Source organism: Microtus pennsylvanicus, chromosome 19 (genome assembly GCF_037038515.1).
Source record: "Microtus pennsylvanicus isolate mMicPen1 chromosome 19, mMicPen1.hap1, whole genome shotgun sequence".
In the NCBI taxonomy this organism is placed as follows: Eukaryota; Metazoa; Chordata; class Mammalia; order Rodentia; family Cricetidae; genus Microtus; species Microtus pennsylvanicus.
This window is the reverse complement of record NC_134597.1, coordinates 2,393,987-2,466,075: the sequence shown is the minus strand read 5'-3', so window position 1 is coordinate 2,466,075 and position 72,089 is coordinate 2,393,987. Positions and strand designations below refer to the sequence as shown.

At 41.5% G+C, this 72,089-nt stretch overlaps 1 protein-coding gene across 1 annotated transcript; it reads right to left on the bottom strand.

The window, feature by feature from the left end:
- Positions 1-25,301: 25,301 nt before the first annotated feature.
- On the bottom strand, positions 25,302-60,391 carry Col1a2 (collagen type I alpha 2 chain). Its single transcript, XM_075953371.1, has 52 exons — positions 60,197-60,391; positions 57,786-57,796; positions 57,159-57,173; positions 56,482-56,517; positions 55,343-55,444; positions 54,160-54,213; positions 51,384-51,428; positions 51,170-51,223; positions 51,024-51,077; positions 50,685-50,738; positions 50,338-50,391; positions 49,808-49,861; positions 48,262-48,306; positions 47,949-48,002; positions 47,802-47,846; positions 47,468-47,521; positions 46,759-46,857; positions 46,594-46,638; positions 46,380-46,478; positions 45,963-46,016; positions 45,737-45,844; positions 45,335-45,388; positions 45,126-45,224; positions 44,156-44,209; positions 43,597-43,695; positions 42,986-43,039; positions 42,446-42,499; positions 41,995-42,048; positions 41,682-41,735; positions 40,678-40,722; positions 39,474-39,572; positions 38,254-38,361; positions 37,559-37,612; positions 36,311-36,364; positions 35,522-35,575; positions 35,375-35,428; positions 35,186-35,293; positions 34,478-34,531; positions 33,456-33,509; positions 32,350-32,511; positions 31,579-31,686; positions 30,811-30,918; positions 30,402-30,455; positions 30,206-30,313; positions 30,035-30,088; positions 29,480-29,587; positions 28,944-28,997; positions 28,712-28,819; positions 28,130-28,388; positions 27,365-27,549; positions 26,474-26,716; positions 25,302-25,738 (listed from the first exon to the last, which is right to left on the bottom strand). Exons 1-52 carry the CDS (start codon positions 60,264-60,266, stop codon positions 25,592-25,594), a joined length of 4,110 nt encoding a protein of 1,369 aa, XP_075809486.1. The 5' UTR covers positions 60,267-60,391; the 3' UTR covers positions 25,302-25,591.
- Between the last annotated feature and the right edge of the window lie 11,698 nt (positions 60,392-72,089).

The window sequence follows — 72,089 nt, the reverse complement described above, 5'->3', positions numbered from 1 at the left end:
CTCTAAAGAAAACAAGGCAAAAGGAAGAAAAGCAATAGAAAAAATGTTCTCCATGCTTGGAAATTGTACTTAAGCTTTGACCCTTTTCCTAGTGAACATGTCGTCTAAATTAAGGAATTGTACCAATTTTTCTTTATTTGGAAAATCTTTGTTGCAATTTTTGACATAGATACGCAGTTTTGCTTCCCGTTTACAGAAACTCTTTAAATCAGTTAACAGGGTTGAGTCTGTTTATATTCTTAAAATTTCACAACAGTTTATGCTTCATTAACTCTGGTTTGAGTTCTGCAAGAATTCATCAGCATTGTGTTCCTACTTAAGCACTTAACCTGCAGCGGATTTACTGTCCCCTAGTCTCCTTGCTAAATTGTGTATCAGTGTGAGCATATTTTGAATGTCTAAGAAGTTTAGCTTAATATCTGTGGCACCTCTTGTTCTCATTTCATAAGCTCTTGGTTCTTTGTGTATGTTCTTGATTAAATTCTTAGCTTTATTTTCCTCATAGCTACCAATATACTTTGAAATCTTTTCTACTAATTCTCTTCATTCCTGTGAGGCGGTGCACTTTCATGTTGTTGCCTTTGCTTGCAAAATCTTATTTGGACATTTATATCTCCGTCAAAATTCAAAATTCCCCAGCATTTGGCCATGGCTGTTTCATTCCGGAATCCAATTCGACTCCATTGGAGTTATATAGTTATGTGGCAGGTATGTAGTTCTTAAACAACAAGGCATGGCTGTAACAAGGGCAGTGTCGTCTTTCAGAACGCCTGTGCTGACTTAACATAGTAGCTGTGACTATGACATACTCCGGATAAAAAGGTCCCAGGGATTTCCTGTTTACAATGACTTTCAATTATCATCACTCGTCCCACAGCGGCCCCTAAATTTATGGCTACAGTCTTGGCTAATTGCAGTGACTGCTCATCTTTCTTTAAGGGATTCCCCACAGATTCACAACTTTAAGTTTTTTCCCTTGCCCCCCTCCTTCCCTACCCCCTATTTCCGCCTGTTATTTGGTATGGAAAGAAGACATATGTGTTTAGTCTGACTCTTAGAACCAAGGTCTACAAATGAAACTGTGTAATGACTTTAAGAAGAAATGACATTCTCTGCTTATGGCTTCAGCATGTTTACATTTAGCTCATCTTATGTGACATCTGATTCCGAATCTTTCTCATTCATAGTCATATTGAAAGCACGTTTCCTAGGAGACAGACTTTCAGTGAGATCATGATACATTGATTCTATAGCATGGGACAGCCCTGGGAATTTTGACCTTCTCTCTTATTTGCTTAAAGCGCACACTTTCTTTTCATATTTAATTCAATGAAATATTTGTGGATGTTAAATAGCTTTTCTTGAAAGGCAGCCAGCAATTTTTGACAGATATGTATTTAGAGATCTGACTGTGGTTCTTTATAAATATGTGTCACTTCTGCTAATCTCGTCCAGCTTTAAGGTGTGATGGCCTATTTTTTTAAGGTTCGGTAGTTTCTAATGCCTTTAGTTGTATTTCCTGGAATCTGGCAGGTAACCCTTAGTTTCTGCTATGATAATTAAAGCATTCCATCTTGGCTAGGCGGTGGTGGCACATGCCTCTAATCCTAGCACTCGGGAGGCAGAGGCAGGCGGATCTCTGTGAGTTCTCGGCCAGCCTGGTCTACAGAGTGAGTTCTAGGACAGGCGCCAAAGCTACACAGAGAAACGCTGTCTCAAATAGCTTTTTGTTAAAAAAAAAATCCTTGCTCATATTCTCCCTCCTTCCACTCTTCAACTGGACCTTGGGAGCTCATGCCAGTGCTCCGATGTGGGTCTCTCTCTCTCTCTCTGCCTCCATATGTGGCAGGACGAAGGTTCTATGGTGATATTCAGGATAGTCATCAGTCTAACTACGGGACAAGGCCAGTTCAGGTACCCTCTCCTCCACTGCCCAGGTTCCTAGCTGGGGTCATCCCTGTAGACTCCTGGGAACCCCACCAGAGCCAAGCCTCTTGCCAGTCCCAAAATGGCTCCCTCAATTAAGATATCTTCTTCTCTGCTCCCACATCTGTCCTTCCTCCATCTCAACCATCCCACTCCCCCACACTCTCCCCAACCCTCCCCTTCTCCCTTCTCTCTCCCCCTCTCCCCTTCCTCCCTCCCCACCCCCACCCCCATGCTTCCAACTTTTGCCTGGCGATCTTGTCTGCTTCCAATTTCCAGGAGGATCTATATATGTTTTTCTTTGGGTCCATCTTATTACTTAGCTTCTCTAGGATCATGAACTATAGGCTCGATGTCCTTTGCTTATGGCTAGAATCCACTAATGAGTGAGTACATACCATATTCATATTTTTAAGTCTGGATTATCTCATTCAGGATAGTGTTTTCTATTTCCATCCATTTTCATGCAAAATTCAAGATGTCATTGTTTTTTACCACTGAGTAGTACTCTAATGTGTAGATGTGCCACACTTTCTTTATCCATTCTTCCATTGAGGGGCATCTAGGTTGTTTCCAGGTTCTGGCTATTACAAATAATGCTGCTATGAACATAGTTGAATGAATGCTTTTATAGTATGATTGGGCATCTTTTGGGTATATTGTGGTTCACCCACTGAGACAGTGCCTGAGCTAATGGGAGACCACCAACTCCAGCTGGACTGGGAATGAACGAGTATGGGATCAAACTGGACCCTCTGAATGTGGTTGACAATTGGGGCAGACTGAGGGGCCAATGATAATGTCACTGGGATTTGTCTCTACTGCATGTACTGGCTTTTTGGGATCCTATTCTCTTTGGATACATACCTTGCTAAGCCTGGATGTAGGGGGGGGGTAGCCTTGGTAGGTCAGAGTGCCTTGCCCTCTCTTAGAACTGGAGGGGGGTGAGGGGAGTGGGAGGGAAGTGGGAATTTTGATTGGTATTATTTATAAAGTAATAAAAAAGGAAAAAATTATTTGAATAAAATTTCAATTACGTTAAATTTTTTTAAAAATCCATTTTAGTGCACCTTCATGGTGCAATCCTTTTGAAAGTGAGAATCTGAACTCAGAACTTAAATCCCTGTGCAAACAGATAAGGTGCGATGCAAGCTGGCACAGTGGCAGATCAAGAGCAAGGCTCTTTCTATCCTCGGATACATTCTGCACAGTCCTTGTCAGCTGCGTCATGACAAATCCTCAAAGATTTCTGGGCATGAAGCACGGAAGGAAGTGTGGTGGTGTTGGGGGTCTGTTATACTGACAAAGGAAAAGTCCTAAGAGGTACTGAAGCAATCACACCAGGTCACTACTTTTATGCCTGTTCTTCCCAGGACCGGCGTCAGTCTCAGGCTAGACCAAGAAGTAACTTCTTGAAGATTCCAATCCAGAGGAAAGGGAAGAAAGTGTTTCTTCCCTGAATTGAATACAAATCCTGGGAACAAACTTGGGCCATATGGCTCCTGACCCAGACTTTTTTTGTAGATATTGATCATTATTGTAAGGGAAAGAATGAGGTGGTACCCAAAACAGAGATTAGAGAGATTAGATAGCTCTCTCGGAAGCTGCTAAGGCGCAGTTCATAAGAAGGAGACAGAAGCTGGAAACGAAGGACTGTAGCCTGTCTCCGACATGACTGGATTTGGAAAGCACAGAAGCCATGCTTTTGGGGGAACGTTAGCTCGCATCTGTAAGACATCAGAAAGTGTCTGTTTTAAAGTGATTGCTATAGAAACAATCAAATTAGAAAGATGTTGGAAAGCCTCAGGTTTTCTTTTCTGTTTATTTCTAGAGGAACTTTTATTTAGGGTCAAACAGAAAAAAAAGAAAAGAAAGAAGCGCATGAAGTAAAATAGAACAAACAATTGTTTATTTAATTGATTCAAATACAGTTGAGTGTTTTAATTTATTATGACGATCTGCAAAACTGTAACTGCTGCTCCACTTGGCTGATCGGAAGGTAAATAAAGTTAAAGCACCTAATTTGCTACCATACTAGGCATAAGCCAAAGGACGTGGTTTTCCTATCAATCCTGCACATAGAAGACTGTTTCTTTACTTTTATTTTTTTTATCCGATCTACATTACTCTTGCTTCCTGATCCACCGTGACGTGACATAAAATGATGTAAAACAGGATTGTAATGTACCAATCCTGTCTTAATATTCACTTGGGACACCTCTCCTTTGAGGTCTTAGCACAAATAAAAATAGGGTAATTGAGTAAGTACAGAGGTATAAGCAGCTGCTGGCTGTCTTAACGAGTACTGGCCTTGGCCTCTGCCCAGCACTGCTCTTCCAGCACAAATATTCAGTACTGAGTCTGTTTCTGGCAGGAACACTTTATCCTAAGAGGTTGAAATGTTATCTGAGCGTCAAGGTTCCTCTCTGGCCTTTAAAATAGTAAACAAAAGGTGTAGTCTGCCTTAAATGTATTAAAGGTTCGTAAGGGTATAAATCGGCTCACAGGGCAGTATCTGGGATGCGTGGAGAGAGCGTTCTGGAGGGAGCGTTCTGGAGAGAACATTTTAGATTCATGTTTTTTGGGGGAGCAGTGTAATCATGGGGGTATTTCTTCACCAAGTTTCTGCTCATAGATAGAACCTAGCTACTTCAAAGTGTATCTTCTTCTGGGCACGTGTATGTGAATGGTCTACAGATACCAGCATCCTTCTTCCTATTCTGCTAGGGGGAATAAATAGAGACTTAGCAACCACCAGGCAGGCTGCTGACACCTGCTCAGGGCAAAACCCAGGCCAAAATGCTTTCTGTCTTCCTTGCATGTTCTGCGCGAAGGAACTCCCTCAACTTTGTTTATCCTTCATCCAAGTGGGAGATTGTATTTCATGGCCAGCTGGTTCTCTTTGAGGCAGGATTTGGCTCCTTAAATATAGTACTTGTCTAAAGGAATGTTTTAAGTTTGTTTACCAAAGGACATACAATCACCTTTTCATGATAACTTCCTTCACTTTTCGTTAGTGTAATTGGAACTAGTTACATGCTTATGGATAAATCTTGTTTTATTTTTCCCATTATGAACAATATACAAGGACCAGACATTTTGTTTCCATAGCTGAAACTCCTTGTGCATTTTCAGAGAACTTTCTTCTTGGGATTAGTTAACATAAAGAGCCCAATTAACTTGGCTGAGCCTTTTCTTGTGCTTTTATTTCCTGATGTCGCTCTGTAGAACTTTCCACACTCGTCTCCCATTCCTTCTCACTATAAACGTGTGTGCTTAGAATTCAAAATTTAAGTTCCAATAAAAAAATATCTTAAGAACTATCTCGCAAATGGCTGCTATGATCAGTCTGGTATTTACCAGACCGCCTTCTGCATAAATGCCTCCGGTTAGCCTGTCATTTGAGCGAGAAAGATGCAAATAGCTTTGACTGATACGCATTACTTTTTCTGAATTAAGAAATGCATTGTAATATGGGGCCTTTTCAAAAATCTTCCATTATGGGTTGTTTTGACATTTCCGCTGCTCATTTTCACAGAGCCCTACCCTGTCACCATGAGCTCCAGGCTCATGATTGCCGTGGACTCAGATGTGACAAAGCTGCAGACTGTTTCATTAGGGCCAGTTTGCCTGGTTTCACATAAAAAAAAGAGCTGGGAAGTACCGGTCCCTGCAGCTCAGAAAGCAGCCACCATGAACCAAGCTAAATGAGACACCTCTGATTTCTCGGGCATTGACTGAGATGGATGGAGCCACAGCTGTGCTCCGTGTACGCATAGCAGAAATTCTAAAACGCAGAGTTCTGGAGTTAGGCTCTGTCTGAGTTCGTGACCCACACATCCCCAGCAACTTACTGTGTTCTTGTGAATAAGTTCTCCTAACATCTCTAAGCCTCAGTTTCCTCATGTGTAAAGCAGAGATAATAAAAGTGTCTAGCTCATGCGTTGGAGGATACCTGCCAGGTTTTGCACCAAGGGAACGCTCTGTGAATGTTAGCTGTTAAATCCTTCAGTTGGCCACAACCACTCCTTGACTCCAAACTCCTAAAGCTCTTGGCATCTGTAAAGCACATGCAGCCACTCAGTCATGCATTAGTTCCTTCATGACTGTTTACTGAGGCAGTCTTAACTCCCTAGATTGCTGAATGTGACTTAAATAGTGTTTGAGAAAGTGGACTGCCCGTGTTAGCACAGTTCACAACTAAATTGACTTCTAATCAATATTTACTCAAGTTCCAGGTTAATATTTTAAAAGCTCAAGGAAGTAGGCCCAATACTTTATTTATTTGTTTGTTTGTTTGTTTGTCATTTTGAGACAGCGCCTTTCTATGTAGCCCAAACTGCCTGAAACTCACTATATAGACCAGGCTGGCTTCAAACTCAGAGATCTGCCTCAGAGATTTACCTCCGAAGTGCTGGGATTAAAGGATTGTGCCACCACTCCAGGTTAGGTGCCCTCTAAATGAAGATAAATATTCAAGTTATAGAAGACCTGTACTAGTCTTCATTGCTTGAATGTTGGATTTCACCCTGAAACTCTCCTTGTTTGTAGCTACGCTGTTGACAAGAGACTAGCAGAAGAGGGTGGTTCTAATGGGAGGGTTTAGGTACCCTGTGAGGTGGGAAAAATAGTAGGGACACAGGCAATGTCCCTCTAGAGTCCCAGTGGATGCTATGTAAGATTTCTGCTTGCAGTTGAGCTTCAGAGACCTGGAGCTGGACTGATGTACCTTCTTCCCAGTGGTCCTTGCCCTTGAGGGACTTCCTGCTTCAGTGGCCCTTGCTCTTGTAGCTTGGTTAGCTTAGTTTCTTTGTTAATTATTTTATCATCTTTTCCATTGTTCTTTGCCTGAATAGTTTTCTCCTTAGCCCTTACTCAGATAAGCTTGAACGTGTACCCCATCATTTGGCCAAAAGTTCTATGCAACTTTTGATTTTTTTGCCTTGCTCTCTCAGCCTCAATAGAAACAAGAGGGGCCAATAGACTGGTCAGCCAACTGCTGAACAGTGGGTACGTGGGGCCGACACACAACCTGGACTTCATGAAAGAGTTGAGACTAATTGCATCTCATCCCTGTTCTTTGCCATTTAGTCTGCCCTGGCTTTGAGGTTTTGTATTGATCAAGGAATTGCCATTTAGTTCATTTCAAATGTCCTAGCAAGAAAGGGGATGGACCATCCACACTCCCCACCCCCAATGCTCTGTGTCTATTGTATTCGTCTTGGAGACTGAGTATATAAACATATAGATCAAATTGTCCCTGAAAGAGTTCCACACTGCTGTCTTCATGAGCTAGTGTTTGGTATTATAAACTTGTGTTCTTAAAAATGCAAATAATTAGCCGGGCGGTGGTGGGGCACGCCTTTAATCCTAGCACTCGGGAGGCAGAGGCAGGCGGATCTCTGTGAGTTCGAGGCCAGCCTGGTCTACAAGAGCTAGTTCCAGGACAGGAACCAAAAGCTACGGAGAAACCCTGTCTCGAAAAATCCAAAAAAAAAAAAATGCAAATAATTAGTTTAATTTTATCTTTGCTTTTGCTTCTAAAATAAATGCAAGGTGCTATTTCACACAGTCCTTTTCAAGTATTGCCCATGCGGTTGCTTCTGTTTCTGAAAAGCCCTCAGCTACTCCTACTGCTTTTGGCCACAATGTTGCTTAACTATGGGCTTTGGACATTTTCCTGACAGCTCAAACGTGCTGTTCACTCAACACAATGATCTCCCTTATCACCATGTATTTTTGTTGTTGTTTTTTGGAATTTTTGAGGCAGGGCTCCTCTTTGTAACAGTTCTAGCTGTCCTAGAAGAAGCTCTTGTAGACCAGGCTGGCCTCTAACTCACAGAGCTCCACCTGCCTTTGCCTCCTGAATGTTGAGATTAAAGGTGTGTGCCACCATGGTCCAGCTACCATGTGTTTTGCTTTTAAATAATAGTTAAAATTGTAGGAGACTTTCTGTGAGCATTCTTCTCAGTCTTATCTGGAAATACATAACACTAGGTTTAGAAGCATGTGAGGCACATGGCCTTTTTCTTTCTTTTCTTTTGAGATTATAATATAATTACATTTCTCCTTTCTATTTCCTCTCTCCAAACCTTCCCATATACCCTTCCTTTCTCTCTTTCAAATTCATGACCTCCCTTTTCCATTAATTGTTATTGCGCTCTCTCTCTCTCTCTCTCTCTCTCTTTCTCTCTCTCTCTCTCACACACACACACACACACACACACACACACAGAGCTAGAGAGGGCTTAGTCTTTAAAGGCTACACTCACATTAGTGGTGGTAATTTTGTTGCATGTTGCAGAGTTTTTAGTTGTCATTAGTCCTTCAGGTCTTACCTTTTCAGTTATAGTCACAACTAGAACAACAGCAACGGCTAGAGTTAGGGTGTCAGACCTTTGGAGTCATCTTTGCTGGCAGTGGCTCCATTGAAAAGATGGCACTGTTTAAGTTGAGGTTGCCACCCACTGGTGAAAAGGGAGCACTTCCATTTAAATGAATATTTGGGGTTGGAGGGTGGGGGCTTTCTGTTTTCAGAGTGTCAATTGACACGTTGAAGTTGTTTCAAAGACTGGTTTCCAATTCCCCTGCAACAATAAAGAACTTCACAGTTAGGAGTTTGGCTGGAAGAAACCATTTAAAGAGTTGTGTTTACATCTCCTTGAGCCTCTACAAACTTAGAAAGTGAAAAGTGACAGAATTAAAAGGGTCGCAGTGTTCTATAGGTAGTTGCTACTGAGTTCTAAGATGAAAGCAGTTTTCTTGCTTCCTTTTAACTTTGTGACTTGTGTGTGCCTGCTATGGAAAGCTTGCATCACCCTAAGAGGAACAAGTGTTGAACGTGTGAGCCTAAGTCACAATGGAAGCCTTTAATAATGGAGCTTTATGAAGGAAAAAAGCACCCAACCTTCAATCCGAGTCGCATTAAGAAGACGAGAAGAGGAGGAAAGCCTGGGAGTGGGCTGCAGCTTTCATCACTCCACTGGCACAGATCGAAACTCAAATGCACGCGTAAGAATTTACGACGTGACAGAGGCGCCATGTCAACCTAGGCAAGGACGCCTACTTACCTCAAGTCGCGTCCCAAACACTTTCCAGATGTGACGAGTTGCAAATTAGATGAATAGAAGTGTGCACATGAACGGGGAAGCAAAGCAAGAACACTAAGGAAAATGCAAAGGTAAGTTTCCTTGTGAGAACATCACCCATGACAGAACGAGAAAACAACCTTAGCAGGCCAACCGACAAAGGGAAAGACACCTCTGCCAAAGACCTGAAAAACACATCTCCCCTCATAGGCAACCAGGGTGTATGACTTCACACACACACACACACACACACACACACACACACACACACACACACTTATAAAATTGGCCAGGGCTTTAAATATTTTCTTGCATTAAAGCTTGTGAAAAAATACTTTATATTGTAGAATGATGTTGGGATTTTAATTTTTCCCTTAACATAACTATAATACTATGGACTGTATGTACATCAAAGTTTAATTAATAGGGTTTATGTAGCCATACGGCTGTGTTCAGAGCCATCTCCTTAGAAAAGTATTATTCAAAAGTATAAATAGTAATTTTCTCTATTATTAGCTTTTGGTGAGAATTACTTCTTTATCACGAATGGATTTTTTGTTTGTTTGTTTTTGTTTTGTTTTTTGAGGTAGGGTTCTATGTGTAACAGCCATGGCTGTTCTAAAACTAGCTGTGTAGACCAGGCTATCCTTGAACTCACAGAGATCCGCCTGCCTCTGCCTCCCAAGTCTTGGGATTAAGAGTGTGCATTGGGATTAAAGGCTTGTGCATGCATTTTAAAGAACTTCTTGCAACTAATATTCAAATGTGCAAACTACTTTCTAAAATATATTTAAAATGAAATAAAATATATATAGTTTGATTACTTTGATAATTTTAAAGCATGTGCATATACATCTATTTATATTATATATCTTATATATGTTTATATATATTTTGTTTCTAGTTATGTATGCAGATTTTTGCATGGTCACCTCTGTGGTTATATTTTAGTGGTTGTTAGTGGTAGCCATAGGTAAAAGGTGACTAGAGGTTATTCTCTTTTTTTAATTGATTTTTATTGAACTCTACATTTTTCTCTACTCCTTAGAGGTTATTTTCCTTATCACCCAATTTATAATTATTTTGTTACTGTTAAGCAAAAATGTATTTGATATATATAAATAATCATCTTTTGGATGATTTTTAATGACATGATTTTTTCCATGACATTAGTAAAAACGTCAGAGGAACACACCAAAATATACATAGTTTGCTTACAGTTTGATAGGAATAGAAATCCTTGTCTACTTTGTGTGTCCATAGAAATACGGTTTTAAAGAATAGAAGGGCATGTTTAAAGATGTTCATTGTGATTTCTGTAGTATCAACATAGTGAAGTTTTCTTCGCTCATTTCTAACTTTTTATTTAGAAACAATAACATTCGTAGATACATCAAGATAGTGCACATTAAATACCTACATTATTCTGTTAGTTATATCTCGGTTAAATTGCTAAAATATAGAACTAGCAATAGCATATAAAGTAGCTGTTGTCTACAAAGGAAAAATTTAGGAGGGCAGCTTACTTTCTGCAAGCTGATGAGCACTTCATCTCATCTGTAGAACACTCCAGATGTCGGAGCTTCTTCTTAGGGGCATTGAGCACAGTAATCCACAGGCCCGGCAGACCAGTTCTCGTGTGTTTGAATCTGCACACTCCTCAGAATGGGGAGGAGGTGATGGAGTGCTGTGTGTGTCAGTGCTTGTCAAGATATGCAAATCTCCAGTGAGAAATGGAGCCACCGCTCTATGGAACATCCGATGATTTATCTTTCTTCCTCATAGGATGGCAATTTCTTGTGAAGGAAAAGCTTGAGAAAATAAGCAACAGGGAAACAACCTGGTATGTGAAAGTCTTTTATTAACACACCTCATGCTTTAGCAGTTATTTTGTGGATTATGTGAACTGTTAAGTAGTCCCTCTGCAAGGCAACTATAACTGTTATGTTAATAGAATACATTTATTTTCCTCAGTCACTTAAAGAACTGAATTGAATAATACCTTTGACTTAAGGGAGTCAGTGTTCTCTGATAAAAGATTTCAAATATCCGGCATGTTAAAAGTGTTGCTAGGGACGTGAAAGATGATATTAGACAAAGAATGACACTGTCTCAATCATTTTTTAATAAAGGAAAACCTACAGTTCTCTGTGCAGCTGCACGCTGCTTGGCTTGACTAGTGGTCAACACTAATATGCATTCAGAAATACAGAGATGCGGCTGAGCACCCGGAAGACTTCTATATAGGTGAGCCTGTGTGACAGCTGGCTGCATGGCCAGCTCTGCTTTCCCTGGGAGGCTTAGCCACTGTCTCTAACCAAAGCAGCTCATTTTTAAATACTAATACACAGTGTAGAACACATGGGAAGATTCACCCCTGAGGCATCTCAGGAGTTGATTGTGATAAAAATTGCTTAATTATTTATTAGTAGTTGCTTTATAAATTACTCCAGTTTGACCGGAGGGTGTGAACTCTAGGGTGAGGAAGAGGGGCATGGGAGGGGCAATAAACAGGGGCTGCGGTCGAGCTGAAGGCTGTTTTGTTTTAGCATGGAGAAGCCTTTCGAGATCACCCTGTATATATCCTGGGAACAAATGTTTTAAAAGGGTCTAAAAGATCAGGTTTGTGTTTTCTCTGGCTGGGCAGTCCAAGACGAATCTGGAGGGAATGAGAGGGAACGTCCTTATGGACATCCAAATTCGGAAGAAAAGTTGAACAAGACCTGGGGACTCAGGGGAAGCAAGAGAAGCCACCAAATATTTACAACAAAGAAGGCAAGGAAAACAGGAGAATATAGGGTCTGATGGGATACGAAGGCCAGAAAGAAAGGGAAGAATTGAGTTTTCTGCATTAGAAAATCACTTAGTGCAGCAGGCAAACCCTTAGCTGATAATGAAATCACAGGTGCTGATGTCAATTAGACGGGGGAAACCTAAGTGGCAGGCTGACCTACTTTCGTGATGGATACACATTGTCACCCAGAAATTTCGTAAGAGTAGATTGTATAGACAAACACACATAATAAACAATGACAATAGAAGGACAGACAGAGCCCTCCAACGTCATCACAAAAGGATTTTTTAGTGGAGTGGCTATCAGGGACAAGGACAAAGATGGAAACAATTAGGCTGTATTAATTGTATTTGTCCTGTTGCAAGGGGAGAGATTTTTCCTGCTCCACTAATGAGCTCAGGTATGATGACATTCTCCTTTCACCTCACTTATTCATTCATTCATTGGAAAAAGGTTTTTTTTTTTTTCCTTTACAGAGTAAATACGCAATAAGATCAAATAAATTTTGATGATTGCCAACAGATGGTGAGGGGCTCAACTTTGGGACCATCTGATCTTTTGTTTTTCTGTTCTTTCCGGCTGTTCTTTCTACGTAATTACCTTCCCCTCACCTCCTAATCCCTTCCGTGTAATTTTACACCGAGATTGAGTTCTAGCAGTCTCTATTAATTTCCCACAACCTCCACTGCTTTCTGATAGGATATACTTTCTTTGTAGCTGTGTTGCTAATGGCTCGAAAGAGCCTGGTCTCTGCAGAACCCTCAGTCTTACTTGAACTATGTCTTTGCTCAATTTATTAATTCCAATTAACGTTGATGATTTAAAACTCACTCTTACAGTTTAATCTCCGTTGCGCATCTGACACAATGGCTCAGCTACCACTAATTTTGCATAATCAAAGAAGAATTTTAACTGACCCATTGCTTAAATCCTTCTCACAGGAGGTGTTTATTTTTCCCAATCATGGAAATGTACCTACTAGGGTACCTTACGTGTTCCAGCAAGAAATGTCCTTTTATACGACAAGCGCGTCTGTCCATCTTTTACGGATGGAAGACAAAGTACTGCAGTGGTCCATGTCTTAATGGTATTTGAGGGAGGCACCTAAAGGGCAGGAATTGATGGGAGCCTGGGAAGACTCCAAAGCAATTTTCCATAGACTCCACAGGTCTATTTACATAACCCATACCTAGAAACAATCTTTCAAACCTCAACATGGACTAAGTTAATAGATATTAAGCTAATGTCCAGTTCTATAAGTGGTGGTTTTCCTGTTCCTGTTTTGTTCTGTCCTTCTAAGGTAAAATAATACCCATCCCACTGATGAAAACATCCTATATCACAGATGTGTTCTTATACTTTTGCCTTTGTTAAGCAGTAAAAGTTTAATTGTGTCATTTTTCTTTTGATAGAGAATTGGCCCACTAAAACTACGCATTAAGCATTTATAATAAAATAAGGCTTAATGTTAAAGATAAAACAATGTTTTTGAATGCTATTTAAAAATAATCATTTTTCTTTGTAATGAAAGTAATATATATTCATTTAATGCTTCTGAAGGCTACAGAAAGATAAAAGAATTCATTGTCTGGCAGTATCCTTTGTGTCATTAGTGATGACGGATATAAATGTTTTTGTACATATGCTTTCTGGGTTTTTATGCACATCTGCATTAAACAATGTTTTGGACTTGCATGGCATATAACAAGTTATACAAATAATCACCATATATCATTCACACAGATGCCACGTACAAGAGGTGATTTAAATACATTTTTTAAATTCTACTTCCATTTTGCGACTGAATGCTTGCTCTGGAATAAGGGTGAGATGGGCTTTGAAATTTGGTGTTTTCTAAACCAGTTCCACTTTCTGCGGTTGTTATAGTATGTGCTTTACAGTCCAGTGACGATGATAGGAATGTCCCTGAGTCCAGACCAAGTGTTTTCTTATGCTCACCCACAGAAGCGGCTGTGCAGTGTGAGGAGAACCATGTGGAAGTCTTGCATCCGGGAGCTACTCTGCGATTTTCAGCTGGTTTGAAAGTGTATCGTCTGAAAGTGAAACAATTACATTGTACTTGTTTATTTTAAAACTTGGTTATTAATTTTTTACACTTCATTAGCCATACTTTGAGAGCATTCAAAACAGCTATCTTCCCATCCATCACATGGCCTCCCCACATCTAATTTAATGCTTCACTATTATTAGGCCTTTGGTTAATTTCCAAAAGGTTGGGATAAATAAAGCCATGACAACTGGCCTGAGACATGACGTTAGGGGCAGGTCTTATTTTTGCCCAAGAGCTTGAGGCTGTTGCAGAGTCATTCACTGAGACAATTTACCTCTCTACTGCTGGGAACATATAGGAGGGGCGAATGATGACCTTATGGCCCATTAGGGCTTGTCTTCGATGAAAGCAGAGCAAGAAAATGTATTTTTTATTTAATTTTCAACTTTGTTTCTTTTTATTTTTCAGACCCCTTGCCATCTTAGGTGTTTGATGAGTACGTGGTCACAGCATAGAGTGTATCTGCGGGCTGGAGGATGGGGGTTAAGAGCTGGGGTGCCCTAGTTCTTTCTGTTGGCTTTTTCCTACAAATCGTCATGGCATTTCCCAAAGTTAGAAGATGCCTGTAATTTCTGTGCTGTTTCTGTGGACATGTGTAGGTCACTTTTAAAGTGTAGGATGCCTTTGGATAGCTTTGTTGGCCCTCAGCTGGGACAGCTCTGATCTGGGCAGCTGAAGGGAAGCCAGGGTCACACAGCTTTATGCCAAGCTCTTCATGTGGGTGCCATGGGCAAAATTCTTTAGGAAAAGCAAGGATTGACCACTTAACCTAATGTATAGGTGTAAAGACTTCTAAGGCTCTACACTGATAATTTCCTTTCCAAACAATTTGAACCAATTTATACTTAACAATCTGTACAAAAACACCTTTTTAAAAATTCTTACCAGGGCTATTCTTTAAAAGAAGTATAGTCATATGAATTATGTTTTCTGTCCTTCCATCCCTCCCTCCCTACCTCCTATCCTCCCACCCTCCTTTTCGCTCTCCCTCCCTCTCTTTCTTTTTTCCTTTCTCTGTCATTTCTTTGTATCCTTCCCTTTTATCCTCTCTGTCTTATTTTTATATATTTTTCAGATGGTGACATTAATGTAGCTAAGACTGTCCTTGAACTTGCCATCCTCCTGCCTCAGTGTACAAAGTGCTGACATTACAAGTGTTCCCTGCTATCATGGCTTGTTCTATTACTTTACTAAAGTAGTACATTTCTTTTCTTTTTTGTATTTTAGCATTCCCTTTTCTCATGTTGTTTCAAGTTCTTTGTGCCTGTCTTACTGCAAGCTCTTTTAAAAATTGCCATCTAAGACTTGTTCATATTTTAAGACATTATGAGAGAAAGAATGTTTATATATGCATTGTTCAGGAGAAGGAAGAGGTGGGAAGAATGTGAGAGGAACACACAGGCTGCAGGCAGTCACACAGGACATGTCTGAATCCAGTAGTGTTTCTGATTTATTTAGAACATTGTGGCTTTTGTATTAGCTGGTACTAGTGAGGCCACTTCACTCAGGGCTTTCATAGCCTCAGTTCCTTGAAGATTGCTTTCCCCACAGCATCTGATGTGCAGGTAGCCATGAACTACCTCGTAACCCGTGGACTTCCATGAAGGTGTGTCTACTCAAAACACACCAGCATATGGGCTCCTGGGGCTCTGTGAGCTGCGATCAAATCCTCTTCACAGGAATTAAAAGATGGGTGAAATTATCAACTATTAGCAGATTATAAAGAACAAATACGCAGAAGGTGGATGAACCAGATTAAACGTGGAGCCTGTAGAACAAAGGGCTGAAAGTCACAAGCTTGTGCTGAGGAGATCCCTGAAGGTCCATCACATACTGGAAGCAGAGAACAAGCCATGCTCCAGCCGCAGGCTTGGCAGGATGTCCCTGGTTCACTTCCCTATGTATGGTCTGTCACTTGAACTTTCTCAAGTGGATCTCTGTTATCTACAATTCCGTAAACCTAATGAAACAAAATGATTCTAAGGAAAAGTTGGATATGGATTTGGATTTCAGTGGAACTCTATGAACATGCTACTATATTGTCATTTCCATGGCTAGTTCTTCCAGCTAACAATAGTTCGACATAAAATCCTTGTACACACTAATGTCTGTATTTAGTTGTTAGGCAACGAAGATAAATCAAAGCAATCTCCTGAAGCATACAGTTGAATCACTCTCTTCTACATAGCACAGTCGTCGGTGGTTGCAGATTGTCAGATCAATGATGACCAACGAGTTGCTAGGCAACTTGAAAGACAGCAATCTAGAGCAGAAGCAGCTTCACTCTAAGATGAATTCTTCTTTGAAATGCTTATAAAAACTGAAGGGCCTGACATTTTCTGGACTTTGAACACTAAGATATTAAACTGCCACAGTTTAATAAATGCTGGCATAGACATGTGACTACGGGGGTCACGGAGTTGAAGGACTTTATTTCGTGAAGACAGGGAATGTGGGCTTTGTGCTTGCTTTAGGTCTCTTTGCCCCCATGTCCCATGGGGACAATGTTGAGTAACCCAAGTGGACGTGCCACAGTTGAGTAACACCTCACCCCTGAAGCTAAGCAAACCTGTCTTAGGGGGCTTGAAGCAGGGCCTTATCTTTGCTACACCAGACGACGGTCACTAGTCCTTTGCTCTGGAGACTAACATTATCTCTGTCTCCCAAGGCTCTTCACTATCATTATATAAACATCTTTGAGCAGATAGGGCAGGACAGCTGTCGTCAGTGCTGCCTGCCCCTGCTTGCAGTAAATGAAGAAATGACAAACATCCAGGGATAATTATCTCTGGGGGAAAAAAAAAAGCTCTTTCTCTGGGTGCTTTTATCTTTGCAACCATTTCAAAGGTTGGCTTCTGTATCTGCTTGCTGGAATATTTCCCTGTAGTCCACTTTTTATTTACCTTAAAACTGTTTTTGTTTTATTCAATACCAGGGAATCTTTCCCTAAGCAGAAAGGAAAATTAATAGAAGGATCCCAAATTATTCTATAGTTTAAGAAACAACTCCAAGCCCCGTGGTTCTCAGAGACCTTTGGCGTGAAGGCTGACAGTCGCCTGTGGAGAGCTGCTGAGGGAGAGCCTTCTCATGGGGGCTCCACTCTTCCCTGCCATTGTCTCCTCCCAGAGAGAAGTTGAGCGATTTAACTTGGCTACGCTTTTCTCCTTGTTTCAGCCTTATGCCTGGGAGGGCATAGTCATGAACACGCAGACTTAGTACATTTGTCTGTTTCCGTTGAGGACTGGTTTCATGGGAGCTTGGCGGCCTTCCCAATTGTTTTCTATTATATCTAGATTCATTTTAATTTGTATTTCATTGCTCATACAAGAAACAAGATTACTGTTTTGAGCTTTGTTTCATTTCATTAAAAAAATCAATTAAGCCCTGATTTGCTTTGTGTGTCATTTTCTTGGCTACCTCCTGCCTTTTCGTAGTTTCTTGGAGTCATTTTTTAGTTAATTTTAAGCCATGTCAAGGGTTTTAGGTGAAGAGAAGGGACCTTTGGATTTGGGAGGGAGACAGGAGTTGTGGCTTTCCCTGAAGGTCTTGTTCCTGAGCAGTCTGCTGCAAACAGACCAGCATAAGGATGTTTCTGCTGAACCAAGTGGCTCTCAGCCAGCCAGGTATCTTCAAGACCGTTATTTGAATTAAAAAAAAAAGTGGTACTTCTAAATATTTGATATAAATGAACACATCCTTGGATGTAAATTTCAGTAATTCTTTAAAAAAAATTAATGTAGGCTAGCCATTTCTAAAGCTGTGAGTTTCCTGATTGGGATTTTCCCAAGACGACTTAATCAAGCCCAGAGTGAGGACTAATGTCACCTTATCGTTCACATGCACGGACATACATGAGACTTCCCAAAGAAGAACCCTGAAAGTAAATTAGCAGACAGACATGTAATAAGCTTAAATTTCAGCACTTAGTCATGCACTCGTGCTGATTTTCATACTCCTTTGTAATTAACATTCCTCCTGACTGGATTAATTGGGTTTGCAGAAAGTAATCACATTTGTGATACCGCAACTGTTCCAAAATGAATTGCTCACATGTTCAATGAGCTGTTATATCTTCTTTTTTCAACGATGCTTAGAGAGCCCACAGTTTGAGAGCAGTCCTAAGTGCTCACTTTGGGGAGAGGGACACGGGACACGTGGGGACAACAACGTGGCAGAACGGTTCCCAGACGTTGATAGAACGTGAGAATTACCTTGGTATATTAATTATCAATGCAGGTATCCTGAGCACTCTAGAAATTCTGGTTTGGACAGTATTTGGAGGGGTCTGGAAAAGCTTTTCAAAATACTACACACTGTTGAGCAAAGGCATATAGCTAACTTTGCCAGTGAGGGGATTTTTTTGGACCAATTGAATTCTAGTATATGGAATACAAAGAAGTTAAACCATTTGCATTTTTTCTAACCTGAAAAAGAGACTAGAGATTTTTTTTAACTATCCCCAAATTTATCAAACTAATTTTACAGAATTTGTCTCGAGTTGCAAATTCCTCATTAAGCTGAGAATGAAGAAAGGTCTGTCGCCCCACCAACCTTACAAAGTAGGAGTCTGATTTGTGCATTGGTGAAAAAACACACTTTGGGGCAGGACTTTGCGTTTCTTTCTTCAAAGCCTTGAAGGATTTTGTGATAGATAGCACTCTCCTTAAGGCAGAAGAACTGAGGCTCCTTCTTGTAATTTACAGTGTTCAGTTGGATGTTACTGTGATATTTTAGCTGGAGGAAAATCTGAGAAAAACATGTGGGCCTTAATATTTTAATATATCACGCTGAGCAGTAACTGAGCGCTAGCAATCTGGAGAAACTTGTAAAATGAGAAATTTTGTAGACATTATCTGAGGCAGTTTTTTTTTAAAGGTTCATTTGATTAGGAACAAATCTTATGGTGATGAGCAAAGTAGTAAATGGAAATTTTAATTTAGTTACATTGATAACAGTTTAGAAATCATTCCAGACCTCTGTATTATAAGGGAAAGTAGATCTATAATCAGTGATCGAAAAAGGCATGATGGAAATAATTATAATCAAATCATCTATGTTTCTTTGAAGTGGATACGTTTATAACATGACTCATATAGCCATGCAAGCACCAGTGATAATAGGTGATTTAATGATGTTTAAAGCCCTTGAGGAAAGTCATATAAGCTGAGAGAGTTCCCCAAGGATAGGAGTTTAATAATTATGATCGTTGCTTGTGCTGATAATACTTGAGTTAGTATCTCCACGGCTATGGTTTTAGAAAAATCCAATTGTAAGGCCTGAATGTCAGTCATTCAGCAGACCTGTGTGCCGCATGCACTGTGTGGAAGGGCTAGTCCCCAGGAAACACCAAGGCCGTGGCTAAGTTCAGGGACCTTCTTTTCAAAACTGAATGCGCTCAGTGGCACGTAGCAGCAGTCGATCTACAGCAAGTCCCTCCTTCTGTCAGAAATTTTATCTTTTAAATTAAATTGTGAAAATGGGATAGCTAATGTATTTTTATGCATCCAATATTTGGAACTGTTAATAAATGTCAAGTGTGCTTTCCTTAGATGGTGGAACAGAACTTGGCAGATTTGGGAGGGTTTAGAAATGAGCCCGTGTCTGTAGTATGACATGAGAGGATGTTTACTAGCTTTGATGGTGGAATTAAAAGTCTGTAGGGGGAGATTCAGCTCTTGTGGGGTTGATGATACGAGCGGTCCTGATGGTGGAGTGAGTGCTTAGTCTTTCCCAACCTGACAAGCAGCTCCGTGGTGCTCTGTCTTATTCTCACCCCAGCCATCATCGCTGTAGACAGCAGTGTGCCAGATTTTTAAGGATTACAACGCAGACGGCTCTATGTCTGAAGCCCTTGGTTTGGTTTTTGGACGTTCTCTTCCCTCCAAAATAATCTTTGTAGCTTATCCTCCATCCTCTATCCCTTTCCCTTGTTAAAAAATCTTCAAAGTTGGTTGCTCACTTCAACTCACCACAACTTGGGGGCAGCTAGCTTCTGCAGAGCTGTTCAACTCTGCACCTAGAAGGCTGTTGTCCTTGGGACATCTGCCGCTTCCTGTTTATCAGTTCCCTGTGAGAGATCTTGACGGTAGATAGAGAAGGCTACTGAAAGAGGGGATAGGCGAAAGTTAGGAGAAAAAAAAAACTGCGTGGAAGTACACCAGAAAGGAAGCTGCACAAAGAAGGTGTATCTGGGACACGGTAGTGAAGAAATGTTTGTTCCCCCGCGTAGGAACCGAGTTCTCCCTTCAAATGGTGCGCATCGGGGTATCCTAGTATCCAGCCAGCAGGGGGAGTAATGGACTTGGAGCGCCGTCTTGTGGGTAAAGTCCCTCGACTCGGTAGTGTCCTTGTCCGAGTCCGTCTTCCCTCCCATAAACAGGTTCCATTCGAAAAAAAATTGCCACCTTTTTAATGGTTAATTAAGATACTGGTCACCGCGAGAAACATTACACTCGAAAACAGCCCTTGCTTGAATGATAAAACACATTTTGTATTTATGAATTTATCTTAATACCTGATGATTTTCATTTTGAAATTTGTCTTTCTAGATTCCACCAAAATCATTAATTCTGGCCAAAACTTCCTTTATATCTTGGATTCAAAATAATAGTATTGTTTAAGAGCAGTCAGATGAGGAGACTGGGAAGCAATTATTGTCTTATAAAAAACAAGATCTTGCTATGTAGCACAGAATACCCTTGGTGTTCTTGCCTCTTTTTCTTCTTCTTCCTTCTCTCCTTCCCTTTCCCCTTCCTCCTCTTCTTCTTTTGCGTTTTAGACATAAACTACAAGCCTGGTTCTTACAACATTGAAGTATTCTTGTAGATTAAGTATGTAATTTAAAGTCACATAATTAACAAATATTTATTTTACCTAAAAGGGATGTACTAATGATTGATCATTATTCACTTTTCTTTCTAGAGGTTCTAGGGGTTGGTTCGTTTTTACGTCACAGAGTCTGAGGCTGGCTTGACCAAGCCTGTCTGGGTTTAGGACAAAGGTCTCACTCCAGGGGACTAAAATGACAAAAAAGAAACCCTGCTTTCATTTGGGTGGTGCTGACTGCCTGCCTCACCCCTTAGAGGAGAAGCACGGAAGAAGAGGTTCCTGGGGGTGGTTGGAAGACAAATGGTGTCACCTACACTCCCCACAGTACCCCCATGAGTGCTGCAGGGCTTCCCAGGGTCCTCTGACATGGGCGGAATAGCTGTGCCCATGGAAGTGTCCGAAAGCCGGAGCGATTGATAGATTTTGATTATAGTATCCAGCCTACAGGCCAGAAGAGGGCATCAGATCTGATCTCTCTGAAGATGGCTGTGAGACAGCATGTTGTTGCTGGGAATTAAACTCAGGACCTCTGGAAAAACAGCCAGAACTCTTAACCTCTGAGCAGTCTTTCCAGTCCCCCAAAAGCCAGACTGTCAACCCCATCTTCTCCTAACTAAATAGGCTTTGCCAAGGCCTGCAGGCTAGTAAACCCATGTTCTTGAGCACAAATTACCTGCTCATTTTCCTGACCGGCAGGGGTAAGGCCGTCATTTGGGGCTGTTTACAGCTCAGCACTGCTGCAGGTACTGGCGCCCCCTGATGGCACAGAACTGCTGTACAGGGCTGGAAACTTAGTTATATTATCAGAGGGGCAGGGAGCGGAGCTATCAACTCAGCATTAGCTCTTGCCTGTTGGTACTGTAATACCAAAAATATTTCAAAATAGAGGGCTCTGGCATGGTTTAGATACATCTATCTACAAAGCTGAATAACTTGGGTAATTAAATGTGAGTTTCAAAGCTGGTTTCAAGAGATGTGTCAACCATTTTCTTCCAAATTTCCTCTGGTGCCCCTGTTAAAGGCAAAGCCTGTCCCTAGACCAGTGGTTCTCATCCTGTGGGTTGCAGCCGTTTGGGGATTAAAAGACCCTTTCACAGGGGTAATCTAAGATCATAGGAAAACACTAACGTCTACATTATTATTTATAATAGTAGCAAAATTATACCTATGGCGTAGCAATGAAAATAATTTTATGGTTGGGGGTGTCACCATAACATGAAGAAGAACTGTATTAAAGGGTTGCAGCATTAGGAAGGTTGACGGTCCACATGGCTTGTTGTTCTGACCCAGAATGACATTTCCAGCTTTTCACCTGTAATACAATTCCTGTGCTTCCTTTTCAGTGATACTAGGTAGAGCAGCATTAAAAACAAAGTCTTTTGGCATTCAGCATTGCTCACATGTCTCCTCTTTACCAGAACATTAGTATTAATTTTAGAATTTTCAATGGCTTAATGTTCCCTCCCAGGACCCTCTTCTTGAGTACCATCCTCTTGTGTTGCACACTTACATGAGGTAGAGGTGGTTAACCTTCATTTGGCAAAGGGTCAGAGAAAGTCATGTATAGAATCTGATAGAACTGGGGATTAGCCTGGAAGAGAGGATTCATCTTGGGAGGTTCCAAACTTCAAGACATAACTCTATGGCTATTTTCTTAGTCCAGACTCTATTCATTGTGGACCAATTGAGTTGATAAATAGAGGATTGTTTTAAAATGTAGTTTCTAAAGCAGAACCAGTTGGCCAGAGATGGATGATAAGTAAAATAAATTCTACTAAAGAGACCCAGTTGGCCACTGTTTTGCTTGAGACAAAGATTGCTTTCCCAAGAGACCTTCCAATTTATCAATAGTGTCCTGTTATCCTCACCTTGGCATCTTGTCTAAAATGCTATCCATCCGTCCATCCACGCTGAAATTCATCTCAGCAGCTGCGCTGTACAGGCCTTGAGTACACTGCTGTCAGGTTCAGCTTTGCCCATCATTCCTAGGGTTTACCAAAGGGATGGGTACATGCTAGAAACTAGGCAAGCATTCCTTGTTCTCTCCAGAAGACACTGAGTGGGAAGGTGGACACCTCATTTCTAGAGATGACCACTCTTCCATCAAGATTGCTACGGTTTGCTGACTATGAATTTCTCTTAAGGTAATTTGTTATATATGATACAGGTCATAAGACAATATTATAGCAAATTTGGAAAATTTAGCAATGTTAATAAATGCATTTAATATATCTGTAAAGATGGGCTTTTTAAAGTAGGGTTTCTTCTGTTTATCCATCTACATAATTGTTATTAGGACATCAAAACTTATTTGGCCATTTATTGTGTTAATCTTGAATATAACATTTTCTCATCATTATCTATTGCACGCGTTACCTTGTTGTTTCCTCCTTTTATGTTGTGATACAGTGGCGATGGTTTGAGTACTTAGCCATTGCTCAGAGTGAGCTTAGAAGCTGTTGGCAGAGGATACCCAGATGTGATAATCCTAACAGAGTTTTGGGCCATAGTTCTTAGTCATGAGACGCTGGTCTTCTTCTTTAGATCACAAGCAGAAGCCATCATTACATTCACTACAGAGACTTTCTAACAATTTTATCTCACGCCCTTGCTCTGATATTTCAGTTATTAATCTGAGAGTCCTAGCATTTGGATGACGGGGGCTTTAGTTTTCTTTATCTTGTGTGATTGGGTGTGTCAATTCGTTCTCACCAGACATAGAATGCTAGCGATATCAAGGGTGTGCAGAGACTTTAGGGAATGGTTTCCCACTCAGCAGAGAATGAGAAGTAAGTACAAGCACTGACTCCTTAGAAGACCTGGACTTGGTGGATGAGGAATGAACACCCGTACCTGGGGAAATATCCCAGCACTCAGATGCTGGTGGGGGAAAAAAGCCTCAATGATGTTACCATTTGCTTAGTTTCCTCATGTTCAGTCTTTTGCTTTTAAACTAATTGAATCTTGAGACGAGTTCTAACTGGAGGCAAATATTACAATAACAATTATGTTCAGCAACAGGGAATAAGTTCTAAATGAATCTTAGCATTTTACTTGACACATTACTATGTTTAAGTGTGTTAACGATGTCATTGAAAGGTGCAGGGGAGGAAAGTGAACTTGATTTGGCAGGTAGGTGTTCATGGTACTATTATCCACAACTGTCTATGTTGATTGACAGCTCACACATCATCTCTTAATAGGCATTGTACTCAGTTGCATCATATTTAAGTGTGTGGCATTTTTACCGAATATTTGAAACTAGTTTATTTTTTTTAAATCTTTTTTTATTGAGAAAATGAGAAAAAAAAAACAAGTTTCCACCTCCTCCCAGTCTCCCATTTCCCTCCCCCTCCTCCCACCCTTCTCCTCCTCCCCTCACTCTTTTCCCCCTCCCTCTCCAGTCCAAAGAGCAGTCAGGGTTCCCTGCCCTGTGGAAAGTCCTAGGTCCTCCCCCCTCTGTCCATCCAAACTGGCTAGGCTCCCATAAAGCCAGCACATTACGTAGGATCAAAACCCCTTGCCATTGTCCTTGGCGTCTCATCAGCTCTCATTGTTCGCCATGTTCAGAGAGTCCAGTTTTATCCCGTGCTTTTTCAGTCACAGTCCTGTGACTGAAACTAGTTTAATAATATTAATTGTGCATAGACCAATTTTCAGCCATGGTTACAAAATGCTTGATGGATCATAAACCGAAAGTTTCTATGGACCTTTGCCTATAGAAAACAGAGGTCAACAGTATCATGCTGCTTATAGGCCATATATCCCAATAAGGACAAATGCATTACCTCACAGGAAAGAATTCTTCCCCGTGTTATCAGTCTGGAAGCAGAAACACAGGCTCAGAGGCTGAAGGTTGTGAGCTCCAAGGAATGCAGCAAAAACCAGAGCTCAGGTCTCCCGAGTCCTTCCTTGTTCTCTGTTCTACCTTTTTTGGTAGTAATTTCTTCCTCATGAGCACCCTTGATCTAATGACTGGTAGAGATCTATATTCGCATTGCAAAGAGTATCAAAGCAAGGAATTTTACTCAATATTATTTTCTTTTGGAAAACCAAACATGCTTTATTTCATTTTTCACAATTTATTTAAACATCTCAATATACAAAATAGGTACAATTTAATTTTTTTTGCTTGTCCAAGAAACAAGACTTCTTTGGAACTATGAAAGAGAATGAAAATGAGGTTCGCAGAAAACAAATGCTGAATCTAAAGAAGAGAAAAATGTTGGGCAAAATGATCTGCATCCCTTTAGTTGGGGATAAGATGGGATAAGGGACTGCTAAATTAAACTTTAAAAATTCACACAATACACCTCAATACGGAGGAGTGTTTCTTCTGTAATTCTTCTAGCACCGTGGACATTCTTCAAGTATCTGAAAAATTAGCACCTTTGTATCGCAAGCAAAACAAAGCGAGTACCTCAGTTCATGTCTGTCAGGGTCAGTTCTCATAGAGGGCCTACACTCACACTTTTGAGGTAGTTTAACCCTTTGGAGGCTCGGGCTTTCAACTTCCCTCTGTGGAAAACAGAAGCCACAAGTGGTGCGAATGTTCATGGTTTTTTTTTTATTTTATTTTCTAATTTTTTATTTTGGATTTCTTACAAAGGTTGAAAATTTCCACAACAGGTGTCAGATTTAAAAACAAACAAACAACAACAACAAAAAAACCACATTGCAAATATTTTGGGAAAGGACAAAGGAGGGGTCTTGATCGGATCATATTGCACACTGCTCTGACCCCTCCTTCTCTCTGCCCACAGCTGAAGATGTAGGTGCACAGGAGACATGGAAGGATTCAGCTTTCAGTTAGAAAAGGGGAGAAACGGCTAAGAGAAAGTTTGTCAGGGTTTTTTTTGGTTGTTTAATTTAGGTTGAGTTCACTTATTTGAAGCAGACTGGGCCAACGTCCACACTGAATTCTTGGTCAGCGCCACCGATGTCCAAAGGTGCAATGTCCAGGAATGGCAGGCGAGATGGTTTATTTGTTTTGTATTCAATGATTGTCTTGCCCCATTCATTTGTCTTTTTCTGTTTAAAAAAAAATGGGAAAGAAAGAGAATGTATAAGGTGGCATTACCTCCGCATTAGACTTATAGCCAAGCATCAGAGTTGAGGAGATCTACTGTTTGGCCGGCCCACACTTTCCCGAAGGTATGTGTCCCTGGTTAAGAAGTTCATTGCTGGCATCATTACAGTGTCAAGGGTGTCTTTCAGGGGAGGGTTCTCACTTAGAATAAGTTTCAATGTATCTGGACATACATCCCAGTAACATTTTTACAATGCCATTTTCAAGGTATATGTATGGTATGTATGTGTGTCTCTGTGAGTCTGTGTATGGGAAGAGAGAGCTGGGTAGGTATGTAGTAATTTTACATTTAAAATTTTATTCTACTTACAACATATTGTATAAAATCGGCTACACACCTTTTTCCATATAAAGGAGGTGATCTACACAAACTTGAATGTAGGCCATAGTCTAAGGTGTAGCTGAGGTCTTTCAAATGCCAAAAAGTTTTCAATTCTGATATCTAACAACCCGAAATATTGAAGGGACTGTGTAGGCATGAGAGTCAGCTCAGTATATCAGAGTTTCTTGGAGGCAGTATCTAATAAGAATTTCTGTATTTATCAGAGAATTGTCGGATGAATTTGAATGTGTTTATAAAAGAAAGGCCAATTAAGTTAGGTCTCTCATTCCTCCGCTCACTAAATAGTCAAACCTAGACTCCCTCATCCCATTCCCTACATTTCCCCGTTACTTACAGAGCAGCCATCAACAAGGACTGTGTAGGTGAACCTGCTGTTGCCCTCAGCAACAAGTTCAACGTCGTTGGAACCCTGCAGCACCACAGCCTTGTTCAAGCGACCAGTCTCCTCGTCCAAGTATGCAATGCTGTTCTTGCAGTGGTAGGTGATGTTCTGAGATGCACGGTTGGCTAGCAGGCGCATGAAGGCGAGTTGAGTTGCCATTTCCTTGGAGGTTACTCCTTCCATGTTGTATTCAAACTACAGAGAGGAAGGAGAGAGCTCCAGTTGACTCATTAAAACTCAACTAAAAACAGTGTGGTGTAAGGAGAAATAATGAAGTCGTAGCTGGGGCTGAGGAAAAGGGAGCTTTTTAAAAACACTCAATGCACTTGTTAAAATCTGAGCTGCCTTGAGGGTCATAGGATCTACCCACTGAGGGTGAGGTCATTGGAAAGGGCACCTGACTCAGGTTGTTATGCGTGTCTGCGAATGTTCCTTCATTGGAGTTAGCGACTGTGAGATGCAGCGAGGCTCATTCTGTTTCTAAAATGTACTGAGTTCTAGTGTCATTCAGTAACATTGGTGGAAAAGTTTGATTAAAAATTCAGGAAAGCTGCCCATGTTCTGAAATACACATACATAGCTGGGGGGCTAGCTGCTGGCCAGTGCACCTTTACATGAAATGGCCTTAGCCGTTTCTCCGATGATTATCCATTAAGTCAAATTTGAATAATAATGTTGAATTAGGTGGATGTGTCCAATCTAGGATAGAATTGGGACTTGTTAAAAGAACAGTTTCTTTTAATAAACCCATGTGGGTAAAGGATTAAAGTACAAGTAATTAAAAAACAAACGACCCAAAGAAAATCCTTTAGTAGAAGGAGGAGTATTTGGAGAATTTTTTACCTGGCTGCCTCCATTGATAGTTTCTCCTAACCAGATGTGCTTGTTGCCCTGGGCGCTGCTGTATGAGCTCTTGGCTGGCATGTTTACAGGTTGTGCCTTGATGCAGGTTTCACCAGTAGAGAAATCACAGAACACTTTGATGGCATCCATGGTGCATCCTTGGTTAGGGTCAATCCAGTAGTAATCTTTTCAAAGAGAACACACAGCTAGTAAACTCCTCACAACAAAATGGAAAATTGAATAATAATTTGCTGCTCATACTGATCCACATGAGAACATTTTAATGGTGCCGTTCCATCACCTATTCCACATTTAATGGAAAGAGGGTTGCTATGTTTAAGACTCCCCTTTTCTTCATAAAACATCCAGTTAGGATGTTTTCACTACCAGCTGAGGCAAGAGGATCAAAGCTTAAAGGCCTATTGGAACTTGAGTGAATTCAAGGCCAGCCTAGACAACTTGATGAGATCTTGTCTCAAAACAAAATGTAAAACGTGTCTTGGGGATGTTGTTCTGTGTTGGACACTTGCCTAGCATGTCTAAGACCTTCTATTTAATCCCTAGGACTGCAAGGAAATAAACACAAACTCAACAAACTTCAGAGTGGGTGTGTGATGGGGGAAGAAAATGGTGTTTCATTAACTAGGTCTGAGTCTTGATAGTGTCCATGTTTTGAGGCTCACGTTCATCCTTACATCAATGAAAATTGACTTTGGGAAACTCAGCTGTGTGAGGGATCTGTGTGATTTGAATATTTTGACTCACCGCTATTCCACTCTGGGTGGCTGAGTCTTAGGTCCCGGCATGTGCGGGCAGGGTTCTTTCGAGAGCCCTCTGGAGTGAGAAGGGTCTCAATCTGGTTATTAAGAGATTTCAGAGTTGCATCGACTTCATAGTCCTTGGGTCTGAGTGAAGGCTGGGAGCGAGGCTGGTCAGCCCTGTAGAAATCTCCTTCAAAACCAAAGTCATAGCCACCTCCACTAACACCGGGAGGGCCAGGAGGACCAGGGGGACCAGGAGGACCCTGTGAAAGTAAGAGTGGAGGAAGAGGCTTTTAACTGGTGATGGTAGGAGAGGTAACCAGGACAAGAAAAGTTAAGATGTGCTTCGTATAAAAACATGTTCTAATAACGAGAAATAGAAACAAGCTTATGTAAACAAACAACGTGATCTCTGACACAGAGATTGGCTGAAAAAAGCTCATCACATACAGAGAGTAAAAAGCTTCTTAAGGAGCATCTGGAGTAGAAATACTCCTTTGGGCGACTAAAATATCCTCAGGATCTTCTGAAGAAAGCGTCCCTTTGGTCAGGGATGCCCTAAACTATCTCTCCAAGTAATACTTACAGCAGGACCTTGGCTACCCTGAGAGCCACGAACACCAGCAGGCCCGACTGGTCCAGGATGTCCAGATCGACCATCTTTGCCAACAGGGCCTGAAGGGCCAGCAGGACCCTAAAAAAGAAGGGTACCAAGAGCTGGTCAATGAGGGAAACCCTGCAGGTGAGAGGAGCTAAGGGCTCATTGGCTGGGCAACTCTTTAGTTCAAGAGATGGACCTTTCACTTTGATTCACTTACCCTGGGACCAGCGGGACCCACAGGGCCGGGAGCACCTTGATCACCATGTAGGCCCTTTAAAGAGAGAATGGAGAAAAATCATGCTTTCAGAACACATGTCAGGAGATAGCTTTTTTTTTCCAACTTGATTGGAAGACTTCAATTTCAATGGACTCTGGATTGAGAAAATTGGGAATGTGAAGTGGGGCTCTTTTCTCCCATTATATCTATTATGTTCAATTATTTTTCTCTACAAGCTATTTCAACAGTGCAGTATTAGTCATCCCTCTAATTATATTTATTTTAAGTGGGGTTGAAGGACACAGTTGCCAGGAGATGTTAATATATGTATGCTTCTTTCTCTTTTAACCCTCACTTCCTTGTGTTGGGACATAAAATACCATCCTCTCTGAGAGAGAAGGAGTTAGCTAGAGAATTGGAATGGCTATGGGAGGCACGGTGTTTTAAGATGGTAGCAGTGGGCATCTGATCAGGGGTCTTCTGAGATGAAGGTCATTCAGGTCAGAACTCATGCAAGAGGGTCAAATCTTGCTTACAGCGAGACCAGGAAGACCCTGTAATCCGTTGTGCCCCTTGAAGCCAGGAAGACCTCTGGGCCCTTTGTCACCAGGTTCTCCCTTGTCACCTCGAATGCCTTGAGGACCCTATAAAGAAAGAGAAAGAGATGGGTTTCTACCCCTTTAGAACAATAACAGTTTTCTTCAAAAGGTATTTAATTCATTTAAAAAGGAAATTTAAGGCATACAAAGATCTAAATGGACTGCTGTCTTCTCTGGTCACCTCCTTTAGCTGAGCAGCACATAAAGTCCTGATGACTAACTGGATCTCTGTGAGTTCGAGACCAGCCTGGTCTACAAGAGCTAGTTCCAGGACAGGCTCCAAAACCACAGAGAAACCCTGTCTAGAAAAACCACAAAAAAAAAAAAAAAACAAGCAGAATCGGTTTTAAAAAGTAAAATCATGCGAATAAAATCATTTCTCTGCGTGGAGTAAAATACTGAAGTCTAGCCTGTATAGCATCTGTTGTCTAAGTACATTGTTCAGAATTATTCATCTTAATTCTTAAACGCTAATTATGACCATGTACATACACTAGGACCTCTTGGACCAACAGCACCAGCAGGACCAACAGAACCAGCAGGACCCTGTGAATGAGAAAAGAAAAACAGAACTCATCAATTAGGTCCAGATCCTTCTCTTGATGACCCCCAAGTATGGAGTCATAGAGAAGTCCATGAGGCTAACAGCAGTAATAGACTTACAGGTTCACCACGGTTTCCATGTTTTCCAGCAGGACCCACAGAACCATGAGGACCAGGTGCACCGGCAGCACCAGTAGGACCGATGTTGCCAGGGTAACCACGCTCTCCCTACCAGAGGCAACAGTGAAACTTAGCATTCGTCTACCAATATTTTTAATCACTCTTAAATCAGAGAAAGATGAAAAAGTATACTGACCTTGTGTCCAGGTTGACCATCACGACCTGGGGCACCATCGCTGCCAGGATTACCCTACGAGAATACAATGCACATTAAGACTCCCAGCAAGGTTTTGTGGTCTATTAGCCCCACTGTCTCTGTTACTACACTTTTATTATTCCCAGTGTTCAGACAGTCAAAAGAAAAAAAAAAGGAGCAGAAACCTCCCAATTTAATTTTTTGAAAAATATTCTAAATATTTGGGTCCCCAATTGAAACTATGCTAGTTAAAGGCCATTTCCAAAATGAAGTAATACCCATAGTTTTACTCAAAGAAAAATCTATATGAGGAAGTAGATTATCTAGTTAGGAAATCTCATCTCAGCTAGAAGTTAAGCCCCAAAGAAATTCTGTTTGGTTTTATTTGCAAACCAAGTGTTGTACTCACATCGCGACCAGCTTCACCAGGGGCACCATTAACTCCAGGGCTACCCACAGCACCAGGGGGACCACGGGCCCCAGGAGGACCTGCGATGCCCAGAGGACCAGGTTCACCCTAAAGCAGCAGAGAAGATAAAATTATATCACTATCATAAAAGAGAATGCGAACCTCACCCTCCCAAAACAAGGCCCAGGGAGCTGAAGTTGAGAGAGAAGGAAAACTGGATGTCGATGGTCCACAGCATGTAGGAAACACCGTTGGCACCATGCTCGCACTGTCTCTACCCCTATGGGCCATTTGTGCGGATGTGGCTCTGTGCAAGGTGTGTGTGTGGGAGGTCTGATGGCTCCACCATCCCAAATAAAATTAATTCATGAAGTTGATTGTTTCTGGATAAAAGATAGTTCCCAGCTGCTGTCATATATAAATGGATTGATTCATGGACTTCCAGAGTCTCATTCTTCTTGCCGGATAAACTATGCCAGCATTTCACATTGCAGAGAAGTAAATGCAATTAGAGCCTGTATCGTTCTTAAGTATGTAGAAAGAACAAAGATCATTCTGCATAATGCAAAGCTGCGTCTTTATCGTGTGTGTCGAAGTAAGGTGGTATTAAAGCTTCCTAGATAAGTGACACGGGATCTGTATAAAGAAAGCGCCATGAATAAAAACCTTAAGTGGAGTTATTCAGTGATCAATCTGTCACGTCTGAAGTGGCAGCTTTTAAAATCTTTTATTGTGTTAATGAGAACCAGAATGGTGTCAAACACTCACCAGAGCTCCGGCAACACCTGGCAGACCACGTTCACCTCTAGAGCCGGGGAGACCAAGAATACCGGGAGGACCGAGGAAACCCTGAGGACCTGGGGTGCCAGGGGGTCCCTAGATGAGAGAAAAAGAACTGTTGATTATTACTGGTAAGACTCTATCTCATAATGCAAATTAGCTTGAGGATTCTGAAAATGAGGGATCCTGTGTTTAGGAATAGGCAAGTGACTTCTAATCGATGCAATACATCCTTGGATATCCTTTCTCTAAAGATCACCATAAGTTTACATTTTGGTGCGTATATATGTAGTTGACAGTAGCAGCCATTCACAGAGGGGGAGGGGCCTAATTTTTGTAGACCGTGCAGGAAGCACATTCTGACCTTGACTCCTAAGGTTTGACTTGGGCACCTTGTGGAGCAGAAGTAGCTTTGAGACAGGATGTTTAGAACAGCTGCTTAAGACATCTAATTAATGGACAGAAGGATGGCCACAGTCATGGGATTCTGTTCAAAATTTTAGGTCCCCTGAGAGCAGAAAGGACTGTTGCAGTGAAGCGGGATTCCTGCATCCTCCGTCAATCTTATTGTGTGCTTTCAACGCACTTGTTAACACCACGACACCATATTGTGTGCTGGACAGGATTTCCCGGCTCAGGCCAGCTCGACTTGAGCGCCTGCCTTACTTACTAGTAGACATATCCCACTTGAGCATTGGTAAAGGGGCTTTATTTTAACTCAACGTAAGTGTTAAGAAAAAGAAATCTGAAATCACTTACTGCAGTCCCAGGTTCTCCAGAGGGACCCTTTTCACCAGCAAATCCAGGGGGGCCGGATGCACCTGTTTCTCCAGTTCTACCAACTGGACCTTGGTCACCACGAGGACCACGGATCCCTTCTTTCCCAGCAGCACCAGGAGGACCAGGAGGACCAGTAATACCCTGTGATTAAATATACAAGGTCATTTACTTTCTATTTGCTCCAGAGCTGGAGAAGAGCTGCTGCACCGCTCCTGGAGGTTAGGACTCAAACAATGTCAGGCCGAAAAATAATATCCCAGCCATTTTTGTAAATTTTAAGATTCTCATAGGCAGAAACTATTCCTGCCTACAGGCAAAGCCAACTGATAAGGTAGAGTCAGCAGGGAATTTCGGCAATGAATGCAATGCAGGTCGTGTCACTGGTACCCTGGTTAGTGGAATCACAACCAGGAAGAGATTTAAGTCTTAGCAGCAAATGAAGGGACTTTGGATTCCTGCAGACTCTGCCCAGTTCTTCTTAAGCAAAGACAACCCTGGCATTTTGTTCATAACTGAGGAACTGAATATGCTCTTGACTAGGTTTAATTAAATGCCTACAAGGAATGAAAGATTTTTCTCTTATGAATCTCTAAAAGATTCCAAAAAAACAATATTTTTTTGCTATTTCTTTTTCCTTAAACCTTAACTAGAATACTTAAACCTTGATAATTAATTAAATTCTCTTGAGTCCTGACAGGAGGGACTGAATTAGAATTAAATTAGGGGCCAAACCACCTTTAAATTCAGAAACAATTATAGCTTAAGAATGGAGGCAGAATGTTAGCTATAAAAGGGTAATTAGATATAGAAATATCAGATATGTGACCAAAGTTCCTGTTTTTTCTTTTCCTTTTCAAAAGAAATTTGCAGGTATTTGCATGAATAGCAACTACTAAAATTGATACTTTAAAATATAATCTGCAATGATTTTGCCTTAATCATTCATCAAGGATAATTTTAAATCAGGAAGCACTAGCAAAGATCAAAACTTTGTTTTGATAACTTTGTTTCTAATTTCCTATTAGAGGCCGCCAGGTCTTATGGTAAGCGTAAATGCAGATATATGTTTGGAGTGATATACTTACACTTGGTCCAGGGGGGCCAGTCCGTCCAGCAGCACCAGGGAAGCCAGTCATGCCCTATGAATCAAGCAGATTACAACTCCACAGTCAAACCAACTCCACGAATTAGGATAAGAGAACCATTATCTCTTTGGAAAATCATCCTGGGACTAGAGATTGGGCCACAGAAGAGAGAGCACTCGTCACTTAACTGGGGTCCTGAAGTCTCTCCTCTACACGTTTGTCAGTATGCTACTGGTTGTAATGCCCATACTTTACATTAAGGTCGATGGTAGCTTTTGAAATGCTAACAGGTTGTCTGACGGTGATAGGGGAGAACATAATGTATTTTCATTATGACATGTGAATATTTATTGACAAATAGGCTGGGTCAAGGGGAAAAGACAAGAGAAAAAGCACTGTTGTTTATTGATGAAAGTTTAAAAATAAGCCAGAGCTCTGACTAAATTGGGGAAAGGGAAGAGGGATTCATTCCTAGGGACCTCTGGGTCTCTAAAATATTGTGACAGTAATCCAAGATGGGAAGGAGCCTTGGTCAGACAGAAGAAGTGAGGCAGTAGCCAAAGGAAAAAGGGTACGAAAGAAATACTTAGCTACTTCCCAGTTAAACTACCTGGGTTTCTGCTTACTCCCTAGACTGGGGCAGTAGCAACATCTGAGGCCGTAAGTTGCGTCAGGGGTTGAGGTAATACCCATGTAGTTGACCTTAATGTCGCTGCTGTCTAACTTCATGATTCTTCTGACTAGAATGAATATGACTCTCAGGCATCCACTTATTACAGTCCAGGATATTTTCTTTTGAGACAGGGTTTCTCTGTGTAGCTTTGGTGCCTATCCTGGAACTAGCTCTTGTAGACCAGGCTGGCCTTGAACTCACAAAAATCTGCCTGCCTCTGCCTCCTGCCTGCTGAGATCAAAGGCACCACAACAGCCCAGCTTCAAATTTCCCAGGATCTTAAGACTTTCCAACTGTCACTAGTCCATAGTTAAGGAAGAGAAATGGTAAGTGAATTGTAAATACTCACAGGGGGTCCTCCATCACCACGACCTCCAGCAGGACCAGGGGGACCATTTGGACCCTAAATTCAAGCAAAAAGGAGGCATGAAATCACAAAACAAGTGACTCTTACAAATGCTGCTCCTGTTTTCCAACAGATCATTTTTATCTTTTCCTCTATCCTTGAGGAAACTTTAGAACCGAAACACAATTATCTATGTTACATGAAATAAAGGTTCTTTTCTCAGTACTAATAACCCTATAGATTACTAAGAATGAAAATAAGACATTTATAAAACTTTCAAGTGATGTTTAAATGTGAATTCTTAAAAAATGTCTTTTATCTGGAATGCTTAGTAGGGTTAAAAATGTCTTTTATCTGGAATGCTTAATAGGCCCCTTAGTAGGGTTAAAAATGTCTTTTATCTAGAATGCTTAGTAGGCCCCTTAGTAGGGTTAAAAATGTCTTTTATCTGAAATGCTTAGTAGGTTAAAATGTCTTTTATCTGGAATGCTTAGTAGGCCCCTTAGTAGGGTTAAAATGTCTTTTATCTGGAATGCTTAGTAGGCCCCTTAGTAGGGTTAAAAATGTCTTTTATCTGGAATGCTTAGTAGGCCCCTTAGTAGGGTTAAAAATGTCTTTTATCTGGAATGCTTAGTAGACAGTAGGTCCCTAATGGTCATGTAATGGTCTATAAATGCTAGAGTATATTGGATAGCAGTGCATTCAACTTACAGATGGCCCAGCAGCTCCAACAGGCCCAGCAGGCCCAACGACACCATTTTCACCCTTAGGTCCTTTGGTTCCCTTCTCTCCTTTAGCACCAGGTTGGCCAGCAGCGCCCTGTTGGAAGACCAGCAGTGAGCACTGACATTCGGACTCACTGTGAGTTTGTCAGATTAATCTGCCCTAGGAGACACTCACAGCAGGTCCAGCAAATCCATTGGGGCCAGCAGGACCGACCTCACCACGTTCTCCCTAGGAGGAAGGTAAAGTTGTTACATGCGCCGTTTCATGGATGTCTGTAACTCGTGAACGCTGAGTATCCAGAAAGCTCTGATTTCTACTTACAGGGCTACCTCGAGGACCAGCTGGGCCGGAAGGACCAGCAGCACCGGCTTCACCCTGTAATGTACAAAGGCCAGAGATGAGTTGCTTAATGTGCCTCTCGTAGATGGTGGGAGGAGGAGAGAGGCCAGCAGACAGAGGGCTGTTTGAGCGTTTGCAGTTACCTTGGAAGAGACTAATGCACATTTCAGAGAATAAAATGAGGCGAATTCTTCCTCTGCTTAAGGCTGGTTTCATTTTAAACAGCGGAGTGGTAATGGTTGCTCACTTGCAGAAACACTATAAATCAGTCCCCATAATACCAGGAGGAGGACATTTTAATTTTTAGATGGACACAGGGCTGATCTATTTGCTGCAATCTTTGCGATACAATAAATAAGTTCTATTTTAAATGGGCTGTTCAATGTGAAATGGGCACGCTATGTATTTTATTGATTTTCTTTCCTTTTTACAATTGAAGGCTTTGAGAAGGCTTAGTGCATTAGGATATTGTTAATGGGCAACAGGGAAAGTCTTTAAAACAAATGATAGGGATAAAGGTATAGATCAGACAGCCAGCACAGCTGGAGGCCCGGAAAGCGAGCACAGCAGCAGCATTTGTTTCTTGCTACTCTCGTCTCGCACACCAACTAGGTGGGTTTTTTTTTTTATGGTTTTTAGACCCAGTCATAAAAAATGAATAGCTGGGGCTCTTTGAGTCCAGGGCAATCAGGGAATTTTAAATAGTTCTATCAGCTCAGAGAACTACAACTCAGTGAAAACGTGTACGACTAAGTTCAGATGCATACTTACCCTGTCCCCTGTGGCTCCAGCAGGACCAGGGGCACCGACAGCACCAGGAGCACCCTAGAACCCAAAAAGAAGCAGGCTTACTGAAAACAACACACACCATCCAGACTGAACTCTGTCCTTCTCCTTAAGAAGTGTCAAAAACCTGCATTGCTTATGGTAGGACATCAAGAAAACTCCTAAGACCCAGCAAGATGATTCAGCAGGTAAAGGTGTTTGCAGTCAAGCCTGATGACCCGTGTTTGATCCATGAGACCCACATGGAAGAAAGAGACAAGCAACACTAATAACTTGTCCTCTGACCTCCACATTTAGCCATTAGACAGGCACGTAGTCTCTTAATGGGTGCATGCGCACATACAAACATACATAAGCAGAAAGAGGGAGGAGGAGGTGAAGAAGAAGGAGGAGGAGGAGAAGGAAAGAGAGAGACACAGAGAGAGGACACACAGAGAGATTGATTTATAATAATAATGAAAAGAGAAAGCTCTGGATCCATGTTGGTGTCGCTTATCAAGGACCGGAAGACAGCTCAGGAAGCCCTACAGGACCACTGAGGAAAGACCTGATAAAGGTTAGAGAGAGCAGGAGCAGGATGTGGGAGTTCTGAACTCTCCCTCACTTGAAAACTCCCTGGAGGGAAGCAAGTAAGTAGCCTTGTTTGGAATTGTGAGGACTGCAGGACTCTAGGCAAGGAATACCAGAGATGGTTCCAGTGGGTTGTCACCTTGGGGGAAGAGGTGACAGAGCGTCTAAACAGGAAGCCTCACGGTTCTGGCAGCTCTGGAAAGATAACTATCCTTCCTCAGCGTCATCTGTGACATTTAGGGTAGTCACAGCTGCCCTTAGATCCAATCTTCGGGCAGACAAATGGAGAGAAGGGCATCACTGGGGACTGTGGCTTTTTAAAACGTAAGAGAATTGCTGCTTTTCTAAAAGTCCTTTTAATCACTTAAAACAAGCAATCAATGTTCTTCTGATCCTACAGCTTGGTGTGCAGTTTAGGGTTGACATATTGGACGTGAAAGATGGTAGAAAAAGTCAACATGTGATTTTTAAAGTGTGTCATGTTTAAATTTTCTTTTGGAGCATATGCGATGATCTTATTAGTGATCTAAGAAGTAGTGGATTCCAGTTTTACTAAAATTGAATTTTTTTTGTAGTTCTACTTTGGAAATTTGCTGAATTCAGAATGAGTAAAATATAAAAACAGAATTTAAGCACAAACATTAACAACAAGATTCTACTTACACGAGCACCATCTCTGCCAGGGTTTCCAATTTCACCTCTGAGACCAGTTTCACCCTGAAATACAAGTCAAGAGCCATGTTTTGCTTTCTGTCTAAGTTTTTGGGTGGAAATGAACTGTAAATGTTTTTTTTTTTACAGAAGGTTTTATGCCTGCCATAATTTAAGAATTTTAGTGTTTTACAATTTCCTACCACTCTATAGGACACTGAATGAGGAAAGCTGTATGAAATTCATTTTTAAGCCCCCTTTCAGACTATTATTGAAGATGACAAAATAAATATCCCTCTGATTCCTAATGAAGCAAGTTTCAAATGGATGAGGCTAGAATAAGAAGGAAGCATGGCAAAGGGCTGTGGTGCCCGGTCACTCACACGATGTAATGAATGCCATAGCACGGTTGACAGCTGTTCAATAGAGCTTCCTCCATTCATTAGGGCAGGATGAAGCATTATTGTTAGTGGCATTAAAATGAGCCTCATGTATTACTCAACACCATCTGCTTGCATGAAATTCCACGGTAGCAAGAAATTTTGCCAGATGAGTGGGTTTAGACATGAGCAGGGGCGAGGTGGCAGAGGGGAATGCACGTAGATGTCAAAATGCCACCAGAACACCTGCTAAGGATGGTAAACAACTGGGCATCCTCGCCTGGAGTGCATGGACATTCTGTGTCAGGGCCCAACCCCAAGTGGTACCTTTTCTCCTTTTCCTCCTGGTATGCCAGCAGCACCCCTCTCTCCTGGAAGACCACCAGGGCCAGAGGCACCAGCAGTGCCTGGAGCACCGATTGCACCAGCTTCACCCTGGAATCGAAACCATGTGAAATCAATTATTTCAGTAGCTAAAGAAGAAAGCCAAGACTCAAACTCTTGAAGAATTCCAATTTAAACATTGAATAGATGGCATTCTCGGCTATGTGCAGTCACAAAGGAGTGTCATTGAAGGGAGGAAAGATGGAACAGGGGTCGCTATTAATGATGCGATGACGGAAGAGAAGAGGGAGAGTGGCTGGCTGCCATTGTTCTACAGCCCACATCTCGTCCTCTTAAGAAAGACAGGCACGGAAAAGAAGAAGACAGGACAATGGGAAAGAGAGATTAAAACATATTTGTCCACAACCTTTTCAACGATAAGTCTCTTAGCCCAGGTGAGTGACACGGAAAGAGACCACATCGACTGGGAGATGATTGTCTCCTCAAGAGTAGCTCTGTGGCTTCCATTTTTATATTAAGCTTCACAGTTCTGTGCACGGCAAACCCGTTGGCCGGCTACTGAGATGAGTGGATCCCTTTGACAGCACCTCAGAATGTCACCATATTCCTTACTGTTTGTCCCTCTTATGCAGTTTTCATTTCCCCCTCTAATACCCGTCCACGTAATGACATAGCTTCTTGAAACTACTTTTTACATATTTTCCCCTTGAAGGTAGGAATTGTCTGACATACAAGCTGCCTGCTTTTCAGAGATGTGCAATCTTATCTTTTTAAAAACCTAAACTGGAAATCTACTTTGGAACACAAACTTGTAGACTTTTGTGCCTTTGGGGTAAAAAATTTCAATCATTGTAAATCCTATTATTAAAATTTAGACTACTTTTTTAGCAATTTTCCTGTATGGGGTTGCATGTTGATAGAGCAGAAACTGTTTTCTAGAAATGTAAAGGATGGTTTTAGATTTGAACAAAAGCATAAAGAGTGTAATCAGACAATGGCAAAAGCATACTAATTCCTTGTCGGCTTCTAGAAAAAAATTTTCCTCCCTCTCCAAGTTAGCTGGAATCATATTGTTAGTAGGTAGAAATCACGACACAACTGGAACTAAATAAATATTTGCAAAAACAACCACGTATCCATTGGTCCTCCTTATTCTGGAACACATGGCCCCACTGCATCTACCTGGTAGACTGTAGTTTTACCTTGTTTCCATCGGGACCTGGGGCTCCAGAGGGACCACGGCTTCCAACAGGACCAGACGGGCCGGCAGCACCACTCTCACCTGGGGGACCGCGTTCTCCCTGTAAGAGAGCAATTAGAAGTCACTCTTGGGCACTTTCTGGCACATTCTTACTTGCTTAGAGTTTTACATTGACTTATACCACATTTTAGCAAATTAATATATCTTTTCACTTTTCGTTTTTCTCCTCATGTAATGAAGGGAAGGCTTGAGATAATCCTTAAGACATATGCTTTCAGTGTTCTGGGACTCAGTTCCACAATTTGTTGCTTTGAAAATATTATAGTCGACCTTTGAAATCCATTTACTTTCAAGGGGGTGGTCTTTTCTATGCAGCATCCACAGGCAAAGATGCCAGCCGTGCTTAGTAATGAAAAGGGAAGCTTATGGAGTTGAACGGCTATGCCACGAACAGGTAAGATCATATTTTCATATCACTGCCCCCTGTAGTAATGCTGTAACAGAATAGTCAACATATTCTGTTACATATATGCATATAGGTGCTCATTTGTGTTTACTTAGCTGCATGCCTCTGACTTTGCATCTAGCACCACAGCGTAACGTTTCATGGCCCTGCGTCTTTGCTCCACGTTCCACTTTGTGATTGTATTGGAGGGCCTTGCTCTATCTCTGTTCTATACCACTGTTTTTCTTTTTCTTTTAATTAACTTCTGGCTTCCTAGTTATGGTGTAAATAGCAACGTAACAGGATTCTTTGATTTTAAAAAATCCCTCCAATCTTTTTAGCTGTACTAATATACATAGGCAAATAAATAGTTTTTCCTTCATAAAACTGGAATTACGAATTTAGCTTTAGACTCTCAACACCAACACAACCAACAAATATCCATCTTAGATCTTCGGTTCACTTTTCTTGGCTGAAAACCGGCAACTGTAGTAAGTACATCACGTTTGTCTGTATAAATTATTTATTACAACACATATATTTTTTCATTTATTTTTCTCGTAACCATAAATTTGTCGAATAGAAAATATGAGCAGCTCATGAGAACTTTTTACTATTCACCTGGAAGCCCAGTGATATCTATGGAAAAGGTTAGGAATGTCCTTTAGGGGAGGTCATGAGTGGTGTTAGGGACAAGCACTACTTCTTTAAAAAAAATAAAAAGTCAAACGTTAAAGAAATTTAACTAAGAAACACTTACTCTTGGACCAGCGGGACCGGGGAGACCAAATTCACCAGGAAGACCCTAGGTAAAAACACAACAGTAAATAAATCATGACATCTATGTGTTGTTCCTACACTCACTTCTGGTCAAGGTATCTAAAATTTGCTGAATTACAAAATAAGGCTCTATGGGCTCCACTCACATAAAAGCCTGGTGTATGGGCCGCACTGTATAACAAAACCTTTGACTCTACGAAAGATATAAAAAGAGACTACCACCGCTATCAAAGATGTGTCGAGGCAGACCTGCTATCAGAATATTTGCTTCCTATTATTCAGCTTTCTATCTTTTTAAAAAAGCAACAAAGCAGGCTATTTTTTTTTGATAATGTGCTAACAGTGACAAACACAGCCAGGCATTGCACATTTTAGCTATATAACGGGCTGCCTTCTTAATAGAAATTATCATATTCTCTATATTACCTAGTTAATTGTATACCCATGTGTATCTCTTTTATTACTGTCCAGCTGTCTCTTTAATGTGGTTCACTGTTGACAAAAGAGACCAGGCTACAGAATGTAACTAAATTGAGGCACATTCATCACAATTAGAGAAAATGACTCAGAACTCCTACTCTGATTGTGGAGAGCAGTGTCATGTTTGAATGCCAAGCAAAACATTAAAAGCAATTTTTTTCAGGCTCTGGTTTGATGGGAAATCGGTGCATTTATGTTTTCACTATGGAGAAGGAAATAATTTGTATTTTAATATAGCAAAGAACACACAAAAAGTAAGGCTATTACATGAAATAGTCAATAGGTTTTGCTTTCATATTGTGATATTTCAGTCAATGCATGAAATAAGGCAATTTGAACAAAATATAAATAAGTTCTTTCATTCCTTTGTTCAACACCAACAATGTAGACTGGTATAATTAATATGTGAAATATAAAATTTTATATTGTAATTACATGGCAATAGGGAATTTAAAAAGAAGGAAATGCATAGATTTGATCAAGTCATTATCAGAGCTAACTCACCCTTTCTCCTGGCTTGCCAACTTCTCCAGCGGAACCTGATGGGCCAGGAAGACCCTAAATGTAGAGACATGAAAAAATCTCAATCTCACAGCCATATTAACACTCATAATTGGGCTTGCAAAGGGAATAACTTCATGAATACTATTCTGTCTTATTAAATCACTCTAGAAATGTTTGCATTGAAGAACTGTGCCCTTTGCTTGAGGTCTGAAACCATATTCTGCATCTTGTTGTGGTGGGGGTGATGATGTTACAGTGAATTAGATGGGAACACTGTGGTTAAAGTCAGAGTATTGCGTGCTTGTTGACTTACCTGGAAGCCTGGAGGACCAGCAGGACCCTGTTCACCTTTGCCACCTTGGACACCCTGTAAGTAACAGAGGAGATAGCACTGATGTTAACGCCTGCCCTACTGGTGTCATAAAAACATGTGCTGGTGTTGAGGGTCTAACGTTAAATTCATTTGTCAGGTTAAATGATGGGAAAAACTACTTATTTGTCTATGCGTGTTAGCATAGCTAAAATGATTATGGTGTTTTATTTTTAATCAAAGTATCCCATTACATTGTTAGCTGCCACATACGTCGGAGGCTAGAGATAATTTCTAAAAACAAGAGTACCCTAAAGCAAAGTGAGACAGCATGGATGCCCGTGCCAGAAGAGCTAGCATTGCTGCCAATGGGTCTGCTCTGAACTATGGAAAGAATGCCTACTCTGAAGGACACGGCTCGCTTGCTTTAGAGGGCCGTGGGAAGAGTACACACCTGGGGTCCAGGAGGTCCCTGAGCACCGTTGTTCCCATCAGGACCTGGAGCACCCTAAATAAAACAGAAAGCTCAGAGTTACACACAAGCCAGAGAGCTTAATATGCTTCAAAGTGCCTTGAGAGCCAATTCCTCAAGACACGTTTATCATTTTAGGATTTATCATTTTAGAATTAAAGGAACTCATTGTGAGTTTCACCAAGTTCCAAATGCTGCCTATTAACTTTGATGCAGTTTAGGAGAAGTCCACAAATAGGAGGCGGTGTATGGAAGACAGAGAATACCAGCACATATTCATATCCTCTTAATCATAACATGAATAAAAAAAGACCAGTTATTTATTAACTTGTTATTTGTTATCAGTTATTTATGACTGCTTTGTTATAATTCACTACCTTCTCCATGTAGTTCAAAATAAAGACATTCCAGCCTGGCAAAAAGACTCTTAGGATGCCACTTTGGAAAGTAACAATGACTCCAGAAGATAGCCTCAAACAAAGCCCTTTTTGGGGTGATTTTTCTGTAGAAGTTCATACCTACCCGAGCACCAGCAAGACCAGGATGGCCTTTCTCACCAGCTTTGCCAGGATCACCCTATTAAAAAAAAATATATATATATATAATTTTATACATATGCGTGAAAAAGAGGCCATGATCTCAAGAGGGGACCAAGACAGGGGCAGATACAATAGAGGGATTGGAGGGAGGGAAGGCAAAGAGAAAATGATATACAATAAAAAGAACGTGAGAAGATTTTATGTCCAATTTTCCATGACAGTTTTGAAATGTTGATTTTGTTGTCTGCTTGAGTATTTCTCTGACGTTACTCAGCTTTGAACTTATTATCTAAGACACGTTCCAACACCAAGAAGCTCTGTATCAAAAGGGCTCTGTGGAGGTGTGCGGCTCAGGTAGCCTGGCTTCCAGTACCCTAAGGCCACAGTGACGCTCTGTGGAGGGGTGCGGCTCAGGAAGCCTGGTTTCCAGCAGCCCAAGGCGACAGTGACAGGAAAGATTTAAAGGAAGGAGGGTTCTACAGCTTTCTGTGTCAAAAGGCCCCGTCTTGTGGTAAACTGCTGAGGACAGAAATCCCTGACAGTGGCTGAGATGTAGTAAACAGGTATTAAGGGAGAGGAGGTCACGATCCTTACAGAGGGGCCTTTGGGTCCAGGGAATCCAATGTTGCCAGCTTCACCTCTTGCTCCAGCAGGGCCGATTGGACCAGGTCTGCCGTCAATGCCAGGCAGGCCCTGAAATCAGAGTTTCAAGTTACTCATCACCCAATGGCTTCCTGCTAGCAAGCTTAGCATGTTTTCAGATGCTGAAACAGATGATGTTTTCTGAACACACAAAGCTTTCCCTGTACGGTGTCAATCAATTATGACTCCATTTCCCTGTCCTAAACGGAATGCCAGTACAGAGACACTCAGTCCAATCTCAGATGTAAGCAATTTGCCCCCTTCCTTCCCTTTCTATCCCCTGTCACCCGCTTCAATTTCTCTAGTCATGATTTCTCATCCCTTCTCTGTTTTTGGTCCTGCATCCATTTAGACTCCAGAATTACAATCTATTACCTTCTTTTCCCAAATGACGTAGAGGTGGCTGATATTTATTTTCAATGTATTCATGTATAAATAAGCCACAAAAATAGACTTGATGAGGGTGCGATAAGGGTTCTTGAAAATGTAATGGAAAATGAGCGCTACTTACGACAGGTCCTTCTTTACCAGATGGGCCAACGTTTCCAGGAGACCCAGGAAGACCCTACAAAATAAAGGAGGCCTTTTCATATTGTTCCCGTAGCTCCCACACTCAAGGCTTGAATATTAATTGAAATCTCACACAGCACTTTCTCCTCACTTCATGTTTGTTACCAAGGGTGAATCATTAGAGATATCAGCCTTGCTGGAAAGTAGGAAAAGAATTCTGAAATCTTTCTCTTATTTTTTGTCTTCCTTTGTATTTTATTTTTTGTGTATCTGATCCACTTCTAGGAGTCAGAAGAAAGGGTTAAGCAACATACTGTTTGGCCAAAATGTACCATATTTTTTCCTCCATGATAGGAAGAGGAAAAGAAAACTAATACTTTTGGTAAGCAATTTCCAAGGTGAAATTTTTTATTACTATATATGGTGTTCCTTATTACTTGTTTATGGCACAAAGTTGCCATTGATATTCACCCATCAGAGATAATGGAGAAGAAAACGATTCCATTGCTATGGATTTGAGTGTATCTGAATCAAAAGGTCTCTGTAGCTGGGTGTGATGCTGAATACATTACAGCATTTTATGATTGCTGGAAAAAATGGTTTCACTTAGAAATCTAATAAAGTAATAATGTATAGCCTTAATATATTTCATGAATACCTTATCTAAAACTCACAAATTAAGATAAAAGATACGTGCTGGTAAGAGAGCCAGACTAATTTCGATATTTTTAAATAGACCTAGTTTTCTAAAATTTCATAGTCACTGCTTCAGGTTAACACCCAGGAAACCTGTGAACTAGCCAAATACACAGAAACTTCTTTGGGGCTCTGACAAAGTTGAATAAAAAAAGGCCAACATCAACACATTGACTAACAAGCTTACTGTTTGGTTGTTACTGTCAGTGGTAAGCATCCCTTTAAAATGGCATCAATTCCAGACAGGACTTTATGAGGCTTTATCTGAAACTTACTCTGGGACCCATGAGACCAGGCTCCCCAGGGCGGCCAGCGTCTCCATTAGGACCTCGGACTCCAGCAGGACCACTTGAACCACGATTGCCAGGAGGGCCCTGTTAATAGGAGAGAGGCCGAGTAAGGGGCCCAGTAAGGTATGCTGAGGGCACAACCTGCACCAGCATTGTCAAGGTTGTTCTTAGCAACTGAGTGAAGGACATCTTACCATTACACCAGCTCTGCCATCAGCTCCAGGAAGACCACGAGAACCAGGGCTGCCCTGTAAGGAAAGGACACAAGGCAGTGGGATTAGAGAAACTTTCCATCCCACAGGGCAGAGTTTACTAACATGGGGCATGATTTCTTCAAAGAGGAAGATACCATTACACACCAAACCAAGATGTTTTACCCAAATGCCGAGGGAATGCACAGATGAGCATACGGCGAAAATAGGTCAACATTGTTTCCAGACCCATTTAATAACATACCAAACTGAGAGTCACTCATTTAATAAAACAGATGGAAGGCAGATGCTCTTTCATCTAGGAAATACACTCAGAAATTCTGACCAATTCCCAGTCAAGGGGCGGCATGATGATCTTGCTGTGTCTGAGTATTCGGAACTTACTCTCAGCCCTGGAGGTCCTGCAGGGCCTGCAGATCCAGGTTCACCAGGGGACCCTCTCTTTCCTTCTTCACCACTTGGACCAGGAGGGCCTTGAGCTCCAGCAGAACCCTGTTTAATAAAAAAGAATAAGAGTAGAAGAACATTTTTATATATCATCTAGCACCTGAAATTGAATTGGAAACTGAGAAGGACCAATTAACAAAATTGTGATTATAAAACCACTTACAGGCTCACCCTTGTTACCAGTCTCTCCTTTGGAGCCAGCTGGACCGGGTTCACCCTAAGATCCAAATAAAACAGTGGTCAAACGACAAAAAGGGGCCAACACTCCACAGCAGACAAGTCCTTGGGATGTGTAAGCGTAAGCCATCTAAAAAAAATCCATCCATAGGAAACCGGTAGTGATGCAAGGGTAAGACTCAAACGTGGAGTTTCCTCGTCTACCTATGCACAAGCTTCTAAGATACCAGAAGGCAGGGGTTTGTGTGAAAGTGCAGAAAAGGGGCCATGCAGGAACATAACAAAGCTGTACAAGAAATACAAACTTTTATCAAACCTTACAGAGGGAAGACAATAATAATAACAAGAAGTCAAAGAACATATGAAATACTAGAGTTAGCATCTCAGGATAGAAAACACTTACAACCAGTCCTCTGGCACCAGTAGCTCCAGCAGCACCAACGGGACCAGGAATGCCACGGGGGCCAGGGAGACCAGGAGCCCCAGCAACGCCAGGGAGGCCCTGTGGGAAGAAAAGACCCCCCAGCATCTCTTAGGAGGAAGCAGGCTGCAGAGGCGCCCTAGGTGAGTGCCTCTAAACCCAGAGCAGCAAAGGTCAACCCCTCAGAGGTACTCACAGCAGCTCCCTTAGCACCAGTGAGGCCGTTTGCTCCAGGGTTGCCCTGCAGGCGGGTGGGGTGTGAAAGGGGAAGGAAAAGTCCCAGAATTAGAGTGTTTCTTACCTTTTTTGAGCCCACCTTCATTTATTCTACTCCATGGTGTTAATTTCAATGACTACTTACAGGAGGTCCAACGGGGCCAGAAAGACCTGGAAGACCCACTTCACCACGGGGACCAGCAGGACCAGAAGGGCCGGGATTGCCAACAGGCCCAAGCTCACCCTAGGAATGGAAGTAACAGAAGGAAAAACTGGGGATTAGCACTAAATCACAGAACAGCACACCCGTTATTACCGCACCAACTTTTAGGGATTTTCTTCAGGATCGCTTATCTGGTTTATTATCACATGAATTTGAGGTTGACTTTCTAATTTGCAAGCTTTGTTCTGACTTTCTGACATTATCCTTGTCACCACTCAGTCCCCGCTAACTTAGGAAGCGTGGTCAGTTTTTGTTTTTTGTTTTGTTTTGTTTTTCGAGACAAGGTTTCGCTGTACCTCTGGAGCCTGTCCTGGAACTAGCTCCTGTAGACCAGGCTGTCCTCGAACTCACAGGGGCTCTGCCTCTGCCTCCTGAGTGCTAGGATTAATGGCGAATGCTACCCCTGCCCAGCTAGGAAACACATTCTACAGGGCCTCTGGCGAGTCAGTTTCTAGGTTGCTGCTCTGTCTATAAATAGTATGCAAGCACACAGTTGAAAACTGTACGATTTAAAGGGTGGGGCTGATTGAGGGAGTTGCTAGGCAATTATCTCTCTTCCTGCAAATACTACTGATATTTCACATCACACTAAAGAATTTATCACGGCACGGACAGCAACCGATGTTTTTACCTTGGGACCAGGAGCACCTGGGAAACCCGGAGGGCCGGCAGATCCAATGGGACCCTGAAATCAAAGCAGAAATTCCCCTGAAGTGGATGAGGAAAACAAGCACCAAGTTCTATTGAGGAAGGACATTGGCCATTTCCAACACAGGATGAGTTTTTCTTTATGCATCATTCAGTAGCTCCGGGAATTTGAAATAGCTCTGCTACTTATAAACGGACACTTCCAAAGGGAACATTTGGCAAAAGTGCTCAGAACAATGTCAATTCATAAAAATTAGGGAGCATAGCTCCTGCCCGACACCTTGAAGCCTTGTCAACTCCCCAGTGCAAAAACTTACAGCAGGGCCAACAGGACCAACGCTGCCATCACTGCCACGGGCACCCTAGGAAGGAAGGAAAGATGAGCAGTCATGTGGAAGCTAGCCACCGCCATGGGACGACATTTTAAAAGGATTTAAAACTTAGCAAAAAGCTGGATCACTTACAGCTGGACCAGGGGCTCCGACTCGCCCTCTCTCTCCAGGAAGCCCACGGGCACCCTAGAAGCAGAAATAGTGTTAAGAAAATCGAGAATCTCTACAAGTAACAGGCAGCATTTAGCTTTGCTCAGTTTCTAACATAGGCACAGATTCATTAAAAACACAAGTCTCGTTCTAACACCAGGTGAATGCTGAATGAAGATGCCGAGGAGCATAAGAAAGACATCAAGACTACAATGCCAAGAGAAATGGCAGCTACCACAAACTTGAAAGCTGTTTCAAGATGCAAAGGGTTTCCAATGAACTGATCAGTACTTACCGCTTGGCCTGGGGTTCCGTTTTCACCAGGGGCACCAGGTTCACCCTATATGCAGAAAAAAAATTGAATCCGTGTTTGTTATATATACCATTTTTCAGTCTGCGCAATCTTTTACCCTCTTATATCGGTTTGAGCCATTCATATGTTTTAAAACATCTTTTTATGCATATAGATTTTTTTCTCAATGATCTCAGACACATATGTGTTTTAAAAAGATCAGAGTTCTGTTTAGTTAAGACACTAAAAAGTTGTGGTTATTTGATTATACTACTCTCCGGTTTTATCTTTATATTCTATACATTTGGAATCAGATTAAAAATATTATTTTAAAAAAGAAAATACAAAAAAATACATTTTCTTTGAGTACAGCCAAATTTACCTTCTTCAAAGGTGTTTGAATGCTCAGTTTTATCATTTTCATTAGGATACATACAGAGTAAAAGTACCATAATAGTTTTTATAGCCATTGGATTTGTTTCTTATTGCGAGTGGTAGGCAGTGCTGGGTATTTCCTATTTGGGGGAATGTAAAAGAACTTTTCTTCAAGATATTCTAGATTATAGAGAAATGCTGAGGAATAAATCCGAGGCTTGGTGCATGCTAAGCAGGCGCCCTACCACTGAGCTGTTTTCCCAGTTGTAGGTTTATGGGGGAGATGTTCTTTAGGAACGAGAGACATGGGATTTCTTGAGTTTGTCTTGTAAACCACCAGATGCTAGACTTTGAGCAAGTCACTGGTTCTTTCTAACCTCAGTTTTCCCCATCCACACAATGAGAACACCTATGAAGTGCCTTTTAGCTCCAACAGTGTATGATACTGTGATCAGCAGTCTGAGCTATAATTCTGGGCTCATGGGAAAATGCGTTTGACCTTATTCATTTGTGTGGCAGCTGGGAAGCTAGACCATATTCTCCATATTCATACCCATCTCTGGTCCCGCTAGCATTTGTTACTCATTAATTTGTAATTACGTTGGTATTCACTTTAATATCACATTATCTCCTTAATAGGAAAGAGAACCTTTTATGGTTGGAAATGCTGTCAGAGAAGGAGCTAAGCCATGAGATAAAACACTTCTGAGACTTTAATTACCTCATTAAAAATTTTTTGAGTGTGCACAGATAAATCAGAGGAAAGAGGTTGAAAAGTGAATTGTGACATGAATGTGTGTATCTAATTAGTGCAAGGCAAAGGGGTCCCCACTTTTAAGCAGCACACCATGTTCTAATATCTGATTATATGTCTATTTACCTTTGTTTTGGCTGCAGAGATCGAATAACATTGTAAGGGGAGGAGAGAATAAGGTGGAAGGAAATCTTAACACTGTTTTTCATTTGATTTTTAAAATAAACATACAAGTTAAATAAGTCTCAGCACTTTAGCCTTTTGTCATAGAGCCTCAATGTTGTCCCACTGAGGGATTTGAAGAATAGTTGAGGAGACATATTTTGAAATATGGGTTGTCTTCAGTGAAATAGCCTTCTTGGTAGTGTTGGAAGATTTGAAAGAGCTGCTTACAAACTGTGTTCCTAACTCAGTCCTTACCTTCACACCCTGGGCACCAGGCTGTCCCTTCAATCCATCCAGACCATTGTGTCCCTGCAAGGCAATGGGCACTTTTAAAATGCGTTCACGTTGTCATTTCAGTCAGATCAGAGTCTCCCATCTTTGCAGCTCTTATATCTGATGGACAGAGACTGTGGCTGCTGAGGTGGAACGCGGTCCAGAGCTCCATCCAGCTCAAGTGAGCTGGTCCCACAACCCCAGGTCAGTCACCACGACTGCAGGCAGCAAAGAAAGGAAGGATGCTGAACAAGTTTCCTTCCATCCTTGTCATCCTAATAATCTCACGGTTTTCAGATACTTCTACCTATTTAAAAATAAGCCACAGTTTACAGGTTTTCTGCACCAATCCCGGTTTTTGGTGAGTTCTGGCTCCACTTTAATTTCCAGCAGAATTCAGAGACATGGAAGCTAGGATGTGTCTGTCACCCAGGAATTTAAATACACTTGAGTTCTTACCTCTCCCCACCCCCATGAGCATGTTCCCTTATTTCGACGGAGAAGGTGCTCACCCGAATGCCTTTGAAGCCAGGGAGTCCAGGAGTTCCAGGGAAACCTCGAGCACCCTTGGAAAAAAAAAAATTCAGAAGCAAGTGAATAAGGTTTATCTTAGAAGTTAAAAGACAATGCTTTCCTCTTTGTAAACCAAGCTATTATATGAGTAAGTAAGATGATGGCATTCGTAAAAAAATATAGAAACAATTTAGTTGTTTATAGTTTGATTGATTGCCATGAATAAAATATCTGCACTCTTTCCTTGTTTCTTTCCCTTGCCTTTAATCAGTGCCACAAGTGTGAACGGATCTGTACCAACATCAGAGGCATGGCCACTCATAACTAACTCTGTGCTATGTCTCACCTGTGGTCCAACAACTCCTCTCTCTCCAGGTCGTCCAGGTTTTCCAGGGTGACCCTGAAACGTGAAAGCAGCATAGGGTCAGCCTTTACTTGGTAAACCATGAGAAGAGAAAGGTACACATAAGAATGGGGGCTTAAATACATGTTTAATTAAACATGATCTCTCTCAAGTACAAGCAAGCTAATTAGTATTTCACTAATGTAATATCTCCCCGTACGGGGAGACTCATGTCAAGCATATTTTGAGCCTTCAGTATGGAACTAAATCTCGGTCTAGACGCTCCTGTTGAGATGGAGCATTTAAAAGTTGTCTCAGAAGAGCTTGAGAATAAACACTTACATCCTCACCAGCCTTGCCAGGGGGCCCAGCTGGACCACGAGAACCTGCAGGACCCTAAGGAAATAGGAGATGCATTATGAGATGAAGACGGTGTCCAGAAACCTCCCAGCAAATATGCTTTTCACACAGGAAGAAAATGTTCTCACCGTTTGGCCGGGTTCACCAGGCTCACCAGCAGGTCCCTGGAAACCTTGAGGGCCCTGAGGTAAGGGAGGAGGAACATTTATTTATTTATTTAGAATCAAACTATGAAATCAAACTCAGGTCACTGCACAAATAGTTTGTCATCATCCCCACCACATGAGAGTAATGCTTAACCTTATATTTTATGTAAGATGATTGTAAGATGTTGGTACTTACAGGGGCTCCAACAGCACCAGGAGGGCCTCTGGGTCCCATTAAGCCCTGCCAAGAGAATAGACGTAGTGAGTACTAAGAACTCAGGTCATTTTGGACTGGGAAAACTGGATTTAGAAACAATTCTGCTGAGCCATTTCCTGTTTGCCATGGACGAACGAACAAGACCATCCTACTTTTACCTCATAGTTTTTCTCCCTCCCAAGGAAGCATTTTTTTTTTTTAAGAACCCAAATTTCCTGCACCTGCATCCTTTCTTGCCTTTCGCTTCTCCTTTTTTCACCAACTGAAAATTCAGAACTTGATGAGAGTTGTATGGGGGAGCCACAGACTCCTCAAGATGTGCCGAAATGGGCATCTGGAGGTTGTCAAAGGCGATGAAGAGAATTGCTCCTTGCACAGATCTAATGGCTGACACAGCATTTTGGCTAAATTCTCCTCATTGTACGCCATCTCTCCATGCCATGTTTAGCTAAGAAATTGATCTTTTATTGTCATGGGGGCATAAATTTGAAAGGATCAAAAGTCTTCCTTAATGATTAAAAGGGTGGTTAATTATAACCTTAAAGCCCCTTTCAGGGTTGCTGGTGACTGATGAAAATGTAAAGCAAAAGTGGATGAATGAGGGGTGAAAGAAAAATGAATTATTATTGAGGCAGCCTATTGGAAGAATCTATGACAGGATATTGAAAACATAATACAAATGACAGTCGTTTGCCTTTTTTCCCCTTTGGGAACACAAATGTAAGGTAAAACAGAATGCTATGAGTTTGGGGGATAAATGTAGCTTTAGTTTGCCTCTGTAGTAATCAATGCTTATGTAAGCTCATTTGCAGGACCCATTTCTCATACATGGACAAGTTTTAAGTAATTTGTTTATGATGTCTATCAACCATGAGGACCTTGTAGTGAGCCCACCTACTTTTAAATGACTATAGCGAGACACTACATAAAGCACATTGTTCTCATTATGAAGATTATTTATTTTGTTTTAGAAATTGCTTCAGTGTTAAAGGGAAGTTGTTGCTTTTCAATGAAAGTATTTTTTATATCCATTAAGTACAATTTTCTTTGACATCATGAATTTTTAATTATATTTATTCATCTTTCCCTGTATTTGCAACAACTTCATTTACATAAAGGATATTTTATTTTGTGAAGGCTGTGAGATGAACCATGATTAATTCAGAAAAGGACCCTGTGGGGTTTTATAGTTATTGATTTTCCAACATGGAAAATTATTTTAACACTTTATTGCTGCCTGTCTTCTCTATTTGTTAAGCACATGTCTGTTGATTGCTTATGTCTGTGGAAGTATGGAGATGCACAAACTTAAATTATACTTTGCTGATACTTTAAAGTGAAATATTCACTTGATTCTCCCCAGAGAGAGGCTTTAAAGACAAGAGAATCTGAAATTCATATTAATTTCCCCCAGCTTCTATCCACCATCTTAATTTTAAAAATAAAATGATATCTACTTCTGCTTTATTTCCCATTTTCCCTCTTCTTGAGAAATGGGTTCTACTTCACAGCTGACTAATGCCCAGCATTAGCAGAAACAACTCATTTCAAATGTCCAATAGAAACAAAGCCAAAAGAATGCCTACATCTTTCATTTCATATATGAGCATTTTAAATTACTGGAAAAATCAGGAAATTGGAAGTCATCAATTAAAGCTCCATTATTTTACAAGTGAGAGCTTTAATTCACAGAAAATACTGTCTTGCCCTTATAGTACATTAGTCTATTTCGGCCCATTAGCTTCAGAAGAATATCTTGTGAAGACAGAGCACTGATGTAGGACCCAGGTAAAAGCTGTGTTTTAAAGACCATGATAACTAACAGATAAATGTTTTTGGAAAACATAATTAGAATCACCAAGTTGTATGCATGTGTATTAAATTCTATAGTAGTTAATCAACCTAATGTTTTTATTTCTGGAACATTTTCATTCTTTCAAATAAACTATTACACATTTTTCATGATTGTGTCTATTTTTTCTTCATTACATCTCAGTAATGTTCGGTAGAAGATTCATTTGTTAGCTAGGTCATCGTTCTAATACACAGGGAAGCTTTATAAATTGTTTACAAATGGCAGAATGTGTGATGGTGACATAAACGCTAAATTTGACTCATTCTCTTCTATATTGGTTAAGAAATAGGCAAAAAGGGTATTTTCATCAGAATGGAAGAAAACAAGAAGTATTCCTTCTATGATCAAGTCCTCATTCATGGCTCACTAGAATATATTTCATTTGCTGTAGTTCTGAACCGATTGGGGACACCTCTTGAATACTTGTGATGAAGGAAATGTTCTAGTCAAGTCGTATGTTGCCTCTCATGCATCTTGCTTATTGGTAAAAAGGCCCCAGACTCTCCTGTTAGAAGGTGAAGGGACCGAAACGGAACTTGGGCCCTTCCTATCAGGTGCAGGAAGCACAGTCGTCGTGTGCCTCAGAGGTGAGTCACAGTGTAAGGAATACGGAAGTATATAGAGAAGTGGATGGAAGCTAATATTCCGAGTTGATCTGCCTAAGTTACGGTCATTATGTCTAAAGATTATTTCTTAGACATAAACATCTGTGTTTTTATGAAGCATCTTTGCTGAGAAAATAAACTTTTAACCTGGACTTGAGTTTTGTTATTTAAGTGCAGAAAAGGGAGTTTGTTTCATGTATTCTAAATATGGAGTGTTAACTCTCGTTGTAAAGTCTAACATAAATTCCCTCTACAAGCTTCTTTTTCCCTCTAGGAGGAAAAGAGATAAGCATACCATTGGTCCAGGTCCAGATGAAACTCCTTTGTCAAGATACTGAGCAGCAAATTTCTACAGGGAACAAAACACATACAAGCGTATATGTCAGTGGTCATACACTTAAATTTTCCATTCCGCTTGCAATAAATTTCCTGATAGCCATGTTTCAAATAGAAGTGACTTCGAATTCAGAACTGAGCCCCCCAGCTATCACCTACCTCTAGAGTGAGGAAGGATGGCTTCCTAAACCTTTACAGTCCCTTAAAACCCTTCCAAGTGAAGCAGAGCTCAGGAGGACAGGCTGTGCTAACAGCTGCCACTGTAGCCCACAAACCTCTAAGATACTTCTTTGTTCTGGCTGGAGTCTCATAAAAGGATATAAAGAGTTTTTAAGTTATAGGAAAATTAAAATGCCCCTTAGAAGATTAAACTTTTAAAAAATAGTTCCCAGTAATAACCTCCCTGTTAGCGATCTCCCTTGGAGTGGTAGCTGTATAAAGAAGGTGCTTTTCAATACACTCAGTAGATAAGCAATCATAATAAGATCTTTGGGAGAAAAAGGTCTTATTTTACTGGCATACAGTTGGGTATTAGAATCAGGGTTCTGATTCATAGTGCTAACCAATTAAACAAATATGTTTTCCTTCCTGCAGTGAGGCCATTTGGCACTCATACCATTGTCAAAGACATAAAGCTAAAAGAAGATATTAATGAAAAAGGGAAATGCACTTTTCTTAAATTAGTTTCAAGCAAATTAAACCTAAAACCGCTTTGAATGTTGGTGCAGCAGACTCAACTCCAAGGAGAATAAAGAGGGTTGGATGTTTGTGAAATTGCTTCAGATCAGGGGCTTCACTTATGAAATTCCGTCTACTAATCAAACTCGTTAATAATGCAACGCCTCTTATTTGTGCCTTTCTGATAAAAGATATTAAATCCCCAAATTAAATAACAGCGCTGATGGCTGCAGCTACCGTTAGTGAACACAAAGACCTGGCCTGTAATTGACAAGGCCTCAAAAAGGGGACAGGCAAAGCAAAACCTTGAACAAAGAAACTGAAGAAATAAAATAAAATGTACTAATTTCCAAATGGAAGATTTTTTCTTTAACCTACTAATAATAAATTTTACAATTAATATTTTTCTAACAGAGCAAGACACTAAAGTGAGAAATAAGTTAAAATTACTGAAGACACCTTACCCCACCAAGACCAGGGGGGCCGGGGGGACCAGGGGGACCAGGGGGACCAGGAGGGCCAGGGGGACCATCTGCACCATCTCTGCCTCGGGGACCTGCTGGACCCTGTTATAAAGAAAAGGATTTAGGACACGGTTAGAGTAGCCATGTCAAAACCTGGATAGTATGTAAAAAGAGACCTAAGAACACATATGCTAAGGTCAGGTGTTTAGACTTGTCTATGTGAATAGGTGGAAATATAATTTGCTGTATCGCTCATTGATTGACATGATATAGGTCTAACTTAGAAAGACCTTTAATGATTGGTGTGTGGTAGCTAATACAGGGTAGAAACAGCTGATTCTGTGAACTTTGCATGTCACGTGTGTATAGAGACACCGCACATTGATGCTGGTTCCTGACTCTTGTGAAAGCGTTCCGTTGTTTCAGTATGTGGTGTGTCAAGAGCAGAGTAACTGATAAGATCATTTTATCACAGGCTAGGAACACCGCTTGAACACTATTCATGTTGTTGGGATAATTAACTGATAGAATTACACCACTAATAAATTGAATAGAATATGTATAAGTCCACATTTCAGGACAGATACAAGATGCAGTTGTTTATATATTGGTAAAAATGATATATAAATGTAAATCATGCAAAACCATGGAGTTACGCATATGTAACAATGTAGCAAGAATATAGCAAACAGAATGGCAGAATGGCCTGTGCACGCAGGACAGACACAGACAAGCATGCTACTGCCAACTGCTTCCCAATTATTTCCGATCTATACAAAGATCTTCTTTTCTTCCGAAAGAAACAAAACATGTTACAAAGAGATCTGTGTGGTAGGGGATACATTTCCATGATACATATACAGGGCAGGTCAAATTAAAACAAAGAAAAATAGACTTGCAAAGAATTGGGCTGTCTGTAATAGCGTTTCTTTTTATGAAAGGGTAATCTTGACTGAAAAGGGATATTGATTATATATAATAATGTTCATTTACTTCTTCTGCAGGACATTATCTACTTAAAAGGCGGTGTAATTATCTGAATACATAATATTCTTACACATTGTCAGCCTTCTGTAGCTCCTAATATGTAGTTATTCAAATATGGGCCAAAGCCCTTTAATGGTTCAAAAATTACATACCCTTTCTCCACGTGGTCCTCTATCTCCAGTGGGGCCCTAAAAGAAGACAAAAACAGCAAAAAGAACACATGTCTAAGTAATTTACAGTGAACAGGCAAACCAATTTTGAAAATAATGAGTTGTTAAGGCTGATCTAAAATATTATCAAACAAAAGCCAAAAGACCTGAATAAAGCAGTAGATGATGGCACATTTTTTGTTAAAACTATATGCAAGATTTTCCAACTGAAGGACTAGAGGATGCTATAGTCTGTGGTGGTCAAATCAATACTATCCACTGTGTTTTTAGTAAAATGATTGTTATAGATAAAATAACCATATTGTTACATCTTTACCACACAGCAACAGAGTCAGATCTTTAAAATAAACTACTACTTATAATTAATATAATATGCATTTCCCCATCAGAATATAAACAAATATTTAGAAAGTCTTTTAGTAGTAGTATGTAAATCATCGATTTATATAACATAAATGTAATTAGAGATGCTTCTAGAAGATAATAAAACTTAATTACATCAATCATTAATACTATTCTATTTTCTGGTTTGGTGAATATGTATTTGCATGGGTAAAATCCTGACAAAGCATTTTCTTTCTATAGTTCATTTTAAACTTTGTCAAACTTACATTATTCTGGTAATATCAAATACTTATGGAGGAGTATTATACTCTTACCTTTCTTGCAGATTCCTAGAAAAGAAAAGGTAAATAATGATTATTATGAGAAGAATTATGCATACATTCATAGATTAAAGGTGATAAATATTATCATATTATATACAAATTTATCTATAGATGTTACCACATTATTCTCTATTATCTTATTCTACTATTTTGTAATAAAATATAAAAGTTTACCAATAAACAAAATGCGGTCTACAAAACCAAATATATATACTTATAACTATGTTGCAATTTTAATTCATGAGCAAAGAATTTATTCATTTATTCATAATTCTTTGCAAATGAATCAAAAGGAATTTGTTTTAGAAAAAAACAACCTCATTAGCTCAGCGAGATCTTGTACTTCGGAGTAGCTGGTGCTAAAAGCCAAACTTCATCTGGCCCATTTACTCTCTGTTCCCCATGGGTATTTTATGAGACTGGCCTTACTTAGTAGCTCCACCCACTTAGGAAAATGTGGTAGTATTTCAGTAGAAACCAGAAGGGTTTGGGCCACTCTACCCTTTCATAATTTCCTTGGGAAGTCAAACTGGCCAACTTGGCTCCTTAGGAAACATTGCTGAGATCAAGGCAATCAAAGTATGCACGTCTTATTTTTCTGAAAATAATTTTACTCACCTCTTGTAAAGCTATAAAGGAAAGAAGAAAATAAGAAATAGTTATTGATAACATTTCATTTTCAGTTACAGTAATTAACAAGTGATACATGGTTTATAAGATTGAATTACCTGACTAAAATACCCCTTCTATTTCTTCTTAAGAATATACTGATAACTTCATAATTACTCAGGTCAAAGACACACCAGGGAGCATCAAGATGATTTGCTTACAGGTTTAGTATGTAAATATATTTTGAATTAAATGGTTAATTATTTACTACTTTATAAATACTATGAAACATTAATGTGTCTGGAGGACATTTAAGATGCTCAGCAACTATGGTGGAAGTGACCTAGGTAAATCGTTGACTCTCACACCGATTGATTGATGAGGAAATAATTCATGGCTTGGATAGCCTTTAATACATAAAAATCGAAATAAACTTAGGAGAGGATGCATCTTAAAGCAGACTTTGTTTTCATAAAACATTGGAGTGACTTAGCCCTTTTCCCCCAAAGGTCTAATTTACATACATGAAAGCAAATTGATTCAGGAATCGGATTTTTTTTTTTTGCTTTAAATAGTTCACTTAAATTAGATAAGGTCATTTGATTAACGTGCATTGAATTTGTTCCCTAAGAAGGATCATTTTATAAAAAGAGGAAACTATGAATTAAGATCTTTAGAAATAATGAGAACAATAAATGCCCACCTCCTCTCCACAATTACTATGAGACTTTAAAGGCTGAGCTCCCACCTTGCAGTATAATTGTAGGTAATGTGGTCTATAATTGTGGTTGGACATGCTCCAGGATGATTCACCCCGAAAAACTGCTTGAATTTGGTGGTCAAGACCTATGTCATTTGGAATGAGAACATCTGTTGCAATGGTCACCATTTGGAGGGTGGACTGCCTCCAGCCTTGACATTTGAGGGCAATTGATGAGAATTACTGTTAAATTGGATAAATAATATGTTTGGTTTATTGTGTCCATTAAAGAAAGAATAGTTTGTCTGAATTGATGAAGAGAAGCCCACCAGCCTTACAACCTTTAGCGACTTTCCTTTTAATTACTTAGTTGTGAACCATTTGAACAATGTGTGTTGGGCAACGTTTCTTCCACACACTGGTTAGTGTTAATTAGAAGGTGCATTGGCATTCCTATCTCTACTTTCCCAAGGGCTATTATATTTTTCTGTGGGAATCTACTCTCTTACTCTCTGATTTCATATAACGCGAACTGATACCGCTAACTGTTCATTGCAGTTTCTCCTTCGTATCCTCAGTGGGTATATAAAAGTGGATGAAGGGAACATACACACAACATAAATGAGACAATGGTAGGCACACAGCATGTGGGTGGGGCTAGCTTTTGAAGCACTGGATGTGGCCAGGCACCCCTCAACCCTCATCAAGCCAACGTCTTTGACTAGTTAAGTTATGAAGCAGTTTGCAAGACGAAACCCAGCTGATTTTCATTCTTAAGACTTGAAAGTCTAGCCATGCACGCTTGAAACGAAAAGTGGCGTTGAAATTGGCACATTCAATTTCCATACTCGAAGCCACACAGCAAATGAGTAAGAGCCTCATTGGGAAGAATTCCAGGCTCTCGAAGGTTGACATTTCTCAAATCTGTTGTTTTCATGTCTGATTACCAGTAGGAACATGTAGAGGGGTAACTAAACAGAGCTGGTTTTAGTTAAGAATTACTATTTCCATGACCCTGCAATGAACGGGGAAGTTAATTTAACGACTCAGAAGACAAAAGTAGAAGCCTAGACTCCCCATTTCTTCATAGACTCCAACTGACCCCTCCACATAAGGCCTAGAAGTGTAAATCACTCTCGGGACCCAGGGAGTCTTTAACTGGAATTCCATTATCTTAAGGCCCCGTCCCTGTGCTTTCATTTTACTCCCTCCAGGGGGCGCCTTTTCATCATTATCTTCATCAACGTCATCTACCAGCCCCGACGCCCACGCCCACAAGAAGATGGAGACGGGGTGAGTTTTGTATTGTTACATTAAAGGACTTTCTAAACTAGGCCTCAAGTTTCCCAAGGTGACCACGAACACACTTCTGGGGATTGAAGAGTGGGGTACTCTGATTCTTTCACTCTGTCAGTTAGTGTTTGTCTCATCTTGAGGCAAAATGCGTTGCCTCCTTGGGAACTTCAGTCACCCGGGGGATCCAGACCAGCAGTCTAGTGTTAAGGGTAAGCATTCCCGACTCTTGGAAACCGTCAAGCCTTCCATGTTTCCATCCTTTTAAAGTACTTTCCTCTTGTCTGCCCGGGTGTTTCCCTACAGGGCGGTGAGCGTCCTCACAAGCTGCATATGGAAATGGGCGAAGTTTCCCCTTGACAGGTCAGGGCGCCCACCTATCCTGCCTCTCTCCTTCAACTCCCCCAAACAAGCGGAAGACACTTACATTGGCATGTCGCTAGGCACGACGTTACTGCAAGCAGCAACAGAGTCCGCGTATTCACAAAGCTGAGCATGTCTACCACTTAGACATGCAGACTCCTTGTGTGCAGAGCCCCTGTGTCACCAGCGGAGGTATCACCTGGCGGGCGCTGACATGCAATCGTGACCGGTCCCTCCAACTTAGCCGAAAACTCCTGCTGCCGTGGTGCTAAAATAATAAAGCCCAGACCTGCCCTATTTATATGGCAAAAGTTTCCCCTGTCGGTGGGTGCCTCCAAAAACGTCTCCACCAATGGGAGAGCTGGGGCCAGGGGCCCCAGCCTCAGTGCTGGGAGGAGACTGCGGGGGCGCCAGGGGAGAGAGCGGAGGGGGGGGGGGAGGGACGTGGCCACGGGGCTTCTTAAATTGGTTCCATTCTTTTTGAGGACGTGGACACTTTTGAGGCTTTCGAGGGGAAAGTCTGACTCTCTGTCTGCATACCTCCGCCCTCCCCAGCCACCCGCCCTCTCCCGCCCTTGCCAAGTTTGGAACCACTTTGAGGACACCTACGTGGGCACTTTTCAGATCTCTGGGCAGAGAGGCAGGTGTTGAGGGACCTGAGGAGCGAAGGTGAAAAAGCAGGAGCTGTCCAGTCCTGCTTCACTTTGTGCCCTGCGGGCCGTCGGCAGGCTGGAGGGGGCTGGGGCTTCAGAGACGAAGGGCGACAGCGTGGCGAGGTCTAGAGCAGCCCTCCGGGGTTGACTCCACCCTGCCCCCTCCCCTGCTTTGCTTTGGGGCCTGCCTGCCCAATTCTCATTCTCTCTCTCTCTCTCTCTCTCTCTCTCTCTCTCTCTCTCTCTCTCTCTCTCTCTCTCTCCTGTTGATGGTGATGGAGCGGACATTCCCATCCAAAGGATAAACTTTGAACTATTACATTTGGTTTGTTCAACCCCCAAGGAAGTCCTTCCCTTCCCAGTTCCAGCTCTGTCCACAGACCCTTTGCAGGATGATTTCCAGCCATGCTCAGAGCCTGAACCAGATAACGCGTCAGTGAGCATACAGCCCCCTTGACCTTGCTGCCCGTTCATAACCATTCTCAGCCGTTCCCCAGTACCTCTCTGCCTTCATCCTCACACCTCTTTCTCCTAATTCTGTTTAGGAGAAAATGTGAAAAGGAGTGTTAAAACTTTTTATTAGGCACCTAGGATGTACATCCCAACTGGCTTCTCCGGACAAAAGTTAACTCTCCACAGACTCCCCTTCCCCCTCCCTGGCCTTCATAACACCGGCTCTGGGATGAGACTTTGATCCTGAGGCACTGGAGTAGAGGACCTTGGTTTTCCAGGGTGGTGGCAACGACACACTGAGTGCTCCTTCCCCAAGCCTCTTAGGCTGTCTTCCAAGATCCCGGGGCCCCTTAGCCTGCCAAGCATCCTTCCCGAGGCAGCAGAAACCTAGTCTAAGACCTATCCTGTCCCAGAAATCACATCCTTAGGCCAGCCAACTTTATCTTCATGAAGCAGAAGTGGGTGGGCTCCTTGGAAACCTTCTTTCTTCCCCCACTCCCTCCTTTTCTGCTTCCTGGTGAGGAAGAATTTCTGCCTAAGTAGGTTGACTCAGTCAGCAGCTGCTATAAACCAGAGGGACTGGGTATTGCTAACTGGCTTCTCTTTCTAAACTTAAAAAAAAAAGTTAGAAGTAGAAGGAAGGATAACTAAAAATTTCAATAACGTTATTTTTATCCAATTAAAAACACGTATTTGAGAGACAAGTTAGGATGTGGTTCTGAAATAAGGTGTAGCGAAAGGTTTCTGAAAGAGCGCCCAGGAAAGAAAAACTTCAAAACTATACATCTAATTGTTTTCTTGCATTAATCAGAAGCACAAGTTACCATTTTTGCTAATGTGCTGGCTTGCTTTTACAGGGTGTTGCTTGTGCCTGAAAATTAGATATTAATTCTGAAGAAAAGACTCAGGCAGGTAAGAAAATAGGTTTATGAAAGAAATTCCCTAAATGTCCTTCAGGAAAGTTATTGAGTAACTCTTCTTGGGGTCCACTTGACCAAATCACTTGCTTTGCCATAGCTACCCAAGACCGTAAACATTCCATTTTGCTCTGTGGTTTTCTGTGATTGTCAAAATAGTCTCAAGGGCAGACCATCCTTTGAAAGTTTGATTATATTTTCATTTTTAGGAAAAAATAAATAAAGAAAAAACCCCTATGTGAATTTTTGAGAATTAGAGAAACCAGTACATAAATCCCCTCCCCCAGGGCTGGAAAGTGAACTGAGAGCTCATAAAGCATTCCTGGAAACTGATGCAAATACCAATGCTCCAGGGCTCCCTCCCTGCTGATGTGGCAGGGTTTGCAGCAGGCAGCGTCAGCACGGGATGGGAAGCCCTAGACAGAGCAGAGAGTGAGGAAAGAACAATCTCTCTCCCTCCTTCTATTCTCCCTCCCCCCTTGTCTCCCTACCTCTGTCGCTTTGTCTCTGTCTCTCTGTTGCATATGTGTTGTGTGTGTGTGTGTGTGTGTGTGTGTGTGTGTGTGAGAGAGAGAGAGAGAGAGAGAGAGAGAGAGAGAGAGAGAGAGAGAGAGAGAGAGAGAGAGGAATCCCAGCCATCTTATTGTTAATTTGGACAGTCTCCCTCAGTGATCACCTACCTGGAACAGATCATCCTTGACCCGGTCTTTGTCTATCAGGAGACACGCTAGTGTTCTCTAATGCTGGCCTCTAGATACTGTCTAAATATTCTGTGTATTAAAATAACAAATGTTTTTAGTGAGTTCTTTGTGTTGTAGTTGAGGGGTGGGGGTGGTTGCTGAGGAAACTGGGAGAGCTGAAGCAAACAATTGAACTGAACTGACTGTCCAGGTCCAGATGATATGTAGGGAGAGGGAAGGAACAAAAATGGAGTAACCGGGCTAAGGAGCCGGGGATAATCAAAGCCTTGCATGGCTTTGCTGCTAGAACACTGGCTCCCACGTTCAAAGCCCTGTGTCGTTTTCCGAGGAGAGAGAGCTTTCATCAGGTGGTTGGAGCTGAGTAGGCCTGAGGGCGGCTTTGTATATCATGTCCAGCAGGGTATTCAGCTTTCATTGGATATCTAAGGAGAACAGGAGCTGCAGTCCCTCAAGCAGTGTCTAGGATTGTGCTGGGCACTGGACAAGTTGGAAGCACTAGAAACCGAATGACTAGGCACTGCCCTCTGTGTGTGTGTGTGGGGGGGGTGGGCTTATGGTTTGCTGGATATGGTTTGCTGGAGGAGAGAAAAAGTGCAGTGAAACATTCTGAGTTTATGGGAGCTCCAGATCTAGGTGGTAGGATCAAGGCAGGCTTCTCTGGAGCTGCAGTGTCTTATCAAGTCTCCACATAAAAATGTTTTATAAGGAAAATGGAGAACCAGCATTGAAGTTAACCCCTATGATCTGAATATTTGGAAGGCTGTGGGAGGACCAGCCTGGGATATATAGCAAGATCCTGCCCAGAAACAGCAGAGATGGGGAAGCGGTGAGGGGCAATCTGAAGGGCTCTGGAGGAGCCTGGGCTAGCGCAGTGCTGTGAGAATTGAGAGCAGAGACTGAACTACAGGAATACTTTACAGGAGGAAGAAAGCTGCTTTGATGCTCAATTGTGGAAACAGAGCGGGAGGGAGGGTGCCAGAAGCACCAGCCGGCTTCAGGTGATGAAACTGACTGAAGGGAGGGTCCATTTAATTGGGAACATTTGAGAAGAGGATGATTAGAGTGAGGGAAATGAGGAGACTCAGCCAGGTATGGGCTATGCAAATGGATAGTGTCTGAGGTCCACACTTCGTGTTGGTCTTGATTTATGGGTAAATGAGTCATGGGATTCCTGATATCATGCCATGAAACGCTGTAGGTTGCATGTGTGTATGGAAAACACAGCAGGAGTAGTGGAAAAGGCAATGGTGAGCGCCAGCATGTGAGGATGAGAAGGAAGAGGGAGGCAAGCTCTCCCTGTCCTGGATGGAGGAGGCCCAGAACATCTCTGCCACCCAGGTTACAGGGCACAGGTTGTTGAGGAGAGAAAGAGCAAAGGTTTTGCAGGGCTGACAAGTTTCCTATTTGTCTGGGAGGAAAATCAAGGTTAAGAAAATATCTAGACCATCACCTTGGAGGGTATTGGTGAAGGAGCTTTCCTGGAGTGAGAGTCAGGTGAAGAAGGCGAGCGAGAGAGGAGTGAGGCAACCGACCATGGGCTACAGGACTTTAGCTCCATCATGGCTGCGGGGAGCCAGGTGTAGGTTGAGGGTAAGGCTGGATTAAAGTGCTTGGGGATTATCCTCACTTAGAATAAAATCACCAGGAGTAGCTGTGTAATTCTGATGCTAAACCCCACTTGAGAAACCTTCAGCTTCTTCACATAATCGCATTTGCTTTCTGGCATTGAGGCAAGGGACATTCAAGTGCATATGGATTTTCTTCCCAAGTTGGTACTGAATGAATAATCAAGTGTTTCTTGTGAAGTCTCCTCCAAACGAGTAGACAGACAATTCATCCCACCTCTTATGAATTCTGGTTTCATCGGCAGTGTTTCCATTTTCCAAGCTTAGAAATATGGAGTAGACACCACCCCTTGTTTACGCTGACATCTGCGTGGGCTCCTGTAGAGGCTTCATGGAAATAGGTGTTTTGCGGTATCTTGTTATTGACTATACTCAGCCCCATAACTCAGAAGGATGCACTTGGACTCACAAATTTTAACTTTCGATTAAGTCTACCTCTTTTGAAGACGAGGTACTGATTGCCTTTCTTCAGGCAGTGCCTGAACCATCCTTCAGCTGAAGAGTCCCAGAATGCTGATGCATTCTGGATGTCCTCTCTGACTTATAAGAACTTTGGTTGACTTGATTTTCAGACTCTTAATTTTAAAATTCTTTTCAAGTGGCTGGGGAAGAAAATGAGACTTCTATTGCAGTTGCAAGAAAGAGTCTAGATATTAATGACTGATTGATCAAAACATGAAATTGAGTAAAGACATATGTTCTGTGGTTAATATATTACATATAGAAAAATGATAAGGATTTAATTTATATGCTATCACACATTTAGTAGTCATATAATCACATTTTATTGAAAATAACTAGCAGATTAAACAGTAGTACCAATAAGCTTTTTAAATATCTAAAAGTTCCAATTAAGGACTTAACTGGGGACATCTCTCTGGACTCCTGGGAACCCCTCTAGAGTCAAGACTCTTACCAACCCTAAAATGACTCCCTTAATTGAGATATATACTTCCCTGCTCCCATATCCACCCTTCCTTTATCCCAACCATCCCATTCCCCCAAGTTCTTCCCATCCTCTGCTTCTCACTTTTCTCTCCCCATCTCCCCTTTCCCCCATCCCCCCCCAGTTCCCAATTTTTGCCCAGCAATCTTGTCTACTTCCAATATCCAGGAGGATAACTCGAAGTTTTTCTTTGGGTTCACCTTCTTATTTAGCTTCTCTAGGATTGCGAATTATAGGCCCAGTGTCCTTTATTTATGGCTAAAAACCGATTATGAGTGAGTACATCCCATGTTCATCTTTTGGGGTCTGGGTTACCTCACTCAGGATAGTGTTTTCTATTTCCATCCATTTGCATGCAAAATTCAAGATGTCATTGTTTTTTACCGCTGAGTAGTATTCTAATATTTCACATGCAATATATATTCCACATTTTCTTCATCCATTCTTCCATTGAAGGACATCTAAGTTGTTTCCAGATTCTGGCTATTACAAATAATGCTGCTATGAACATAGTTGAACAAATACTTTTTTAGTATGATAGGGCATCTCTTGGGTATATTCCCAAGAGTAGTATTTCTGGGTCCTGGGGTTGATTCCAAATTTCCTGAGAAATCGCCACACTGCTTTCCAAAGTGGTTGGACAAGTTTGCTTTCCCACCAGCAATGGATGAGTGTACCCCTTACTCCACATCCTCTCCAGCGGAGAGAGAGCCTGAAATGGCCCGATCCTATAGCCCTACTAATGAATATATTGCATATCACCATAGAACCTTCACCTGGCGATAGATGGAGATAGAGACAGAGACCCACAATGGAGAACTGGACTGAGCTCCTAAGGTCCAAATGAGGAGCAGAAGGAGGGAGAACATGAGCCAGGAAGTCAGGACCGCAAGAGGTGCACCCACCCACTGAGACGGTGGGGCTGATCTATTGGGAGCTCACCAAGGCCAGCTGGACTGGGACTGAAAAAGCATGGGATAAAACCGGACTCTCTGAACATGGCAGACAATGAGGGCTGATGAGAAGCCAAGGACAATGGCACTGGGTTTTGATCCTACTGCGTGTACTGGCTTCGTGGGAGCCTAGCCTGTTTGGATGCTCACCTTCCTAGACCTGGAAGGAGGGGGGAGGACCTTGGACTTCCCACAGGGCAGGGAACCCTAACTGCTCTTTGGACTGGAGAGGGAGGGGGAGAGGAGTGGAGGGAGGGGGAGGGAAAAGAGAGGCGGGGAGGAGGCGGAATTTTTTTATTAAAAAATTCTAATTAATAATGAACAACACAACTACCTATTATACTTCATGCTAAGTACTGCATCGAGATAGAAGCTTTAAATTATCTCAAATCATCAGAAATCATTATCTAAATCTTGGTTGAGCATGTTTTGTTATTTCCAATTTTAGAAGGAAAAATACTGAGACAGACTTTCTTGATATGCCACAATGGGCCAGCTCCCCACAGCGCCACACACTTCTAAGCATCCTTATTCTCCTAACATTTAATACTTACTATTTACGACAAGCCTACTTGATTGATTAATTGAAAGGATAAATTATTCATTAGTGGCTTCTTTTGTTACACAGAAATTGCTTATTTAATGCACTCACCTATTCTTAGATCTAGCAAAGTATCTGCTAAGTTAAAGATATTCAACTAACAATTATTCAATAATGAAGAATGACTTGAAATAACACAATTGGAGAATATGGCATTAAATATAAATACTCGCTGTTTTTGTCAGTGATTTTTTTAAAACTATTTAATCCACACATTAATAAAATATATTGAAGGAGGGCCAGTCAAGCTAGTTCACTGAAAAGTAACATCTTGTTATTTCCTAATATTTTATCAACCTTTTATTTTGTTAAGTCAAATGGAGACGCTTGAAGCTTTTGGAAGATAATTTCAACAACTTCCAAATCACTGTCGGTACAAAAGATGGAGTCAAGATTTGTTTCTGCCATATTTCTAACAAGAGTCTGTAATGAAGAAGTCATCTAGTAGTTACACAGATTGCTACATTTTCTAAGTGAACTCACAAAGGAAGCTCAGGGCGTGGTGGCAATTGTAAGCCCTGTGCTGGGGTGGCACAGACAGTCATATCCCAAGGCTCACTGGCCAGCCAGTTCACTCTACTTGGCCAGTTCTAGGCCAATGAGAGATCCTGTCTCATAAAAAGAAGAAAGAAAAAAAAGTTCTTTGATATCTAAAGAACATGTTTTTCTCTGGTTTCAACATGATTTTACACACACATACATCTGTATACACATTAGTACATAAGCAGTCACATGTAAAACATTTCAAATCTTCTCTTTTAGTTATTTTAAAATATGTAACACACTATAAAATACAAATATATAATTTCAGCCACCACGCTGATGCCTCTTTATCAAAACTTTCCACTCTTGGATAATGTTTTTCTAGTCTCCTGTCCTCCTTCACCATTTGATTCCACTCGGTTCTCTTTGTTTATGTAGATTAAAAGCTAAATTTCGGGATATGCTATTAATTGCTTCTTACTGGATTTCAATTTGCAATGTGAAAAGAAGACACTTTTCTTGTTGATTTTAAACCTGTTTGAAATCATTTGGAGAAGGTGGCTTCTGTGGGGAAATGGGTGCCTAAGGACATACTTTCCCACTTCAAGCAGGTTGACTGACTGGAGCAGATACTGAAGTTGGAGCTATTGAGTCTGGTGACAGCCTCGGCAATTCCACAGACCTTCTGACTCCTCCCTAGTACAGTGTACCTCACGTTACAACACACTGTGGACCCTGGGTGTCATTGCTCCTTACTAAGTAGGTCAGGTCAGGTAAGGAAGACTCCTGGTTCACTACAAACCCATTACTTACTGCACAGGATGCCCTCAAGGCCCATACTTCACAGACGCATGTCTTCAATCTGCTATTTCTATGCCATGTTTCAATACTTGAATAAAACCAGTACTTCAGAACCTTAAAAAAGGTGTCTATGTGTGTGCATGTGTGCGCATGTGTGTGGTAGGGGTTTCTTTGGATCTCTTTCTCGTGTTTGAGCTAAATGATTCACCCAGTTTTACAGTTTACTGTTTGTAAATCTTCTAATTCATGTTGTTATAGCTAAGTTTCTTCCCCTCCCCCCTTTTGTGTGTGTGTGGTGTGCCTGGTTTCTCCATGTCTGATAAGTCTGTGCAAGAGACAGTGTGGATTACTGGGACTGACACATGCTCTTGGCAGTTCTTCCAATCTTTCTGCTTCTTTTTGTCCAGGGAGTTGGAATCCCCTAGAACTCAGTGTCATGCTGTGTATCATACCCCTGGTTGTTGTGGATTTGCTGCCTGGGTCACCTACAGTGCTTCCCTAGGACTCTCTGCTCAGGGGTATGTTCTAACACCTTCTCCTTGCAGGACCTCTTTGATGATAGCCCTGGAATGCGGTCTCTATGGGTTCCCTGCTTCTCACTTCAGCTGCTTGCTGAAGCTCTTTATTTCTGTTCATCCCGATCCCAATCTCCAGTTTCCTCTCAGAATCTCCATCTGAGAAGAAGGGGATGAGTTGTGGCAGTTTCCCCCCATATCTTGTTTGAACTGTGTGTTCAACAACAACTGTGGAGGTCTTGTTGTGTGGCAGGAATGGAGGTGGAGACAGAGAGATAAGATGGAATTTCCAATCTCAGGAAACTACCACTTGCATAGTAGATTTTCTCCAGTTTTGAGGATAAGGAAAAATCTTTTTGAAGATTTTAAGAGGTAATAAAGGTAGGAAGGGATTAATGCAAACTCTTATAATCCTTCATTGTTCTGTGTCTGAGATAGAAGGTTCAAGACAGCACACCAAAGAAAGCATAGCCGGCACCCTTCTTGCCTTCCACCACTAGCAATGGCTGTGGTGCTTGTCCTTTCCTTCCCTATTTCTCCGGCTCTTTCTTCCCTGCCATTTCACAATGAAATGCCCATAAATTTGCTTTGTTTTACTGAAGACAATATGCGTGTGAAAACATCTTGCCAGTATCTGGCCTCCCCTCCCCCAAGAGTGCAATGCCTTTCCGATTTCATGATTTGGAATTGTTAGCTCCTGCATGCTCAGTCCCACAGATAACTCCCCAAAGCTCACACCATCAGGCCTTTCTTACACAAATACTGCTTCCCTCTGCTTCAGCAGCTATGGGAGTACCATTTTCAGGTCTCAGTTTACATTTCCTCTGACTCCCTTATTTCCTAAAGCCTAGAGGCAAAAACCCCCTCTTACTGCCCTGCCATCTGCTTTACTCTATGTTTTTAATCCCAACATCCAGTTTCCTTTTTCTAATTATCCCCATCAGGAGTGACTCATAATTCTTATATATTGGAGTGAAATTTCTTGTGGCTGGGAGAAAGCACACAAAACTAAATTTACACTTATTGAAGTCCCTTGTTCCCTAAAATTCAACGTGAAGGTAATTCACTAATGGGGACAGATTAATTTGCCTAGCCCAAGAAAACAATGCATTCCTATTTCAAAGCACAGAGATTTTGTGTTTATGTAGTGAGTAATATATTCCCAAGGCTCAAAGGAGTTCGTAAGGAGAAAGGAGAGTGAGAAGTAACTGATGCTTTTTGAAAACGTGGAGGAAGCTTCTAGGAGGAGGAAGTACTGGAAGTGAGTGTTAGAAGACTTCAAGAGGTGGAAGGGTAATATTCTAGGGAGATGGCACAACGCATGTAGAAGGAGGTGGTGTTTCTCATAACGCACACCTAACCACTGTTATGATGATTTCCCGCTCCACAGTGGCTCGCAGCTTATGGTGATTTTGTTCCATGGGTAGCTTTTGGCAATCTTTGGAGTCATTACTGATGTACATGGGTACGAGCAGGAGTGTGGCATCCAGGGTAAAAGCCAGGATACTGCTCAGCATCCTTTAGTACACAGAGGGAAATGATACAGAGCTTTCTCCATTCACGGCAGCAGGGACACAAAGGAAGGAAGACTCTGAGGGCTGGGACCTCGTCTGTGTCATTCCTGACTGTGTCTATGCCCTCTGTCAGGTTTGGAATAATTGTTGACACTCGGTTGACATTTTCTAAGAGATCGGAGAAAATAGAAATTTAGAATTAGAAGTTGAGGCCTAATGAAAGGTTATTTGGAAAATCAAGTGGTTACCGAGACAGAGAGAGATCAGGAAGGGCATCTTGTGGCACATTCAAGGATCCTCTGATGTCTAGTCAGTCCCTGAAAAGCCACTGGAGGGTTTTGTGCAGGAGACTATGACTACCTGGCATATGCTTTAGCAAGCAACAAGGCAGCAGCGGGAGGAGCTAACTGCTCTTTTCTCAGCACCACTGTTAGAATGATCTCCCACTAGAATAGTAGCTCTCAGCGTAAGTCAAAGCATTTACTTAGTAAGGGACTATGATTCTGTAGGCAAGGTAGTCTAATTACTTCTCTCTCTTTCTTTCCCTCCCTCCATCCCCCCCCACCCTTTCTCTCTTTTTGTCACAGGATCTTTCTATGTAGCCTTGGCTGTTCTGGAACTTGCTTTCAAGATGGCCTCGAACTCAAGAGATCCACCTGTCTCTGCCTCCCAAGTGCTAAGATCAAAGGCATGTGCCACCACTGTCTGATCTTGTTACTTTTCTTTTGCTGTGACCAAAAGCAACTTTGGGAGGAAAGGGTGTATTTGGCTTACACTTCCAGGTCAGTTTATCAATGAGGGTAGTCAAAGCAAGAACCCCAGGCAGAATCTTGAAGCAGAAATCATAGAGAAAGGTTGTATGTGGAATCATTTTCTGCCTCCATCAACTTCACTCTCTTATATAGTTTAGAATCACCTCCTTAGAGATGGTCCTCCAACATCAATTAACAATCAAAAAAAAATCTCTCACAGCCATGACCATATACCAACCTGATAAATGCAGTTTCGCAGTTGAGATTCCTTTTTCAGTTGACTTGGACTGTGTAGTGATATCTCATTTGTATTTTCATAAGTTCTTGCCTGAAGATTAGAGAGCGAAACAGCCACACTAGTCAGCCTTGCAGACAAGACAAGGGTGACACACGCCTTTAATCCCAGTACCCATCACCATATAAACCAAGCTGTAGTGGTGCACTTCTTTATTCCCAGCATGAGAGGATTATAAATCAGGATGAGAAAGGAACTGGCTCTTTCAGTCTGAGGATTTCTTAGAAGTAAAAGTTCTCTAGCGGATTGACTGTTTTGCTTTTCTGACCTTCAGGTTGAACCCTAATATCTGTCTCTGAGTTTTAATTAATCATGCTGCATTTGGTGCCCGACATGGGGCTCAATCCCATGACCCTGAGATTAAGAGTCTCATGCTCTACCGACTGAGGTATGTGGCAAGTTGACAGTTAAAGCTAACAACGACACCAGAGAGAACATGGCCTAAGCTCAGCAGTCTCGGAGACAGAGAAAAGAGGACCTATGGGAACGCATGGCAAGGAGTTAGAATTGACGGGACTCGGTGGTCAGTTCAATATGGGCTATAGGATGAGGTTTTTGACTTAGGTATTGGTATTATTACGTAGGATGGAAAAGACAGGAAGAAAATCAGGGTTTGTATGTTTGTGCTTATGAATTTGCTTTTGAACATTTATTGAAGCGTTAATTTAGGTCCCCACACTCAATAGACATTTGGTTAGTCCATTAACTAAGCTTTGAGGATATCAATATAAATAATCCTAGTTCTTAG

Excerpts from the sequence above, each read along its gene's own strand:
- Col1a2 (XM_075953371.1), bottom strand. The coding sequence starts at position 60,266 with ATGCTCAGCTTTGTGAATACGCGGACTCTGTTGCTGCTTGCAGTAACG. Across the intron at positions 39,573-40,677 it reads CCGGTCCCGCTGGTCCAAGA|GGAGAACGCGGTCCCCCAGG; the intron begins GTAAGTGTTTCT and ends GCTCTCTTACAG. Across the intron at positions 30,089-30,205 it reads ATGGAAACCGTGGTGAACCT|GGTCCTGCTGGTTCTGTTGG; the intron begins GTAAGTCTATTA and ends TCTCATTCACAG.